Source organism: Lepisosteus oculatus, chromosome 2 (assembly GCF_040954835.1).
Source record: "Lepisosteus oculatus isolate fLepOcu1 chromosome 2, fLepOcu1.hap2, whole genome shotgun sequence".
NCBI lineage: Eukaryota > Metazoa > Chordata > Actinopteri > Semionotiformes > Lepisosteidae > Lepisosteus > Lepisosteus oculatus.
The window spans coordinates 71,841,480-71,913,568 of record NC_090697.1 but is presented as its reverse complement, the minus strand read 5'-3'; the positions used below and the strand labels follow the sequence as shown (position 1 = coordinate 71,913,568).

Here is a 72,089-nt window from a genome sequence, read left to right as displayed (position 1 = left end):
GTTTGGATGACTTGACATAAAATGGGCCATTGTGTTCAATTTCTCCTGTGCGTGGGTCTGTGAGCGCTATCCACTATACTAACTTCATCACTTCTGAAGATTCAATTGACTCTCAATGGCTTTTTCCATAATGAGGATATGAAATGGGCCAGCTTTATTGCGTGTAATATACCATTTCCCAGGATATTAGCTCAGATATTGCTCTTCTATGGCCGTAATTCTGTCATAGAAGCTTATGATTATTTTTTGCTCATTCGTTTCCTGCAAAGCAGCACAGAAACTAGACATAAAATCTCACACCTTGCTTGGCAGAGCAGTGGTGAGATTGGCAGGAGGCATTTTCAAAGATGCCTTCTCAAACACTTGAATGAATTTCTCCTGGGTGGGTGCGTGAAGGTTTATTGTAAGATTGATTGTAAGTATCTAGATTGTAAGAATATCCTGAGATTGGCAAAGTGGAAAGCTGTGTGGCAGATTTAAATATGAAGTAACTTTGTGCTAAAAAATACACTCATCCATGTATTTTTCCAGCTGTTAAAGTTATAAACTTTTAATACTTTTTTCCATTGGTATCAGCCTGGCAGCTGTTTCTATAGTAAACAGCCATAGACTGTATGTATCTGCTTTAAGGATGCAGATTTTGGCACAGGGTTATTTCCTTTTGTCTTTAACTTTGATTCCTTCCCAGTAGTTTTAAATAAGTTTAACCTTTCTTTCCTTAATCTTATTATATTTCCAATATAATTATGCTTTCCCTATATATAATTTTGTTTCCTATTACAGTGGCTGGCAATTGCTTTGCTACAACATTAGATACTAAAATCAATATAGTATAGGCATAGGCAATAATAATGAAAAAAACATTCAGATATTTCTTCAGAAGGAAACTTTACAGGTACGTCACCTAATCTTAACTTAAACTTTATCAGCTAAGAACTTAAACTATTTTTCAGTGCCTGAAATTCTTGCTCTTTAAGACATCGAAATACCAAATTAACCTCATTATGAGATAATGACTTCCTAATATGGTATCCCACAGAGCAAAGAATAACACACAGTACAAGTGGGTAACAGACGAGATATGTGGGAAAAGGATACAAATCTGACAAACAAGGATCATTTAATGCTGACAGCAGCCATGAATTACATTGAAAAATGTCTGTAGGTCTAGAAAAAGCTTAATTCTAAAACTACTCTCTTAAAGAAATCAGAAACAGCCCTCAAATGCCCCATGCCCTTTTGTTCATTTAGTATTTTAGCTCTTCAAAGAGTGTTTTCTCTCTTTTTAGTGCACATACAATGTTACCTCCTGAATCCTTGCCTTACTACTGCTCTTCACACTGTAGTGGAGACAGGGAGATATGTCAAAGCTTGTCACAAGGCTTAAAGGTATGTCAGGCAGGTTTTGTAACTTTTACTTCTCCATTTAGAGAATTCCCTTTGTTCCCTTACGTCCTAATAGTATTTCTGAAAGAAATATGCTCATGAAGGTTCCATGGGTACTGTAGATTCACCATTACTGTATTATCCATGAGTGTCTCATGTTTCAAAGTTACTACCGGTCAAGCTGGACAGTTTTCCATGATAATAAAAAACATTTTGGATTTTATTTTAAAATCCATGACATTAAACAATTTTGAACAGAAAAGACAGCTAATGCCCCAATACACTTCATAATTTAGTCAACTGTTAAGTTTATATTGAGAGGTTTTAAAATGCAACAAATTCTATTGAATCAAATGTTTTATGTTTGTAATGCCTCTCAATACATGATGGTTTCTTTAACTGTCTCCTCTTGAATGTATTCTGCATGCCTGTTTGTCATTTCTGTTTATTTGCCAGCTACTGTAGGCAGACACTTGAACTACTCCTGAACAGCATTGCAATTGTGTCTTATATTAGTGTTGCAACACATGTGGGTTTTTTAGAACAGTTCATTATCATTGCAAATCCAAGAAGAAAGGGACTCATGCAGAATACATAACAGGACATGCAAAATGTATGTAGAGTACAACAAAAAAAACACTACACAATCTATACAGTTCTATTATAGGATGTACAGAGCTCATACTGTGTTAGTCGATTCTATTAAGAGTGGTCACAAGCTGCTATATACAGATCCACAGATAAAATTACAGATATTCTAAATACACACTAAAATACATTAATATTAAAACCTCTACTATCAGTATGCTTGGGAGGCAAAAAAAAGAATAATCCCTAGGAGAGAAAAAACTAACCTACTATTCATTTCTATGATGATGATGTTTATGATAATTATTACTACAAACACAGCAACTATAAAGTTAATTCATCCTTATACAATAAAGTCCAAACTGCAAAACATGATTTAGTAGATCGGCCAATTATATTTACGAGGAAAGATAAAGATGATGGATATAATAGGATATTGTACTTAATATTTGAGTGCTGAATCAAAGGTCAGACATGTCACAACATTCAAAAAGGATCCCCAAAACACGGATACAAATTTCTTAAAATAGGCATAAAACTGCTACAATACTTGTGCAACATTCAACAGAACAACAGAGCTACTGGAACATGAAGAAAAAAATTGGTTCAGAAGTTTTGCAGGAGCCAATCAGAGAATGTGCCCTGTAGGGCAGACTGAATCAATAGCATATGTGATGCATGATTGAGCTTCGTTTGACTAAGAGATTTGGAAATAAGGTGTTTTGGATAAACAACTGATGAAGATTGAAGTGAATTAGTTGTATGATGCAGGTGATGGAATGCAAGTCAGTAAACAAGTGGCAGTACAGCAACCAAACCCCAGGTCATTTGAGATTGGAACATTGTGGAGGGAGGCAGAAGCCACTGCGGTGACCCAGAAAAAAATGATTCCAAGAACAACCCCCAAAAGAAGCAAAAATATCAGTCGCGTTCAAGGTGGGAGCCTGGGATGGATAGGGAAAAGAGTCGAGGGTCAACACTGCACCCGTTGGACGCCAGCAAAGGGAGGTTAAAAGCAAAGGAAACCCTTTACTATGGCAGGCTGGGGTACAACCAGGGCATGGACACCAGGTACAGCGAACAAGGAGCCCTGGCCAAGTGTGGACTGTTGGTGTGTGCTTATACCCTTAGAATGGAGTATACATCAGAGACTATGGGGGCTCAAACCAGAACAAGCAAAAGGAGTACTGGAGAAAGAGCAGAGATGAGAAAACAAATGGACGCTGGAGCTGTAGTTGCAGCTCCAGGTTTGGAAGCTTGACCAGAAACTGCGAGAAGAAAATGAGGAGGGAGAGCAGATTGAGAGAGGAAGAGGAAGAAAAAAGAGAGGAAAAGGATACAAAGTAGCCGGAGTTGTATAGTTGTTCCTGGGAGGGTTAATGAAATCAAGAGAACAGGAAAAAGGTTTACACCATTGTAGGTGCATGGGGACAGCTGTTTTCCATGTAGAGAGTGAAGTTGAACAGGTTCTTGCTTTAAAAGAGGCAAAAAGCACCGTGCTTGGAAGAAGCAAACCTATCAAATGCAAGGTCTAGCAATGCCAAGAGTCAGAGATGTTTGAAAAGACCAACACACCAAGTGTTAGAAAACAGGTATTGTTTAGACAACAGGCCAGAATTTATACACAAGAGAGCAGAAGTGCTCCCTTTGAAAGATTACAATTTGACCTTCTCCCAGACATACTTAACAACATGACATAAGGGATATAGAAATGTGGCCAAGATATTTGATCAATAATAGTTTATATAATAGTTTTCCTATGAGATTTTGTCACTGGAGAACATGAGGAATCCCCTTTGATTTTTTGTTTGAAAATGCACAACACAGGGGCCAGCCTTCATGCACCTACATGCTTCATAGAAAGCTTTTTGCAGCCAATGTGTAGGCACCCAGAAAATATAATGCACTCTGCAATACACAAGAACTTGCACTAAATAAACAAATAATTGATGCAACTCAGTCATCCAAAGCTATGTCCCCATGAACACTGTGGGACACTGTGGTTCTTGTGCCCTTTGTACGGTACTTGCAGCATTTTTCTCTTCCATCAAATGAATTGGTGACCCCTATTGGCACAATCATCCTACTCATCTGTGATGACCTTGTGCATATGTACACTCTACTCCACATAACATATAAGCACTTTGATACAAGATTTAAGTTACAATTACAATGTGATTACCACTGTGACAGTTGAGGAGGTACACTTAACTTAATATTTCACTAATTCTATCAAATAACGATAATTAGTGTATACTGTATGTTGACAAGCCAATTCAACAGCCAAAGCCAGAGGCCTCAACTTTTGGAAAATACCTTTTCTTATCACCTCACACCACATAATAGCATTCAATTAACTTTTTCTGTTGTCATCAAGGACTGAGACATTTTATAAGAAAACACATGTCTTCATTTGCTCTTGTAGTCCTGGAAATTGAACAAAAGAATGAACTACTGTATGATGAAAGAGAGATGAGAAAACAGAATTATTTTAACACTGCTTCTGCAGGCGATGTGTAAAACATCAGCATTTGAAGCCATTCTGACAAATGGTCCGTGACACAGTGTAGCAAGCCCATACATCACACACCAGTCACTTCAGATCTCCCTACTGAGACCTTCATAAATGAAAACTTGTCTAGTGCATGGCTGCATTTTTATCTTTGGGCCTGCACTGATAAATGTATACTCTGTCTTTTATCCTGCCTCTCTGCTGATTAACAGCTTACTACCTTGTTTTGTGCGTCTCCCTTTTCAATAAGTGATCCTAACTTATAACACCTTTTGCTGCCAAAAGGCATCCCTATTCCCAACACGTCTATAAATCTGTAATTAAACAATCCATCAAAACTTTTATCTCCTCTGATAAATTGTAGAACAGAGTCGCGTTAAAGATGGCAGTATAGATAAGAGGCCTGAGCTGTTGCCTTTTACACAAAAGAAAGATCACTCTGTATCCCATTATAAAATCATAAGAGACTTGCAAATTCAGCAATTAAATAACAGTGGAAAAATGTGTTACTTTAAAGGCTAACCAAGGGAAATATTGGGTTGGCTTTTGTTAGAAAGCAATAGCAGAAATATTATTACTTTTCAATTCACATGTGAAGGACTACTGTATAATGTGTCATGGTCTCATGCCTCCAATCAATTGTGCCACTACAGAGAGCTCTTCACAGAACACCTTCCTATGCTCACTGAAGGCACATCCCCAGACAGACACAAGCTCACTCTAAAACAGGATATACTGAGGCTCAGGATTAGAACACAGATGTGGGAATGAGTTTTACCCATGAGTCACTTCACTTTTGATGCTTCTTAAAGCCGTATCATTTGTCAGAGGCTGAAATATGTTTATCAAGGACATACCAAAAGACCCTCATACATTGGGTACACTGTAACTGTTATGAGCACAGCCGGCATCAAGTAATCCTCATTATTCAATCTCCTCTTCCTTCACTATTTAAACCCTCCATTCACTCCTAGTCCTCGCTCGGTATTAGGAATCTACTGTATCTGCCTCCTGAGCTTGCATCATCCTCAAACCTCTGACTACCAACAGGAAGACCCATCTAGCTTTGGACCTCTCGACTGCCTTTTCGACTCTCCCCTTTTTGGTTTTGTTTGCCTCGCTGATCTCACAACCTGAATTCGACCTCACCTGGAACTACTGACGTCCCTGCTGCCTCGCCCTTCTCGGACTCATAAGCCATCGGACTCTCTTAGAGACCTGCACAGGGTTCATAGCAACTCGTCCATAAAGGTAGCAAAAGCACTGGCTCCTAATACACCCCCACGTACTGAACAGACAAGTAGAGAATAAAAAACGTGGAGATAACACATTGCTCCTCTGGCCTGATTACTGTACATAACTATGTAGCAAACAAAAAACAAAAGGAAATTTGATAATATGTCTGCTGAACAGGGATTCTCCAGACCCACAAGAACTTAAGAGTCCATGACCTTGAATCATTGCATTTTGCTTTTCAAGGCTAATGTCAAACGCTGTATGTTGTGTCTTCTAGCCATGCAAATTATGTAATTCCTTAAATATTTAATGGCATATTATACAATGTGCCCGGTGGGATTCTTCACTTCCTTGTTCTGTCTAATTTGCCTTTTCAACACAAATCTCTTCTGAAACAATTTTCTGATGCCCAGAATCCCAAAGCAGAAGAAAATTAGCATTCCACATCACCACTGATAAATGTTCCTATATCGCTTCATCTAGCTCAGCTTGGACACCTCCATTGAGAACAGATCATTTAGCAAGAAGAGTTTAGCAGAAGGTAAAATTGGAATTCATAAAAAGTAAAAGTGGCAAATCACACAGAGCTCATTTAAGAAATATGAGGAAATTTGATCGTATTAACTTTCCAGATAAAATTTTGCAGATTGCTTGCAAAATCAACTCCATCGACCATTATGAGAGATGTCTCCGTCTTCTTCCCTCCTAATGGTTAGACATTACCAGTGTGTGCCTGAAAGTGCAGATTATATTGAGCATAGACCACCTCCCCTAACAGATGGCTCATACTTAGTCGTATCTTGAGCTGCACAGAGCAAGTCAAAACGTTTCTGTATTTCTGGGGCAGGGGAAGAAGGGTAACTGTCTGGCCTGTGAAGAGATCAGAGGACACTGCTAACTTACAATTCTAGTGTAACAAAACGCACAAAGGATTTCATTTAATAGGGTCCCCAACATGTGCTATTTGTCAAGATGTTGGATATTTGTTTTCCTTGTGCATTTTGTGCATTCATGCCACATACTCCAGTCGTGTACAGTCAATACTGTGAAGAATCAACCGTTTGTCTACCTGCTCAAACCCCACCAAAATTCGTTACTAAACCCAACCGCACTGCAGTTCGTCCTTATTACGCACGCGTTATTTTCCTACACTACCGCTAGCAACGGGTTTATTTTAACATTGCCTCTAAACAAAGATAAACCCCATACACTGGCGTTTCACCCCAAGAAAAGATTGGGGTTTAAAATGGAGTCAAAAGCGCCATTAAACAGCAGGGAGCGTGACAACAGCTCAAGCACTTTTAGAACAGGACTGCGCGGGATGCAAGCGTGCTTCGATTGGTAGGCAACTGCAATTTCATCTCATCGTACGAGCGCGTTGGCTATAAACGCTGACAGAATGCACTCTGAAATCGCTTCTACGTCATTCAAGTAAGATACAAGTAGACAGAAAGGCCACTAATCTTTTACGATTTTTTATTTTAAATTATTAGTCGGAAGAAAAGAGCGCCAAAGGCACTTAAAATTTTATGCAGTACTCCAAGAAGGAACGAATCGAAATAAACCTAAGCCAGCAATTTGATTGGCGAGGTGTCCAAAAACGGCACTACTTAACAAAACCTCCGCAAAAGCTTGTAAGAAATCCTTAGCTATTTGGAAGAGTATTGCTAAACAGAAACGTATTGTGCGTATCTGACGAGCTTTACATATAAATTAGGAACATGCAAGACAATAAATAGGCGATATTTAAAGACAAAGAAAATGACCAAAAGGTTCCAATACACACGATTATCTTTAAAAGCACCGACAAAATATGTATAACTAACTGATCTTATTTAATATTTATAAAATACAATCAGTACAGTATACATATGTAAATAAATATTTCTGAACTCCCGACTTTCCTATTGTATTTCACTTAACAGCACATCTGTGTATTAACATCAAGGAAAAACCCGCTCCATTCCAATACTTTTCCGAAGCTTCTCTGCAGTCCAAGTTTTATTGTTGATTCTATGAAACAAACAGTATCCGCTTTAAACTAAAAACGGATTCATGTATCTTTAACATAACATGTAACACAAAATAATTTTTAAAAATCACATTCTGCAAAGAAGGAATCGCGGTATTCTATCAGCGCATTGCAGACCACCTGTGACAAGGAATGCCATTAAATGTAATGCACCCCAACAAAGACATGGGAAAATAAGTCGAAATCCAGCGAAGCAACAATGGACAAGAGGAGAAAAAGCAGCACATGACTATCGTACCCCAGACTCTAATATCTATCCGAGCGCTTTTGCTTACGCCGTGAGTGTCAAGAGCTTTCCTGCTGCAGACTCCAGTCTCTGGCAGTCTGGGTGTTCCGAGCGCTGACCCTCCAAATGCGTCTTGTGGAGCAGCTTGGAGACGCAGGTAGTTTTAAAGGAAGCTGGAAGCCGTCAAACAAACGATAGGGGAATCTCTTAAAGAGACACAAGACATTCCACCCATGGAGAGGGTTTCCCCCTCACTTTGCGGTCATTGTTTTTTACATTGGAAATAATTTAGGACGTCAAAAGCAAATTCAGTTTGGATAAACTGCAATCGAGTCATTCTTTAATCATCGTGCGTACCCATTTCATGAAATATGTCGTTTCTCCGTTGGGGTGTACTCATGCATTTTGCACCTGTCTCTTCCTGTAAAAAGATCAAACCATCGACATTCAACATTTAAGTTTTATTGGCAAAATATTTTAATCTGATGAGGCATACGTGAACAGAACAACTGACACCATGCTGGGGATATTTTAACACTGCAAATGGGGGATTTGGGGTGCCAGTTCCGGGATGAGAAAATGAGAGGTTCTCTGTGGGAGTCAGCACATGGCCCCCTTACACAATTACGTTACCTTCAAACAGGCAGCACTGGGGTCTCCCCCTTATCCTCCTGTAGTTAATATCACTGGAGTTGGGGTGAATAAAGTTTAAGTGTGACATAGATATTGCTATGATGCATGGAGTTTGTGAGTTCCTCCCATGTTCGCGTGGGTTCCCTCTGGGTGCTCCAGCTTCCTCCCACAATCCAAAGACATACTGGTTGGTTAATTGGGTTCTGTGAAAATTGGCCCTGGTGCGAGTGTATCTGTGTATCTGTGTTTGTGTCTCCCCTGCGATGGACTGATGTCTCATCCAGTGTGTGCTCTGCCTTGTGTGCTCTGCACCTGTTGAATTACAGTGATACAGTAGGCTCCACCTACCCCGTGGAAGGTGGTTAGAAAATGGATGGATGAATTATCAGACATTGGAGAGCTTTGAACACCTTCCAACATGGAAGATGGAGAGCAGGGTTTTTATATTATCCACAATAATATATACTTTATATTTTAGAGCATTCCAATGCCTCCTTAAAGCAAAACTTCAGCAGAACAATGCTCTCCACTGCAATACCATTTGCCTCCACCATATAAAGAGGTCTTTTCTGCTCAGATTCAAGTTGCCTGATCTGATTACTGAAATTGCGTTTTCTACAAAGGGGGTGAAAATGACACTGACTGGGCTCATTAACACTTAATTGTGAATAACATCACTTGGAATCTTCATTGATTAATTGACGCTCCAAGGGGACACAATTAAAGTATCTGATTTACTTGTCAAGAGAGGAAAGGAATTCTTAATTTAACACAAGCTCTGGGTCACGGTCTTAATCAAAGGCAAAACAGTTTTCTGAAACCCACCCTGTGCCTGTGTACACTTGAGATGAGTGCCAGCAAAGAAGAGTCACTGTCGATCAACATTTACTTTATCATTAATCTCCTCCAAGGGCTTGAGTTAATTACAAGCCATTACAGTCATGAATGATATATGAGCACAGATTAACCACCTTCAGGTGTAGTCTTACAACTGCAATACAGTATGTGCTTTAGATATACTATTTATATATATATATTTCTTTGAGGTACAGGCAGCAGTTGTCTTCATTAGGAGTGGTACAGTAAGTACAAGAGATAACATACTTTATCTACATCATCATCATCTGGTGGATATGGATGACTTTGATATCAGACGGACAATTACACATCTGATTAAAATATACTAAATAAATGCTCAAAGACAACATATCATTATTTGTGTAAAATAAAAAGCTGTGCACAGCAAATGAAGAGAAAGGAGGAATGTTCCATCCCAGAATTAACAACTTGAGAATAGTATATTGTTCAGAAAACAACAGCAAATAATTATCATCATGCATTCTTTTAATATCTAACTATACCTTACATTTAATTAGCACCTTTCATTCCCAAGTGATCTCAGAGTGGTTTACAAAGGGTGTCCCATTTTCAGTGTGTCTGACACATTGATTTTTATAATAAAACAAAGTTAAAAGAAAACCACACATTTTTAAAATTACCATGAAGTATAAACATAAGAGTTTTATCTTACCATACACTTTTACAACTTCCTATGAATGGCATTTTTAAATGAAATCCATTACAATGGATGCTGATTACAATCTGTCATTAACAATTGCATTATTACTGTATATAAGAATATATATAAATATTATGAATAACAGTTATGAAGAATAAAACCACAGAACTTTTGAATGCTTTTCAAAATGTGGATTTTCAAGTTGCTGAACTTGCTTTGATGTGTTAAATCTGAATGTGAAATATAAATATGTCCAATGTAAATGGGACACCCTGTAGAACGAGACCCACTTCATCCACTAGTGAAATGTATCAGCCACCTGGGTGATGAGTGGCAGCCATTGTTCACCAATAGCCCCACTGCATAGCAGTTCAGATAGAAAAACAAGAAATCCATTAAAATCCATGAATCCATCAAGAATTAAAAGGAATTGTAGGATTTCTAAATGAAATTTAGCCAAAACATCAGGGTTAATACCCCTGTATTTTCAACAGGTGTTAAGGGCTCTTTAATGACCAAGGAGTCGGCAGTTCACCTGGAAGACAGCTCTTTGTGCTTGTCAACATACTGGGAGACTGGGTTTGGAGACTCCACCATCTGATCCACCAACATCACTTGTAGTAGCTACCTTAGAGTTCTCCCATCCCAGTACTGACCAGGCTAAACCTTGTCTAGGATCAAGATACAAGCTAGGTTAACACAGCTGCCTAAAACTCTAACTAGCAACAGTATGTGATCTAGTGGCTATCCCAGCAGCAAAGTTCAAAGATAACAGCAAGCTATGCAGAAGCAGTGCCCTGTTTCTGTTGTATTCGGAAGTGTTCACTGTTAATTAGATAGCTAATTGACATAGTGGATACCAATATCTGCAGAAACAACAAGTGTAAATGTAAAAATAATGACTCTAGGGTGGGAAATTGGTAACAAAATTAAGATAGGAGGAAAAGATTTAAAATATAACCTGCTATTTCAGAAAAGGTCGCATGTAGGATATACAGACTCAAAGTTCACATCTCTTATCTAGTTAATATCACATGTAATGTTGTACATTGCACTTTCTGACCTGATTGTTAGTTTTGACAAAAGCTCCTTTGTAGTATAGAGATGGTCTGTGCCCCATGGGTCACAGGAGGGACTTTATTTTCACAGGCACACACCTCCTACACAAGTCACTCCATACTCTGAAAGCTGCTTTGAATAGAGATCATTAGTTTCTCCGTTTGTTTTGTTGATCATGCAAAAAGAGAAAAATAATATCAGTCCCCTGTAGCCTGTTAGAAATGACTGTTTAAATATAGTACTTAATATAAACAGGGTGAGTACTGTGCAGAAAACAAAAACAAATACCAGTTGTACATTTATTTCAAACCCTTCGAGTTTCTGCTGAAAAAGAACACAAGTACTATGACTGGAAGATAATGTTAGCTAAGTTTAAAATGAGACACGGGTTTGGTCTAATTTACTTTCTTTCCTAAATATTCCATAATATTTTATTTAGGACCCAGTCATATTTATATACAGACTGTTGGTTAATAGTCTGTCTAAAAGCAGTTACTTGTTCTGAAATGCCCTGAGAATAGAGCAACAACAAGTATTATGGCTACAAGACTGTCAGGCGTGCTTACCACAGCAAGAGACTAATTATAACATCTACCCTAATCATTTGTACAACAATCCCACATGTTATTCACATGTACTGTAAATGATTAGCCAAAAGCTCCTCAAAAAGCTATTTTTTGCTGACTCAGACTGTATAAATGAATTATTGGTTAATACTCAATTTGGTTTTTCAAGGTTTTTAATCATGTGGAATTTTCAGTTATCTATCGTACATGGTAAGTGGATAGTGTTTATAGTCCAGTCCTAGTCCAGGGGTATCTCAGTGGAGTGAAAGTACAGCAGAAGAAGAGGATCTCAGTATCAGGTCTTGTGATCCACAGGGATGAGGGGTTGTGACAGGGAGGAGCCCTGTATTTGGGAACAGCAAGATCAGTTGGAATCCAGGCAGAAAGAAGAAAGTGTGCTGATAAAATAAGATGCCTTGGGGTTCAGTTTCACAGAAGCAATTCTGAGACTTATCAGCCTCTCTAAAAAGCCTTGGAGACTCCAATTAAGTACTGCCTCCAGAAGTCATTTCTAAGATGATTAGAAGTGCAATGTTAACACTGTAATATTAAATTGGTTTTGCACTTCTCATTTTTTAATTTTGTTTTTAATTTAAAATCTGGCTGAGATACGAGTGTGATATGCTAATTATGAGGACAAGGAATGCTGGGATAAGCGAGGCAGCACCGTTACATGCAGACATTTGCATCAAGCAGTGGGAATTTTACAGAAGACTACAGACAGACACAGAGCAGGGGCTCGATCATATAGGGATAAAGACGCAGAGACAGAGAGATAAGCAGGGAGAAAAAGAGAAAAATGAGGCTCTTGTGGAGGGAAATACAGTACACTGCACCCCAATATTTGAAAAGAGTTATAAATTACAAAAATCTTACACACATTCAAAATCAGAAGAACACTGTAGCTAAATCAAGAAAAACTACTAATAGAAGACATTAGCCCCCAATACCATTCATGATAAGGTTATCTATTACTGATATTAAATATCCCATTTTCCTTCATAAAGAATGGACAGAAATTAATTACTTCTCATCTCTCATATATATAGTCATTCTTTTCTCAGGAAGAAAAATTCCATTACCCAAATTGACTTTGGAAGGAGGGTATATTACTAGCTGCATTTTTCTAGCCGGTTTCATTTTAAATATTTTGTTTGCTACACTAACTGATCTGGTACATCTTTCACATGCTGAGAGGCTCAATCATTGGCTCAGATAGAACAGTATTGTTCTGCTCTGTATGATCGTTAATTGAGATGAAAAAGGTCTCTATGTAAGACTGCATTTCTTTTGTAGCAGTGTCCTCCCTATAAACAAGACTCTCTCCAAAAACACTTAATCTTCTTTTTAAAAACTATCCTTTCATTTCTCAGATTTGCAATTTAACAAAATGGCTTCAGTGAGGGATAAAAACTCAAAATGCAGAAAAAATATTGCTGCATTTTGAAGTGCCAAACATTGCTTGGTAAAATTCAATTCTTTTTAATCTCATGTAAGGCTATAGTGAAATGCTCTATTTGAACATTTTCACTTTGCTCATTTAAAACTTTACTTTAAATAAAACATTGTTCCTAATGACACTTTGTTTCTTTTGTGGCCTTATTTATGATGCCAAAAGTCACAACTTTAAAAAACATGGTCACACGTAATGAACACAGGCTTAAATTTGCAAACCGCTCCTTTGTGCAAACCTATTTACACCTATTTGTGATGACAGAAATTAAGAATAAAATACTTGATCTGACATCATAAGAGCTATTTCATAAATCTGACCAGGTTTGACTTAAGATACTTGAGACACATTGAGAAATTTAGCTTTGAGAAATGAAAACTGTAAATTCAGTGAAAAATAATACAGGAATGAAAGTAGTATCAATGGTTTTTTTTAAAATGATGATCATGTTCGATTGGTGTGAATGTAATCTTACTTAGGAAACAGATTAATGAGGCATTTGGATCATCTGAACAGCTAGAGATACCCAATAATTCTGCAGTGTCATGTTTTCTCATTCATTTTCATTTTAAATCTTCTGTTCACAACTCAGCTCAGCAAATCCAACACCAAAGACGAAAGCAACATCTGGTAACGTAAGAAGAAACATAGATTCTAAACATGTCAGTTTTCCCTGTGATACCAGCTTCAGTGAAGACTTGCAGTAAAATGATTACGTACTGTACAGTGGAAAAAAGCTGATTGAGTTGGCTGAACTTTTTCTTTCTGCTGTCTCAGTGGGGAGACTATGGAAATTAATGTTCAGTGAAAACACTGGGACGTGCATTCTTTCGGGCTGAGGGGGGAGGGTTGTCGCTCTGTTGTTTCGGATTAAGTGCAGCTACTGTCACCTCTGCACACAGCTGACAGACACAAGAACAAATTGCACTTCATGCCACATTCTTTTTTTCGTGATTCTTTTATACAACAGGATTTGATTTTAATACAATAAATTTGATTTGTTCCTGGCAATTCTGTTTGCAGTGGGTATTAGCTGAGTGCTACTGTAACAGTCCAACCATCCATCCATTTCCTAATCACTTTATCCAGTACAATGTCATGGAGGGAGCTGAAACCTATCCCAGCAAGCAACAGGCATGGGGCAGGAAACACCCTGGATGGAACGCCATTCCATTGCAGGGAATCAACAGACACAAACACGAACACTCACTCCAGGGATAATGTTCTCAGAAGTCAATAAACTTGCACTACCAGTATGACTTTGATCTGTGAGAGGAAACTGGAGCTCCTGGAGGAAACTCACAATAACAATCATTCCAAGAGAACAAGAAAACTTCCAAATAGAAGACTTCTTTTCAATGAGTTACTGAATGGATGGAAAGTTTGGATTCAGGTATCAGGGACTGGTTCTCAAGTGATTGCAACTGAGCAGCTCTGTCTCTAAGGAAATACTGATTTCACTGTGGGAAACCAAGTCAGGACTAAAGATAGAGGTTCCGCAGAATATGGACTATTCTGCTGGGGTCTCTGGGGTGTGCTTGTGAAGGCTTCACAAAAGAATGTTGGTGGCCATGTGTGTTAAAAAGCAGGCATTAATAAAAACAGCCTCCGTTCCAGTAGAGAAACAGAACTGGGTGGCTCACTTCGCACTTCAGTGAGTGGCTGGTAAAAGCAGCTTCAGGAGTGGGCACCTGGACTGTGGCAGAACACTTGTGGGCAGGTTAATGAGAGTATGCCTTTTATTCTGTGGAGTGGGTAAAATCACCATCAATGTAACGACAGGCTGCAGAGGCCTGACACAACAAGAGCACTCAGGCCCTATAGAGATCAGTACCAATGGATGTAACACTGCTTTTCAGGCACTATTTTTATCCTGGTTTACGGATTCAGTGCCTGTGAAGAGAAGAGGGGGATACAATCTAGAGGTGCAGCTCTTGGGGTGGGTGGAGCGGAGTATTGTTCAATTATTGAGCAGCTGTTTTTATATAACGTCTATATTGACAGATGTAATCAAATGGAACTTAAGATGTTAACGAAGGTTTTACAAAATCATATGCTGTATCTACAGTATAGAAAGACACATATTGGTGCAAGCTTCTGATGATGATGAGTGATGATGTGAGTCTTTGTTTCTTCCTGTTCTTGCTTTTTTTTCCGGAAGTCTGTTTTTTCTGTATTTGTGCTGTGTTCCATTCATATGGAGACAAGCTTATTGACCTCACTAGGAATGCTCAGATCACTGTTGAATATTTATGTTACACGAACACATCAATTAACCATAAAAGCAGCATGTTAAGTTTTATTCAGGAAAGAAAAATGGAGCAATAGCAGACAATTTAATCTGTTGCAGGCTTAAATGTCAGTTCTTCTCTCCAGGGGAGTGAATTATGCAGTTTTCAAATAGCAAAATTCCCTGATCGTGACCAATGTTGACACTGTGTTCATTCTCAGAGAAATGCAGAGACCAGGGTTCAAGAGTGCCCTAGTAAGACACTGGAGGCGTGTTAATCAAATGGCTCCCTAGACTGAACATAGTTTAGCAACTGTGATTTGACCAGATTATACATCCAGGGGACATGGCAGTACTATAGGTCAAAGAGCAGTGAAAGTACAAGAGAGTCTTTAGAAATATATACAGCACTTAAAACAAACTCTGAGATCCTGAGAGAATATGTATGTTTGGGGGAGAGAAAGGAAGTAAATCTGTCATTCACATTCTGTCTGAGAGATGCACAAGAACTTTTTCCCATTTCTGCTTTCAGAAATTCATTTTCAATCCCACTAGTTCACTGTTGCTCCAGGCTATATTTGTTCTTTAATCCACCCACATATAAGTCATACTTCAAACCTGTCTGAAAAAAAGCTTTTAAAGTAATTAACAGCTAATCAGCTGTGAAGGTTAATACCAGCTTTACAATATCTGAAATTTAGTTTTATGCAAAGGCTGTATATGAACAGAGTTTAGCTTTAAAAACTTGAAGAAACGTCTTTTAATCTGTATGGGTGCAGTTTACACTGTAAAGATACCAAGCTACAGGATAAAATGCATAACTGTTTGTCTTTCATCCTTGACTTTTATACTAGCCCACAATTTTTAAAAATGTAAAAAGAAAGTCAAACAGAAAGTTAACTAGAGTGTGCCAAAAAACAATGAGAATTAACACTTAATTACAGTAGATGTTGTCTCTTCAGGATTGTATGGTTGATTTATGGCCTAAATTAGCTGAAGTTTAAATGCTAAATAACCATTTCCAAGCAGATCTTAGGCAGCTGAAAAGATTCGACAGGAAGTTGAGTGTTCAGAGGCATTGCAAGTGGAAGATGCTCATCACAATTGCAAGTGGCACTGTGTGGTCAATCTTCCTGAATTTTATCACTAACCCATGAGAAGGCTACTGTATGTGTTCTAGTGGTTCTTGGATCAAGACAGGTTCTTTTACTCACTCCTTACTACGGGCCATGTGGCCTTGCTAAAAGTGGCTATGCAGTAGTACCTGATTCAGTGATCACCTATAGAATAAAGCATCTGCCATACAACTAATTTCTGTTATTATTGAGAACAATACCATATTTTAGGAAATGGGAAACCATTAACAACACTGGCATCTTTGCTTTGTGGTGAATGAAAATCTTGGCAACAAACATTAAAGACTTCTGCTTTGGAGGAGATTGCGGAGCCTGTTGTGAACTTTATGTATAACACCTCGTGTCATGGATGTCAGAAGGGACGAACCGTGGAGAGGCAGGAGAGCGGAAAAAGACCCATATGCGTAGCGGTGGAATGGGGGATTAGCCCAGGCTCAGTTCAGGAGTCGTATAGAAACCAAAGCCCTCATGCAGTGGACTTGGAGTGACCTGGATGCTAGGTGGGTCTCAGGACATCCGAACGCCAATGTTGAGCGAAGGTGAATGAGTGACCCGGAAATATATAGCCCCAGAGAGAGAGACACCGGAAGGACAGCAAAGCACAGGAAACTAGGGACAGGACAGGGTAGGAGCGCCCTCTGGCCGCAGAGGGCGTGACACCTTGCCTTCAGTGTGTTCTTGTTTCCTGGTTAATTCAGCACAGCTGATATCTATACATATCTATACACAGAGCACATGCTGAATCTAAAAGTATAGTACAGGTCATTGTTAAAAGAACTGTCAACATGCTAGCAAAAGTCAGAGATCAGTTCTTCAAGGAAAAATCAGGGGCTGTAAGAGACAGTGGTGCCACATTATATGTTGGCTTACCAAGTAGAATCAGAGTGAGTGCCAGCTGGTTGGTACCTTAGCTGTGGATGATTATAATAAGGTCCTAAGAAAAGCTTATAGCTCAATGTAATTTCAGTGTCCAACTGCTTCTGAAATAGCCCAGTGCCCTTGACTGATTGAATGGGCAATTATTAAAAATCATACTGCATGTTCCAGAAAAGCTGCAAATATAAAGCAAAAAATAACCCAACTCACACCTCACTCACAAGAAGCCGTTACTCATAATATGGCTGAAATCCCCACACCACAAATGGCTGATTCTTTCATTTATCTCATTTTTAATAATGAAACTATTGCTTTGTGTGTGAGAGCTCTTTCTGTTCAGTAAGTGTCCTGAAAACTTATAAAACCTATAAAAAGAAAGTATTTGATTTCTATCCTCTGTACCAGCCAATTTCCAGGCTCAGATTTGAGCTCAGTATGATAGACATTGGTGCCCAAGACATGCAAGCAGGTGAGAACCTGACCAGTACTTGGATGGGAGACCTCCTGGGAAAGCTAAGGTTTCTCCTGGAAGAGGTGTTAGTGGGACCAATAGGGAGCGGTCATCCTGCAGTCTGTGTGGATCTTAATGCCCCAGTATAGAGACAGGGACCCTATAATGCAAAGAGGTGCCATCCTTTGGTCCTAACACCAAGATCCTGACTCCATAGTCATCAGAAATAACACAACGTGTCTTGAAAAGAGTAGTTGTGTTAACCTGGTGTGGTGGCCAAATTTCCCATTGGCCTTTACCTGTCATGGCCTCCTAATAATCCCCATCTATGAGCCGGTTTCATTATCCCGTTCTCCTCCCCAGCTGATGTGTGATGTGCGTACAGTTTGGCTGCACATCATCCAGGTGTAGGGCTACACATTGCTGGTGGTGGAGGGGAGTCTCCATTACCTGTAAAGTTGAGTGTCCAGAAAAGCGCTATATAAATGCAAGGAATTATTATTATTATCATTATTATTATTATTATTGCTGATAACTCACTAAACAAGTCTTCAGCACAAGAATGTATTGATGACAGATACCAGAGAATTCCCAGACTAGTGGGCCAGTAAAACACTTTTTCATACTTAAAAATTATTCAGTACAGGAAAAGAAGATGGCTGAGCTAAATAATTTCAACAACAGGGAGACTGCCAGTTTAGTCTGCATTCCAGTGTTAGGGTTCTCCTAATCTTCCAAACAATGATTCCTGTGCTCCCTCTGTGTAGCAGAGGCCCTGGACCTGGGTGTCAGATAGGGTGTCAGGTAGATAGACACTACCTATATTGGTCAACAAATCTTGCAAAGACATTTCTAAAGCCGTATAAGTTAATGGCAGTGTTGTTTTTCAGGAGTTTTTTCCTCAGTGGGTATTTGATTGGATAGAACAAGGGCACAGCTCTGACAAACTCAGTAGGAATGGATTCCTCTTTTATAGACCCCCCCAAAAAATAACACTGAGCACCTCCCCCCCCTTCCTACTGACATGAGGTCAGATGTTTGCATTGAGTTTCTCAAGCTCAATATGTTAGCAGTATGTACTAATTAGCTTTGCCTGGAGAAAAAGACCTGACTAGGGTGTGAGAACAGAAGACACCCCCTGCTTTCAGGCTCCTCAGGTAATCAACAGATACACATCGAATGAGCAACAAATTGATTTTTCTATACTTGTCTCTCACAATATAATATATGCATTTCAGGATACACTAGTCTGTAGTATATATACTATTGTGAACATTGGAGTGAATTTCATCCCAAATGGCACTTCCTATATGGGTCACAGCTTGTTGCATACAGGTCCTACAACAAAAGACAAAGACAGTATGTGTCAGTGCTGCTTATTATTGTCAGGAATTGTGGAGGGCTGGACTCCCTTGGGAGCAGACAGAACTGCACTCTGCAACAGAGCTTTATTAGACTTTAATTACATTACCAGCGAGTGTGATAGCTGGGATCAATCTGCCTCACATTAGGGCTGCTATTCTCCACCCGTAATCTAGATTCATTTTGTGCATCTTCTTCCTGCCATTTGCCTTTTGCAACCATTTTAATAATTTGAGCGTTCATCACGTCTTTCAATTAATTACAAAAGCTTGATTTACATCTTACAGGATGTGTATATACGAGGAGGTGTACAGTATGTATGCCAGCAGCACGAGCTCCTCACAGCACCTTCAACCTGAATACAGTAAACTCCACCTCCACAAAACTGATGGAGATGCAATTGGCAGGTTCTCACCAGCCCTTGATTATCTGTCAGAGATCAAAGAGCTGGAAAATTGTTTTAAGGCCAGGGGAAGAATTGTTATTGTTCCTCCTGAATTTGAGATCCAACTGAGTCTTTTTGAGAGCACTCTGGAAGTGTAGTATATACTGCTGTGGAATTATGCGGGGGTGTGCTCATTGTGGAGGCAGAGCCCTGGTACAAGGGCAACGCCTCGCCTTTGTAGTCCCAACTTTGACTTCACGATGATGAGCCACAGCGGGGCTGGTCCTATAAAGGCACACTCGACACCCCCCTCCCCGGAAGAGACAAGTTGAAGCTTCCCCGGAAGGGGGAGTTGTACACTGACAGTCCCGGAGGGGACTGCACCCGCGAAAGTCGTTCTTTTTCTTGTCGTTTTCATTTTTCACCCGGCCCGCTGTGAAGTACCACCGGGCAGGCTGTTTTTTTCACACACACGAAGTTCTTGTTTTGTCTTTACCTTAGGCGCCCTGCTCTACCAGACTGGACCCCGCTAAATAGGCTCAGTCCAGTCTGGTAGCGGCTCTTTTTTTCCCCAGGCTGGACCCCGTTAAATAGGGTAAACCCAGCCTGGAGATCACGAGGCACAGCGGTACACCTTCCTTTTTTATTTTTTTTATGTTGTCACCTCTTATTGAATTATTTTTGGTCCCCGCTAGCCTCACAGAAGCACAGTGCTTCCGTCCCCTCAGACGTGGCGCCCCCCCACCGCGCTGTCGCACCGTGAATGTAGAAAGTAATGTTTATCGATATACTCAGCAAGAGGGTAAGTTAGATTTCAACGGTCAGAGCCGAGTGCACACAGGGGAAAGCTAACGGACCCTTTACTCTTTGTGTCAACTCTGCTATGTTGTCAGCTGGACTGTGGGCAGTGCTTCCAGTATCGAACAGCAAGCAACACAATCTACACTCCTGTCTCTCCCTGCAGGGTGCAAGTATCACTTCGATCGTAGAGTAAGGAGAGTTTTAAAAAATATTTTAATCAGAAAATAAAGAATCGTTTAACAATGACATGAAATGATTAGCGGTCGCCCAAGTGGCTCAATTGCTAAGAGCTCTGTCCCATCTGCTGGTCATGTCACTAACCAACTGCGATCAGGATTCCCCTTGAGGTGGTTCCCTAGAGTAGAGGTGGGTCCCCCACCTTTAAAGATGAGTGGCTCAAAAGTACGAGGTTGGAGGAGTCTGTCTGCTCTGCTTTGTAGCATGATTTATTATGGACCTATTCCTACCAGATGTTAACTACATCTTTTAAGGATTGTTGTTCAGTCACAGCAAAATGAATGACTGCGGATTTCAACCAGATGCAGTCAACACAAAAGTCAAGTAAGAGAGTTGGTGGTTAACTGATTACAAAACCAAGCCCTAAAAATGAAACACAGAATCCTGCTCTTTCATTGAAATGATCTACGTGGTAATTCAATGTGAAAAAAACTCTGCAGATGTACAAATTTAAGAAGGAGAGAAGTGCAGAGGATCTCAACAGCATTTTATCTTGTTCATTAACTTGGAATTTAACCAGCTTTAAAAAGCTTCACTTAGATCTGCTGTACAGCTGCAGTGGACAACTCATGAAGGTCCTAAAAATTCTGCTTGTCCACACGTTTTTTTACATGCTACTTTAGTGCTACTTTAGATGCATGAGTTTTATGACGTCCCTCTTATTCTTGGAGTCTGCTCTACTATGGCTGCAAACAGAAGCTGAATTCTTTGTCCTAACAAGGGAGCAAATAATCGCAAATAATATTCAAGCACATCTTCAATGTTTAAACAAAGATAGCATTTTGATCAATGACAGTACTGAATGACTGCTGACGAATACGAACTGGTTATCAGAAGCAGAGAGACGCGAAGCTAGAGAGAAAATGGGCAATGAACAGAACAGGAAACATATATAATCAAGCAAAGAGAGTTAAAGAAATATGGCAGCAGTCATTGTAAAAAGATGAGGGAGGAGACACGTCAAATTCTCATCACAACAGCGAAGGAAGTGACCTTAATTAAGCCCTTTGTGCCCCATTGGGGAATGCTTGTGGTTAAAGTGTAGAGGAGCTAAACTAATGTAAAACCGGAAAGCTGACTGCAGGGTACACAGAGCTACAGTTGACAGAGCACTATTTTCCAGCAATCAATAAGGAGCATCCACTGGGGACCCCATTATTATTTGTAATTCACATGGCAAATAAATAAGCTTTCGAAGTCTCAAGCCAGAGCTGCCATCCGAGAAGAGTTTTGCTAGCAATCACTAACCCCTAAAACATCTAACGTGTGGAAACGGGCACAGTCCTCGGTATGTTTGTACCACAGCATTTAGGACAGAGTGCGTGCCACGCCTGATGATTGCAATTGCACATTGGATGAAAATAAGAAACAACGGTAATTGCGCTTAACATCTTGAGCCAAGGTGCAGTTTTAATAAAAATGGATTAAAGCCTTGATCTAATTGGCCGGACAAGAACAGATGATAGAAGAGGGGAGGTTAGGAGAGTGAGTTAGCATTGATCTCTGCAGCCTTTTCCTATTATAGAGCACTGCGCCTGAGACTCAGCAGATGTGTGCAGCTCCGTGACGTCCCCTGGTACTGCGCTTTAATGACTAAATTAAATGCTTATTTATTTTGCAGCACTGGGATTAAAATATTGACTCACTCTTCAGTTTCTCTCTTGAACAAAGCAGAGCTCTGGTCTGAGAAGTGTAAAAATAAAGGATTTAAGCTGCAGCATTTAAGCCATAATGCACAGCAATCGTCAAAGGATCGTAATAGCAGGTGTGTAATTATTTGCTGGAATAACTGATACCGTATTAGTCTTGTATAGAAGACCAGAAATGGCAAGTGTGCAAATGATTTTGCAATTTGTACATGGATATATGACATTTTAATTGTGTTCTTTATTTATGGCACAGATGAGCATTTTTACATGGATAGTACAGTACATGTATTTACTGGCGCCACTGTAGAATGTTGTCTTGCTTCCTAGTACTGTTTGATTAAGAAATTTTGGGTGATGTCCATCTGAAGAAACAGTCTTAAGCAAGCGACGATGTTGGATCACTAATACCAGTGAATACCCCAGCATTGACTCCAGCTGTAGCTCTCAAGTTTGACAGTGCTGGGCTGATACTGGCAGGGCAGTCTGGGTACCTGTATCTTTGTTTATGAAGAATCTTGACATTCCACTCCACCTGTAACCACATATTAAAAGTCCCCTCAGCCTTGCAGAGCTGCTGGTAGAATGACGCAGATGCACTAGTATCACACCACAGCATTTTCGAAATGCTCAAAAATGATTGTGCAACCATCATCTGCTCTCCCTGGCGATTAACTCTGGACAAGATGTTTTTCCAAAAGATAATTTTGCTGGTACAAGTATATCAAGATGCAAGCGGTCATGTGTAAGTTCATTACCAAGATTAAGTACGTGTAGTCTGTATCTCAAATAAGTTAATATTCTCTAAAATCTCTTAGCTAGCATTTGCACACTGTATAGCTATTCAATAAACAGAAATATTGCTATGGTTAATTTGTGAAGAACTCTTTTCTGGATAAATGAGCACGCATGGATTCTATCAGGAGATTCTGGGACCTCAATGCTTTGATATAAAGTTACAAAAAGTGAAAAAAATGGAAGCACATCCTAAAAGAGGAGTAGAGAAACAGCAACTAACTCCCAGCATCTTAACACTTTGCCCACTACAGGCTTGGCCTTTTCTCTCTCAGGCATTCTTACCACAACCACCCCCATCACACACACAAACACACAATTTTTGCAAGGCTTTCAATCCATGCGCCTTGTCAGTGGCAGCCACTCTGCCATTCATGAAATACATTTCTTTTTAAGGAGTGACACACGGGGGAGGGAGGTGTTCATTTTCCAAGCACACATGGGGTCCCTGTTGATGAAATGCACCTCATCACGTAAGTGATTCAACAGCAGCTCCTCCAACAGCTGTGATCCCTCCACACAGAGTGCAGCTCTGCGCGAGGCATCATCCAAGCTGGCTGTTTCTGAGCTGGAGCTGGAGGTATCATAGGAACAAGAGGTAAGAAGGTCATGGGCAGTGCATTGTATACCCCAATCACAGAGCATCAGACCAAAATGTAGAGGATGCCGCCTTCAGGGTGGCACTAAACATGGTCACAGGTGAAGGCCGGTCTCCTTAGTGATCATCAATGGGAGACCAGCTGTCGAACTGCAAAACGATTCACTCAACAGGCGGGGAAGAAAATCTGATCACCAGCTGCTCATGTCCCCCTTTGTTGTAAGAGAAAGGAGTGTTAATTGCTCATTTAGGGCCATTATATCTGAAGAGGGATCCCTGTGTATTCCATAAATCAGCATAAAAGCAAATGGCTACTGTAAATATTAAAGGTTAAGTAACTCGACAATTAAAAAGGAATTTTAAAAAGAAGCAGAACAAACACTCAACAAATGCTTTCCAAAATTATGATATCAATAAAAAATTGACTTCTTGCTATGGCTAATTTTTTCCACCTTTCAAATTAGTCAATTTTCCTTTTGAGTGTGCTGTCATGGCAAATATTTGTATACATCATAAAAAGAAATTGATAAATAAACAGAATTAGAAAACGTCTTTGTCTCTTACTAGACCAATACATTATGAAATGTCAGTGGATTTCACTGGTCAGAGAAAGGGTGTCCAATGATGTTTGATGTGTTCAGATCACAAAAGAAAAATGATTACATTCATAAACCTTCATTTTAACCTAGTTTGCAATTTATAATTAATTGGATTGTTTTCATCGATTCTCACCAAATGCTAAACCTTTTTGAAACAATATATTTTTGTTTTGTATATCTTATTTCATATTTATTTTTATGTGCTCATACTGTACAGTATATTCAGGATAGTCTGAAAACACCACATGCTGGAAATTGTGGTGGTACACAAAAGTGGTACACAAATTGTGCAGCTGGACTGCAATTGATATGATCAGATATCCAAAATCAATTTATCCTGTGGTGTCTCACACCAAATGGCAATACTTACACAGCACCAATGCAACAATTAATGTTTGGAACCAAGCACTGTGGCATTGTGAGAGGCTGTACTTGATCAGCAGATCTTTAATACAGACAATTATAACCCTGGAGCCTCCTGCAGAGGAATATTGATTGACAAGCAGAGAAACGGAGAGAAAGAGAGGGAGACTGAGAAGTCTATGACACAGGGGTCCTGATCAAAAAAGTTACATCGGGGCTCTTTTTCCTTTGCTCTGGACTTTTGTGTCCGAGACACATGAGTTTTTCTCTCTTTTACAGACGGGCACAGACTGAAAGACTCTTGTGTACCAGGCAGATCTGTTGGCATGGAAACCGGCTTTTCGTGGCTCGAAGAGAGCAGGTTGTGTGTGCAGTAAGGGCCCACCTGCTCTGTGTTAATTATCCAGTATTGTCTGCCAGTGCACCAGCTCTGACAAAATGGCAATGGCGTGCTGGCCCACTTGACATACAGAGCATCTGTCCGCACTGCTCTCTCACCGTGGACTTCACACCCTATTAGTACTGTTTCACACATCAACAAGATGCAAGACTCCTGTATGGGACCAGGTCTGCATCGGTTTCACTTCTGCAGCCACGCAGTAGGTAACAGAGTTAAGCAGGAGGCGTGAAACATGTTATTCTGATAAAACATGTCAAAATGTGTTTAAGGTTGACATCACAGAGCTTAGAGGTCACAGAAATATAAAAAAAACTCTAAAAACTCAAGAACTGATCCTGAACTTTTTCATTTCATCAGTGATAGGAGGTTGAGGCAATGTAGAGGAAGAGTGATGTTTAACTCCACCAGTATATATAGCATATAGCAGTATATATATAGTTATCACCCAGTCTGGCCAAGCTTGTCTTTTGTTCGTTCAATCCAAACTCAGATGTATTGTCCTATGCTTTTACTCTTTTCTTTTCCTTTTTGGCTGAGCAGGAATTGATCGCTTCATTATTTTTTCTCTCTCACGCTCTCTGTCACTGTTTCTGTATTTCCCTTTATCGGTAGGTTTGTGTTCCTATAATTTCCCCCAGAAGAGCCTGCATGGGACCAGTGCCATGAATGACAATTACAGATAGTACTTACACCCCTGAGACAGACCTGGAGGGAAGCAATCATCTTTAAGCCACAATACTTAAAAAGAGGAGGAAAGGAATATAAGAAAAATAATGCCTGTCAGGTCATTTAACTGTGAAAAGGTTTTAGAAGCATAACAACCAAGAATCTGCTTACATGAGATACACTATTTGCACCACAGGGAATACACATGGATTTATTGCAAATGAACATAACAGTTTCATATTGACCTTTTGACTTGATATATTGAACTTTTATATAGTTTTATATTGTTTTATATTGTTTAAGCACTGCACTGTTAATACTCGGGGATGAGTTTCAAGCACAAGACAATGATCAATGTGGGCATCACAAATAAGGTTTGCAAAACATTTAATGGGGACAACAATATCCCAAAATTGAATGTTTTGTGAATGCTTGGAATACTGGGGGAGAAAGGTTTGGCTAAACCCACTTGGTTAATGGGCAGCCTCCTGGCCACAGGATGAGGAGGATCAAACCCCATTCAGAGAGGAGGAGATGGGGCAGAAATTTGCTTGAGACAAATGCAAGGGGAGACCCTCTGTTCATTATATGTAGCTTATTACACAATTATGGTGATTATGTAGAGCTTAATGTGATTGATTTGTTGTTGTTATCCCTCGCACACTTCAGTTAATAACTTTCATTCGGAATACATTGCAAATAATCAGTGTAAAACACACTTCAGCTCATTTCACTTGAGATAAAATGGGCACTGAAACTAAGCAGCCTGTGGCATCAGAAACAGAGGGGGAAAAAAGCAGAGCATCTTAAACAATATGAAGATTGATGTGTTTGTACCCTAACCGATAGAGAGTTTTTTACAAAGTGTTTATGACAAATCAGAGTCATTAATAAAACTATTCTTTATTTAAAAATGAGCAAATTTTTTTTCTAAGGATAGCAAATGTGTTAGGCTGTGTGGACTTCGTCTCCTCTTTTCTCATTGTCAAGGCTTTGTGTGTGTCTAACTTAGATCACATCCCTTTGGATTTCTTACAGTATGTCAGTTGCAATTCAGGCATAAAAGAAGGAAAACATTATTCTAATTTTTAACAAGACGCTGCTTTTTAAAGACAAAAATTGATAACCGTTAAACCCTAGTGCGATGGACTACCATTCCTCCAGGCTGTATCCTGCCTTGAGCCTGTTGCTTGCTGGGATAGGCTCCAGCTCCCCTACAACCCTGTATGGGATATAGCAGTTAGAAAATGGATGGATTAAACCTTAGTACTTAAGCAGAAGATCCCAGACCCTGTTTAAAATTGCTGGACAGATTCAAAACAACAGCACACCATGTATCATTAGCACAGTCAAACTATAAAAGAAATCACGTGGGCTCACTCTCAAACCCTGCACCAGTCAATGTTACATGCTCTCAAAGACTTTTCTTCAGGGGCAACTGCAACAGGATGACACAATGTGGGCTGAGCCCCTTCTATTCTAGGCTACTGTTGCCTTCAAGACTCTGTACACAGACTCTGGACGCTTGAAACAGAAATCCTTCAAGAGGGACGTAAGAGAGGACACACAGAGGCAGACAGCACCCTCCTACACCTGGTTTTTTGAACCTACGTTAAGGAGTTTTACCTTGCATATTATTCTGCCTACATGGTATCCTGGTATGTGTCAAGTAATGCTGCATAAATTCCAGTACTTAGGATAATAAAACCAATGTTTTTATTTTGTTAATAAAGTAGCATAGAACACCAGAAATATGTTTGGAGACTGATATGAGTCCACATAACAAGGTACTAAAGAATGTAAAAAGTTTTTTTTCTCCTGGTAGTTATTATTCATTTGCACCATTTGATACATTTTGTTATCTCTTCCTATGTTCAGTAGTCCATTTCATATGTGTAGTAACCTCAAATATACTCCATTTTGGAAGACTTGCGCAGCATGGAACCATGCAGAGGGCGATGTTAGCTTTTCAAAGTTCAATCTTTGTGTCAAGACTGGTCTCTTTGCCAGCTGAGACACGAGAATCTGTTGTTGTCCAGTATGCGATTCCCGGGTCACAAAGACATGCACAGAATAATTCAATGAACTGCTGGTCTCTGCTCTCATTTACATTTAAAGGAGATGAGCAGCTATTCTCATCAAACTCATCAGAGCACCTTCTGTGCTCCCTTTGTTCAACAGGTGCAGCACATTTAAATCGCAGTGGCAGGCATCTGGGCAGCTGGCACAGCTAAAAGGGGGGCTTATTAAAGATATCTCATGTGGTTTGTAATAAATGCCAAAAAATGCATCAATTATTTTTGGCAAGGGGAACACTTTTCAAACCCCTGACAAAACGATTGTAGCTGATTCATTAAAATGTTATCTTCAGGCTACAAAGCAAAAAAAAAAGTATTTATCCATGCTTCAAGAGACAAATTTATTCCCTTGCTTTTTTTGGAGGGCAAAAGGCAGAAATCCAGTTTTATCTGTGTCATTTTAACTAAGACACTAGTCTAAGATTTCAAGGCTTGTCAGTGGGATGTCACATTTCATGTGCCTCATTATTGCACTAAATTTTAATGACAGTTGATAAAATGAAGTATAATCTCCCGGGAAGACTTGACACACTACAAAAACTACATATTGTCTGACCACATTGTCATCTTGGTTCCTGAAGATCCCTGGACATTTCGCTGTCACTATAGCTGATCATAGCGCTTCTTTTATTTACCATGAGGCAGTCTTCAACAGAGCCAAATAATTTCTTGAGCACAACTGCATTGCACTGCAAATAAAACACAAACATGAAGTCTGTTCATCTACAGAACAATGAGCTTATTGATTTTGCATTCAGCACACAGTAGCAGTGAGGTACTATAAGACTTCAAAAGCAGCTAATAACCAACAATTTCCAAATATTACCAGATATTTGCATTTCCTTCCTTTTAATTAGTTCCCTCTCTCTCAGAATGTATACAGTGTTAAGTGGCAGGTTTTCATTGCATAGCGATAAGATGTTTTGAGCAAATTAAAAAAACACTGTTGTGTACTAAGTATTAGCAGGTAAAGTGAAGTTCTGATTTAATTTAGGCCGAGGATTTGTAACAGGCTAGAAATGAAATAAAAGGACAACACAGGTTATATATGGTATATGGAGCAGACATGAACATGAAGGGTAAAGATCTTGAAAGTAGGGTTATATTTAGCGCTTTGATAAAGATTAATGTTTGGGCGCAAAACAGAGACAGATGCACTCAAAAGGGGCTCTTTTCAAAAACGGCTCATTGATGTGATACAAGTCTGCTAAGTGTCAATTAATAACTAGATATGACACATTCAATGCAAGATTGTTCTGAGAAGAAGGAATGAGGTTGCAAACTAATGCAATACAGCACTAAAATGTGGCCTCTATTACAGAGCAGAATAAAGAAAGAGATGAAACACAGAACCACGCAATACTGAAAAAATTAGGATAAGAGCCACCCAGGAATAAACAATATTGTCTCTTCGCATGGTTTACCAACACACAACGCCAACCGGTCACAATTTGCAAACCTCAACATTTCAAAATGAATTACAACTAATTTTCCAAAAGCTTAGTTTAAATGATTTGGCAAGTCTTTTCTGTCAAATACCTCTGACAGTCAGTCAAACTGATTACACATTTTATATGTGATTGCAACATTAGAACACTTCATGTTTATTGCATTGAAGATAATTTTCCATTTCACATTTTGCACCATTCTTTACTGCAAACTGATACTGATTTCTTAGTTTCTGTGTGTTTTATCAGGTCCCCTAATGCAGTGTAATTTCCCTCCTCTTACAATCTTTACAATTAGAAATGTTCTTTAAAATACATAGAATACACAATAAAGAGACTTAAAAATACAGATGATGCACACTATCCTTTAAAGTGGACACTGCAGCTTTAAATTGAGAATTAACAGTTTTCCATTCTCTTTGTCCAACATTGTTGTGGCTTCAGTAGGTTGTTTATTTTGGACCTGCATCGAGGGTGTAAAAAATCTGTGGCATTAATTATGGATGGCATGAGTCCCAGACACGCTATTCTGAACTCTGACCTGGGATAAATACGGGAAGAATGAGGAAAATTACAGAGCTTTAGAGAGCAGGGAACCACATTTAACTTTGCCAAGTTTTCCCTCCATAGCCTCTGAAACTGTAAAGACCTCATTAAATCTAATTCTATAATTATAATAGTATTCATTTTAACTAGAAGTAGTTAACATGTTCCATTGAATTAATCATTTTAGAAACAGGATGCCAATATTTATGTTTGTTGAGGTTATTTTTGTTTGCTGTGTGAAATTCAACATCTTTATATGCACTGAGGGGGTAAGAGGGCACACAACGACACTACAGACGAGAGAGGCAATCAGGCTAATTGACACTGGAGAGATCAGTTAGTAAAACGTACTGGCAGACGATGAACTAAAGAAATGGTTTAGCTGCTCTCTCATGTCCTCAGTGGAATAAATGTGAACACCTACATGACAGACAGTGGGATCAAAGGGCACTAATTGACTCTCAATCCTCCAATTCACTGTTCTTTGAAGAGGTGAAGAAAATTAGAAAGTCAGAGAAAAGAGAAAAAGATAAAGAGTAATACAGAAACACCGCTTACAAAAGCCAAGGGGATGTCCCATCTCCTAGCTGAGTTGCACCAAATCATTTGGCAATTGCTAAACCTAACAAGATGTTATTGTACAGCATGTGCAATACAGCTGATCAGCACCATGCACACATTTCATGGAGCTCAGGCCCATGAAAGATTTATACTTGTAGAAAAAAGACCTGAGCTAAATCCAGCTAAAGAAAGTGTGTACTTGGGAGGCTGCAGTTAGAAATTCTGCAGGTTGTGCCAAGAACATCTTCCCCAAATCTCACATTACCTTCTCTTACATAATTCCCATGTGAATCACTCTCAATTTCCTGTCTTCAGTTGCTCTTTTAAAGGATTGTAAATTATAAAACACACAACAGATGAGGAATCCTAAACAAACCCTTGGAACATATTTTGGGTTTCATTCTCAATGTTTTGTAACCTGTGTGTCCTTGTTACACTTCTTGCTTGTGTGTGTTCTTCCTAATGATTCTCTGTTGCTGTATCTGCGTTGAACCGCTACTGGCCCATGTTGTATTAAAGTGAGCAAGCTTGAAACACAGCTACTTTATATGCAGCATAAAGAAATAAACACAAGCAAGATATATTTGGCTTTCAGTATCATCTGATGCTGATGCAGACATTCACACAGAGGATCTGGTATTCATACCACACTATTTATATGAGGAATGGAAAATACCACTGTGCTATGGGGTATTTAAAATGTAAGAGCCTGGAAGGTTGTGGGTTCAGATCCCAGGTGAGATACTGCTGTTATACCCTTGAGCAAGACACTGGGAAAATATACATCTGTATAAACAGATTTTAATGCAGGCTGCTTTGCATAAAAGTGAAAGCCAAATCCATAAATAGTGATTTCGCAAGTCTAGCACATTTTACAGAGCAACTCTCATAGAAGGTTTAAGGGGAACTGCCCTGCTATTTTTATATTAGAGGGGTTAGAAGAATCTGTCACATCATCCAGGTGGGGCTGCACATTGGTGGTGGTGGAAGGGAGTACCAATTACCTGTAAAGCACTTTGAGTGAAGTGTCCAGAAAAGAGCTATATAAGTGTAAGGATATTATTTAATTCAATAGAAATATTGGTCTTGACTTTGAAACTGATTTGCTGACAAATAAAATGTACTTGTTAAATTTGCAATGCAGATCACATTACACCATTTCTGTGGTGAAATGTCTGCTGCACAGCCTGTACGTATTCACTCATACATCGCATTACATTAGTCATTGCAGGGACTGGTGAGCAGGAAGGGCTGCTTCACGCCCCAAATCGCTCAAACTCTTACTCTCACCCATGGAAAGACCAGCGGTTTGCAGCGATATGGTGACTATACATTGCTTTCACAAAGTTCTTTCACAAATTTTGTGCTTAATTGAGAATTCATAAAAACATTCAATACCATCAATTAATTTTGTTACCAACATTTAATGACGGGTCTGAGAAATTGGGACTGCAGTTCTCCTTTAACTGGGCAACAAAGGCACAGCTGAGCCTTTAAAGAAGAACCTTATGTTAACAATTCCTTCACTATTGTCACTTGGACATAAATGGATGTACGTCCCATTCTAGGAATTTGTCCAAAATAATTGTAGTTCTTAAGAGTGCAAGACGCAATTGGTGTGTAAGAGCTCAATGTTTTTCCAAATGTATTCTGCACCTTGTGCGAGACTTATCTGTTGTCTGTTGTTGAAATCATAAAACAAATCATGCCTCAATACAAGTCAATATTTATGATCAGTCTCTGTATGTCACGACTCTAGATCTATTAAAATGTACGTTACAGTACTTTGCTGTTTGCTTTGTCAAGTGTGAAACAGTAAGGTTTCTTAAATAGCACCACACCGCCCTCTAGTGAGAAAATTACGTTAATACATCTAAATCTGAAACGGATTTCTCTGGCCGGTGGATAGTTTTTCACATAAAACAAGTATGGCTCAGCTGTCACGAAAATCTTCCTCCTTAGAATCATGGAAAAAATCCTCCTCCTTTCTGCATTAGTCTGAGCTGTCAATTAAAAATAACCCACAACAGAACTGAGAGGTTTTGGAAAAGAATTGTGTTTATGCTAACATGCCACTTATATATTGTATACAGTGTTCGAAAGCAATTTAAAAGGCAAACAAAATACTAGAATATAAAGTTACATTGTAGAATGTAAATCAGGAAATGTTTTGTTAAAATTGTATAATACACAAGTAAAGTCTCATTTAGAATACTGAGTACAATTTTGGTCACCGTGTTACTCAAAAGATATTGCTGTTCTCAGAGAAGAGCAACCAGATATATGAGCTTAAGGGAGAGTCCTACACTGTCAGGCTGAAGGAACTGACATTTTTGTTCTTGAACAGAGAGGACAGCAGGGGAAACAGACAGACGTATTCAAAATCCTCAAAGTTTGGGTGTCCTCTATCTATGTCCTCTATCCTCAAACTGAGGTCGATAGAGTCAACCCAGAGGTCTTCTTCAAAATGAACAGTGAAACTCAAAGCAGAGGATACAGATGGAAATCATGTGGAAGTGAATTTAAAACTGAGAGCAGGTGGTACTTCTTTACCCAAAGGGCTATGGGAGTATGGAACGAGTTGCCCAGCGATGCTTTTGAAGCTGCTGCCCTGGTTTCTTTCAAGAAATGGCTGGATGAGAGCCTTGGATCAGTGAACCGCTAACTAGCCAACGGGCTAAACAGGCTAAGTGGCCCCCTCTCGCCTGTAATCTGTCTTACCTTCTGAAGTACACATTCATGAAGCAGGCCAATGTTTACACAATCAAGTACAAAAGCATACTCTCTGCTGTTTTCAACATAGTGGGCCTTTTGCTGCTGTTGGTGGTAGAGGATCACACTTGCAGATTAAGGTGGGCTGGATTTATTGTAGCCGATTCCCAGGGAGATCAAAGAAGAATAGTGGGAATAATGAAACAAGGGTTTGAGAGAGAATCCACGGCTGGAATACTTTTTTGTCCTGTTGTGTTAATGTCATTCTGCCCTGGACACCATACTGCATATCTATCCATCCATTCTCTAACTACTTTATCCAATTGAGGCTTGAGGGAGCCAGAGACTATCCCAGCAACAAAAGACACAAGGCGGGATAAACTCAGGACAGCATGCCAGTGCACTGCAGAGTGCACACAGACACAAATACACACACACACTCACATCAGGACCAACAGGCCAATGAACCTACCAGCATGGAAACCAGAGCACCTGGAGGAAACCCAGGCAAAACCAGGAACAACACACAGACTCCCCACAGTTAGCATCCCAGGGATAGAACCCAGGGTTCCAGCACTGTGAGGCTGCAATGTTAGCCCCTGCAACACCCTGTCTGATCATTCATTTTTACCCTATATAGCAATAATGTCAGCAAATGACCCCTTGTATGTTACCAAAGTTATCAGTTCTTACTACCTTTCTTGATGTTGTTTAATATAAGCTGCCAGCTGTTATTTAAATTTCATTAAGAAATGAGACAATTCCCTGTTGCGTCGTATGCACCAACCTGTAAGGAAAATAGAGCCCTTACAAACTTTCTTTATAGTCGGTTCTTTCTACTCTTATTTCTCACCGCACTTCAACTCATCTCTTTGGATAATGAACCTACTTTCTAACCCCCCCAGTAACACAATACTGTCACTTGAATGTAAGGCTGTTTCTCACAGACAGTACACAGTATTAACACTTTACTATATGTGTAAGTGATTTTCATTTTAACACTTATTTTAGCTCTCTTTTTCTTTTGTAAAATCAAACAGGGAATTAGGAGACTGAATACATTTCAGAGTAGTTCCTGGTAGTTAAAACCTATACTTCAATAAACAAAGTGCAATTAAAATAATGTCTAAAGTAGGCCACCATCACAGCACAGTACGTTTATTTGTATGAAATCTAACTGATACTACATAATTATTGCACTTTGAAAACAAGAGTTATGTTTTCTATTATATAAACTTAATTTTCTTGATAGTCTTGTTAGATGACCAGTGCCCTTGATTAAGGTCCTCTTTATGACTCTTAGTGTGAAGCACAATAACGGTGTATTACTTTTTGTCTATGAAACTCTACCGTTTGATATTAAAAAAACTACATGATATAGGAAAGGCGCGTAAAAACGACATCCCTGAAACAGGTTTTTTTGCTCTTCTCTTTAAATGTAATACTCTCATAAACATCTCGTCCAACAATCATCCAGCTCATTAAAAAAGAGGCATTTTCAGCCAGCGTCACGTGACTAACACACGCACTTCAACGTCATATCTCCGCGACAGTCGACACAGGCGCTCTGTCAGTGTCTTTCCTGTATTTTCTCATCTGAGGTGGAGAAGAGAGGATGGCTGCAAGGTTATTGCTGAGATCGGCCGTTCGTGGGGCTTCTTGTTGTCGGGCGGCCCCTGCCTCGGTACTCACCCGCGGCATGGCAGCAGGAGGTGAGAGAGATGGCGAGGCAGACGGCTTGATCGCCGAGGCAAAGACGTGGGGGCTGACTTCAGTTAAGCTGTTTTTCTGCCAAGGGCAGGCAAAGGCAATCGTAGTAACAGGCCTCATTGAGTTCGGGGGTTGTTAGAAAGCAAAGTGCTATTTTGATAAATCTATATGGGATACCTTTTTCTGTAGAGATCAATTTAATGTGAACAAGCGGAGTTTGGACAATAGTATTTTAATAACTGAATTGTATGATTTCCTGTAGTTTTTAAATGCTTGTGAAACGCGGAAATGGATTACACGTTATTTAACTACACTAAACAAAACGCGCAGTTTACTACAAATTAATCATATTACATATCTCTGCTCCGCAAAACTGGTAGCGTTGTAGTGTGTTTATTAGTTTTTTATTTCCCCAAAACTGCGCAATTATTTATCTACAGGCGTTCCGACCAACGAAGAACAGGCTACCGGTTTGGAGAAAGAAATTATCAACGCATCGAAAACAGGAGCGGTGAGCATCTGAAACTGTATAGTTATTGTCATCTGGATTGCCACACTAATAAAATCAGTTGGATAGGCGCATAGTCATAAGACAGAGATTCATGGCAAGATGGGGCACAAGGTCATACGGATTAAATATAAAGTTTGATTATTCATGTATTTAAATACGTTTCACTATTAATAGCTTATTTGTTGTACGTTTCTAAAGTGTCATTTATTACTCCTAAACCAAGATTTGTATTAAAAGCCATGATTGTTTCACTTTCACTTTTACAAGAATCACTGGCCCCCATAAGTTCAGGGTCGCGTTTTTCTAAAAAAAAGTGCAATACAATTTTAAACTCTTTTCATGTACTTTGTCATTGTCTGGACATTGGTTAATGGAGATCACAGGGTACATATAGCTAGAATTAATTAATTACAGGTACTGTATATCCTGCTTAACTGTGAGGACGGTTTCCTGAAAAGCTTGATGTGCCGACGATGTAAATCAAAGTAATCACCACAATAATAATGTAATGGTAGGCTGCCATATACATATGTAAAAAAACAGGTTTTAACAAAAACACATCTGAGTTCTATATGTTTAATATAAACTTCAAGAACAGTGTACGAATGTTGTGAATATATTTTCAATACAGAACATTTTTACAGCCTAATGTGTACTATATGTAATAGTTTTAAAATATATTGAACTCAATTCCCTGTTCTTTAAGAAAAAGAATGAATGACCGTATTTTACGGTTCTGTAGAGACAATTTTAATTTAAAATATATTATATTATATAGTAAGAAGTGGTAGTCTTTTAAGAGTATGTCCAGCCAGGTGGAGGCTGCTTAAGAATGTTGTTAGTAATGTAAAAAGATATAGACATTGAGTTCATGTATAGCAGGATATATCGGTAGTTTTGTTTGTTCGTATGCCTAGATTGATTCGAAATGTGTTTCAGCTTGCCAGTTGTGTGCCTAAGAAATCCAGAACGAACTGATTCAGCTCTCTTTCTTCTTTCTTAGTTTATCCTGTTTAATGTAGTTTAAAAAAATGAAAGAATAGAAATTAATGAACATTTGATGGTTAAACTAAAGAAAGTTAAAGAAACTTTTTATTTCAGGACCCTTACAACATCTTCAAGCCCAAGGCGTACACTGGGTCCAAGCAGGATCCCCACCTCGTGCCCTCCATTAACAAGAAGAGAATCGTGGGCTGTATCTGTAAGTCCAGACGCCTCTGTCTTACTCCTCTCTGTATTCTACAGCCGCTCTGGAGCAGGCATCGCTTTGAACTGGAAATAGCTCAAGACTGGTGATAGTTGGACATTTCTCATTTGTTTTTCAAATCTTTTCCAAACTTTTTCTTTTACATGAAAGAAAGTGGGGAAGGCAGGGAAAATATTAGTCCTGCCAGTATGTCCTACTGGGTTTAGCTGTACAGTATATATGATCTCTCTGGTTTATGATGTCTCTTTCCTACAGTATGTTTGCTTTCATAACTGTAATTGATCACAAACAACTGACAGTGAAATAAGTCAGCAAGTTTACTAGCTATATGTTCCTTAAGGTTGTTTTGTCTGCTTTCGCTTAAAGGAGGACATTATCAAACTACATTGCCTGTTTCTAAACTTTTTGTAAACTAAAAAAAACTTTAATTAGAAGCAGACTTCCCCGACTCTCTCTTGTGGAAATTTAGGGGTTTTCCCATGTTCGCTTAGATAGAAGTGAAACATCTGGGAAAAGTAGAGGCAGTGGTGTTTGTGTCTTTGTGAACGATATGTAGTGCAGACAGTACTCGGTGAGGAAGATTATCTGCAATTAAAATGTTGAGGCCTTTCCACCTCCCGAGAGAATTCTGTAACATTATTATATGCAGATCCGGCAGACTACGGAAGCTCCTGTGTTATCCTGTGGGATTTAAATCACTGTAAACTGGAGATGGCATTGCCTGGGTTTGAACAGCATATCAAATGTGGGACAAGAGGGAACAGAGTTCTTGACAAATGCTACAGTAATATAAAACAAGCCTATACCGCCAAAGTCAAACCACCTGTCTAACTCTGATCACAATACTGTTCACCTCATCCCCATCACCTCGAGAGCATTATTAGATATGGTATAACAGTGTGGTTTGGTAATTTTATCAGTTCAGTTAATATCGCAAATTACCAGTCTCATCCAAACAGCTTTGAAGGTCATGGGAGTGAAACAGCACCCCTCCCTGCAGACAATCTTTGAAAAAGCCAAAATCAAGCAGGCAGAAAAAATTATATCAGATCCTTCCCACATCCTCAATTCTGAATACCAACTTCTTCCTTCTGGCAAACGTTTTAGGGTTTCTGAATGAAAGTCAATCAGATACAAATATTCCTTTGTTCAACTATCCTTTAAATCTGTCAATGCAAATGGCATGGATAAGCACAATTTTTTACTTTTACAGTCTACTTGTGTGCGATGTGTTATGAATGTTATGTGTTATACATGTGCAATAGAGTGATGTGCAATGTTTGTTTTGTTCTGGGGTGTGTGCATTATATTTAAATGTACAGAAGTGCTGTGTGTCCCCTAAAAAAATTCCCCCAGGGGACAATAAATCTTGCCTTATTTTTTTAGGATACTTCACATGCAGAATTAGAGAAATTGTTAACACTTTCCTTTCCTTTAAATGACTGCTGTTCAAATTATGTGTGGCTGTTGCTGAGCAATAAACTAGTTTATCAGGGTTTTTTTTATAAAAGGGACTTTGTTAAATTTGAAGTATTTCAAGTAGGGAGCTGAGTCAGCATGCGTAGGCTGCAAAGGAACAAGTAAAGGTTTATTCCATACTGAAAAGAGAAGAAAGGAAACGCAACTTTTCGGCTGTGGCACCTGAAGAAGGCTCCACAGCTGAAACATTGTTTCTTTTCTTCTTTTCAGCATGGAATAAAGCTTTACTTGTTCCTTTGTTAAATTGATTCAATTAGGTAAATGTATGTATTTTGCCCGCCTTCAGTCAGGGATGATGTAACAGTGTCTATAGATAAAAGATGCAATGCCTTGGTTCCACAGAGGCTTCAGCTTTGCATTTGGGCTGAACTTATTTAAATAAACTTATTTGCTAAACTAAAGTAAATGAATCATTGCATATATATATACACAGAGATGGTAATTTAAAGCTATGTGCATGGCATATAAACAGTGGTGCTAGAAAGTTTGTGAATCCTTTAGAATTTTCTGAATTTCTGCATAAGTGACCTAAAATGTGATCAGATCTTCATATAAGTCATAACAATAAAAGAGGACACAATAACACACAAAAGGATGTACTTTTTCATTCATTTATTGATCAAAATGATCCAACATTAAATTTCTTTGTCAGAAAAAGTATGTGAACCTATGCTTTCAGTAACTGGTGTGACCCCCTTGAGCAGCAATGACTTCAAACGTTTACGGTAACTGTTGATCAGTCCCGCACATCGGCTGGGAGGAATGTTGGCCCATTCCTCCTTACAGAACTGCTTTAACACAGTGATGTTGGGGGGCTTTCTTGCATGAACTCCCCGTTTCAGGTCCTGCCACATTTCTATATTAAGGTCTGGAGTTTGACTTGGTCATTCCAAAACGTGAAATTTCTTCTGCTTCAACCATTCTTTGGTAGACTGACTTCTGTGTTTAGGGTCATTGTCTCGCTGCAAGACCTACCTTCTGTTGAACTTCAGTTCATGGACGGATACCCTGACAATCTCCTGTATTTTTGCTGGTACGATCCACAATTCATAGTTCTGTCAATGATGGCAAGCTGTCCTGAGCAAAACAGCCCCAAACCATGATACTGCCACCACCGTGTTTACGGTTGGGATGCTGTGTTTAGTTTTTGTCTAACATAACATTTCTCATTTAAGCCAAGAAGTTCTATTTTTGACTCATCCGTCCACAGAAAATTCTTCCGGTAGTCTTCTGGCTCATCCCAGTGGTCTTTAGCAAACTTTAAACGGGCAGCAATGTTCTTCTTGGAGAGTAGTGGCTTCCTCCTTGCTGTCCTCCCATGCACACTGTTCTTGTTCAGTGTTTGCCTGCTGGTGGACTCATGAACACTGACATTAGCCAGGGCAAGAGAGGCCTGCAGATCCTTGGATGTGACCCTTGGGTTCTTCGTGATATCCCGGAATATTATACACCTTGCTCTTGGAGTGATTTTATTTGGACGACCACTCCTGGGGAGAATAACGATGGTGTTGAATTTTCTCCATTTGTACCCTATCTGCCTGACAGTGGATATGGTGAAGCCCAAAGTCTTTAGAGATCATTTGGTAACCTTTTCTAGCCTGATGAGCATCGACAACTCTTTTTCTGAGGTCCTCAGAAGTCTCCTTTGACCGAGCCATGGCATGCATTCACAAACCTGTGTGGTGGAGACCAGCCTTTGGTAGTAGAGACTCGGGTTTATGTTTTTTAAATAGGGCAGGGCCACCCAAACTCACACCTGATTGTCATCCCATTGATTGACACTCCTGACTCTAATTATCCCGTTAACTGAACTGATAATCCTAGAGGTTCACATACTTTTTCCGACAAAGACATTTAATGGTGGATCATTTTGATCAATGAATGAATGAAAAAGTACATCCTTTTTGTGTGTTATTTGTTTTATTGTGTCCTCTTTGTTGTTATGACTTAGATGAAGCTCTGATCACATTTTAGGTCAAAGTTATGCAGAACTTCAGAAAATTCTAAAGGGTTCGCAAACTTTCTAGCACCACTGTATAATATTGTGGCCCTTCAGGACTACACTGGCTTACTGCTAATCTAGCCATGCTTGAGCTTGTTCTGTTTGTCTCCCAGGTGAGGAAGACAACACCGCTATAGTGTGGTTCTGGCTCCACGAGGGGGAGGCACAGCGCTGTCCGTCCTGCGGCTCACATTACAAGCTGGTCCCTCATGAGCTGCCCCACTGAGCCTGGAGGATCAGCTTTCCAGAAGGAATCCCTTTAATAATGTTTGCTTAAATTGAGAAGAAATAATGCATCGCAATCTTTATAAACCCAGTTCTGACACTTCACTACGTTCTGATGTAGTGCATGTTACATTTGGTCCAAATCCTCTTAATAAAGTCGGTGGTGTATGAAGCTTTTTGAAGTGTCTTGGGTTTTGTTCTTTAGCACGTGGCCAAAGTCATTTTAAGGTCACATGGGTACAGTCTGTTTTGTAATGGCATTTCATTTTCGGTTTCTATGCAATATAAATTTTTATACACTGCAGTGCCTCTGTAAAACGGTTATAAACAATACACGCTAGCAAAGGGTTATACAGACCTGTTGCACAACTCCTGGATTATACTAATTACTCATAAACAGCCTTAATTTGTTTTTTTTTCCAAGTAATGAACAATGGATGTCTTTAGTAAAACAAAATGTTTTTATACTTGTTTTGTTTTAAAAATACAATGAATCAAAGCAAAAAAAAATCTGTAACATATTGTTCTATTTCATTTGACGACAGAGGATTGCATGGTATATTGAACATGCTGCCACTGATCAATACCCTAGCCATAACATTGTTTGGGGCTTAAAAGGATAAGATGCTTTGCTATATTTAATGGAGAGACTGGAACCAGAAACCCATTAATTCAATTTGAGCAATATATGTTATATCGATATCCTTTCAACGTCAAAAATACAAAATCTGTAAAGTATCCCGTCAAACTAATTTAGAAAAAACTTCATTATTGTCATACTGACAACCTAATTTAGAAAAAAAACATCATTGTATTTCTTGTCGACAATAAACCGAAATAACACGAAAGACAGCACATGTACCTCATTACACTCTAAAGCAGAGGCAGCAAAGTGATACAATTAGAAGTTACCATTAGAAGAAAAACAAGGATAAACATCATTTTCCAATTTTATTGTACAAAAATACATTCTGAAATATTTTCTTTTCACACGAGCGCCCGACGAGCTGCCTTTTATCCAAAAGCGTTTAAAAAATAACTAGAGCTAAACCTATTCCATGGAATCGTGTACAAAAGATTAGATATTATATACAGTTTGCCATAGCAAAAATATGTATTGTGACCGGGAAGGAAACCACATACTGTACGCTTAAAACACAAATAACGGAAGCAGAAGCTCACCTAGACCCGAATCATTATTTTCTGTATATTTTTAGAAGTTTTAGAATCCAGGACTGTAACACGTCTATGAAAGATAGAGAACTTTACAGTGAAATATTAACATCTGCTCAATCGATGTACACTATCAAATTTCTCATGATCAAGTCGAATGCTAGCAATAATCTTTAAAAATCCAAATTTGTGAGCTGAACTCTACGTCGTGACCGATTGGGAACAACACAGCACATTCCATGTTTATGAACCCGTCACCCTAGATAAAAACAATGAACAATTAAATGTCATATTTCAAGTGTCCACAAGGGGGAACACTTGTATTGAGTGATAATTTCACATTCCAGTTTCAAAGTAGAGTGCCGTGCGTTGCTCAAAATTTCCATTCACAACATTTGTCAAAATAAATGCCCCAAGATTACGCGACAACAACAGCATCTATCTTCAAAGGTTTCGGCGCACAAAAAAACAAAAGTTTTCACATAAACAGCAGTCGGTGTCAGCACAAATCTCAAGTCGTGTATAGAAATGTGTTCATTCGCTATACAGTACACACAGTGCATTTCCACAAATCAACAGATTCTTCTGAACAAATGTCGGGCATTTGGCTGATGGTCCTGTGGATTTTTTACAGAAGATTACAGAAGATATGAAGCATGTTGTACTATTACAGATCCTTGAGTGGAACCGTTCTGAAAAGACCTCCTTTGTCTACCATCATTTTGCATATAGGATACCATATTTAAAAAAATAATAATTTGGATGCTTAGCCGGACGCGCTTGATGTGGTTTCAGTCTTGTTATCCTTTGAGCAACGAAGGGAAAAGTTAGCGTTAGTACAGAAACTCACGACTGCTCCAACTGTCCATTGATAAACTGGAAAAGGTGCAGTAATAGAGATCACCTGGAATTCAGAAATTCATTCTGACTCGCTGTCACAATGCGAAAGCGATACTTTCATCTCTCCCACTGGCTGAGGATCGTTTTAATCCTTCATATCTCTGCACTGTTTATGGTTTGGTAGAGTCTCTAATATTTGAAATATTACGTTTCGTGCCTCGATTTTGATTGATTCAAAATGCTCTATCACATCATCACAGAGAGCCCCAGCTTCCACGTGGTCAGAAGAGAAGTGGCACATTAATTTGAACCACTTGTGGAGAGGACAAGCAACTAAGCAGATCCTTGGGTCCGATCTGCAAGTTGCAGAGAGACTTAAGAGGCTCACAAGAATACAATGTGATTTGACTACTTCTGTCAGCTCAAAATTCTTGCACACAACATTAAGGGCACCTAAAATTAAGAATTTTCTATGGGCCTTTTCATAACACATTTAAAAACATCAGCTGAGTGAAGACTCAATTGGCTGGCAGTATGTACAGTATTTATCATATGTAAGGCAACATCAAACTTTTACAGTATGCATTACACTGCCCAAAATGAGTTCCAAAACAAGAGTATTGTAGTGTAACAGAGGAGAGTCTATAGGGAGCGGACGATTCATGAGAAACGACAACTAGTCAAAAGCTTGTACCGTCTCTTAACTGCATTGAACCTCCAGATAATTAGATACAGACATGTAGCGTGCATCAGGTCACAAGTTAGAGCCAGTGTGTGCAAGACACTCAACAGCAGTGTATGAAGTGTAAGTGAGTCTGCAAGTCGTACTGCTGGGTGATGAGTCATCTTTTGCAGTGGACATGTTTTCAGAAGTTTTTCAAATGAAAAAAGGATCCGATGCCAGGATTATCGTGTTAAAGCAAATCCAAATGTATTTGCTATAGAAAGTCATGGAAACATTTGGAACATCCATAAAGAAATTTAATTAGACTTCATTTTTTTTCATCTCCTTATACGCATGAATTCTGTTTTGTAGAGTACGTAGTTGGTATTTAATATTTTAAATAGAGAATGGCAGGGGTTACAGTCAGCTGGAGTGTTTTACGCTTTGACACCAGAACATGACATGAACAGTCCAGTAGCCGAGACACAGAAGGTGGAGTCCCTGATTCTGTAAATACTGTGAAGAAAACAAATGAGGTATTTGGTTTAGATTTGCTCTGCTCTCCAAAGGTAACCAGAGAACATTTTTTTCCCAGAACATGCGCCCTGTAGAAAGTTCACTGAGTTCCCTCGAAAGATCACAGATGTAACCAAGACTTTCTGTCCCCAATTATCCATTTTCTTTCCCGGTAACGGCACAAGTGTCCATATAGTGCACTCACGGAAATCATTTCCATCCATGTGTTTGTTAAACAAGTCTTTTTTTTTAGCTACGAAGATGATCACTTGTTAAAATGAAAAATGAGGTTGAGTCGACTGCTGTGACTGCAGGGCCAGAGTCAGCGCATGGTTGGAAAGGTGGGTTGCAGAAAATGACCCTGCTTCCTATTGTAGCACCACTGGTTCCAGAATCGGGGTGTGACGTGCTGAAGGAGCACAGGGTGTCACAGTTTAGTGCCAGGGTACAGGGGGTGCAATCCTGCAATGGCGTACCCAGCCTGGGGATGCCAGAGTGGGAAAGGGTAGTGCCGCGGCCGGGGTGAGGATTCATACGGGACAGGGTAGGCGCCTGGAGAGAGATGGCGGTACATGGAGTCAGCCTGGGCGTGAGAGCCGGGTAGCGCCAATTGGGCTGGCAGGGAGTGGAGAAAGAATGGGTGTAAAGACAGGCCTTTGAGCTGGTGGGCAGAGGGTGGTCTAGTCCTGTCGTAGGCTGGGAGGAGGTAGGAGAGAGAGAGGCTGGCTTGGGGGTGAACCAGTGAGTGGGTAGGTAGGGGCTTGGGCAGCCCGGGTTTGTTTTTGTCCTTGGGCTCTCCCTGAGGGATAGGGGGAACCATCTGCAGTTTCTTCCCGTAGGCAGTCTCCTCTGGAGCTGGCCTCTTCAGCGCCTGCGGGAGCTTGTAGCTTGGATGGAAGGATTTGGGCTGGACCTTGGTGAAACTTGACATTGGAGGCACCCAGCAGGCTTTGGGACCTGCGGCAATGGAAGTGGAAGAGGACAGGTGCTGTGTTTTGACCGAGGGGTGTCCACTCTCCTCTTTGCGGCCTGGATTCCACGGCAGCTCCGCCCGCTGGCCTTTGGACCCAGCACTCTCGGTCTGGAGAGGGCTGACTTGGAGGTGCTCCCTGGGGGGCCAGGGATAGCCAGCAGAGTCCTTCATACTAGGATAGCAGCTCAGGGGCTTGCAGACACCATTCACAAAAGGGGTGGAGGCAAATTTTCCAATGTAAGCTGGGGGTGCTTGTCTCTCGGGCTCTGGGGGGGTTCCACAGTCCTCCGGCTGGGACAGACAGTCTTCTGAAGTGGCGGAGCAGGCCGATGGGCTGGTGGAGGAGGACGGGGGCTCAGGTGAACCCTCAGAGGAATCCCTGGTTCGGCTGGGAGGCTGGAGTCCCGGGACCTGGGCACAGTGGATGACAGACGGCCGTCCTGTGCTGTCCTCTTCCGGGCTGGAACAGGAGCCAGCGGGGGCAGCTGCCACTCTGGAGGTAAAGTTCAGGTTCCCAGACTCGGTGGCCTGAGCCATCAGCTTCTTCTTCACCAGAGGTGAAATCACCCCGTGACCTGTGGAATGGAGATTGGAGAGCAGGCTCTTGAAAGGCTGGGACACCAAGCATGGAGCAGCAGGTTGGTCCTTCTGAAGGCACGGCTCCCTGTCTTGCTTTGCACCATCCTGGCTGGGGTGGTCCGGCTTGGGGTTGTCTGATGGTGTGGGCCTGTGTGGAGCATGAAAACAGGTCCCGGCTTCACAATGGCTGCCGTCTTCCCGCTTTTCTTGTAGCTGTGAGAGAAGCCAGACAGTGGGCATTAGTACCTGTACAGCTTGTACTGCTTTCAACAGTGGTTACAAAAGCTACTAGCCTGTAACTTTCACAGTAGACCTCCTGTGGTTGATCAACATTTTGATTATATGAACTAAGTCATGCCTGTTCAATTAACATACCTGCCACAAAAGAGATATCTATGCATTTGTTGCATTTTTAAGCAATTTAGCAAGTTAAGCAAGTTAACCTCAAGTACAAAAGCACACCAGAGAAAATCAACATTTTGGTCTCTGGATATTTTAACCAGCCCAAGGGAAATTCAAGAATTAAAACATTTTGAAAAAGCAGTATTGCGGTCACCAGCTTTACCGGGAGCAGTATCAGACGGAAAATCCATACCTCGGCGCCACTACCCATCTCTCCCACTTTGTTGGGATTCTTCTTCTTGCTCTTGGCATCCTTGGTTGTCTTATACTGTTTCCGCGGCTTGGCGGGGGGCAGAGGTTTGTCCTCCTCTCCTCTAAGATGCCTCTCGAAAGGCAGCACCAGCCTGTGAGAAAACAGCAAATTGCTTACCCATTTAACAGTGCTTCGGTAACATTCTTGAGAATGGCAAAAGAGGAGGGAAGGAGGAAAATGAGAGCAGAAAACCAGGGCCGGATTTCGGTGTTCGTGGGCCCTGGGCACTTTCACTCCAAAATTAGCAAAAAGAGGAGTAAACACCAACTGAATGACGTTGATTGACATTTTGATGAATTTTAAACTACTGTAATGCTAAACCACGTGATTGATGGAGCGAGTCAAGGGACCGTCACTTCGATACTTCTAGTTTCTAGAACAGCCGCTAGATAGCGTATGATTATTGATTTGGAGCACCCGGAGTCGATCGCAAGCATGTTGTTTCAGCTCGTTTTTCGTTAGTCACTAGTGTTTCCCTCCTTCGTAGCCCCTAAACATTTTGTAGGCCCTAGAATACACTACAGTGCCTAATGGGAAATCCAGCCCTGCAGAAAACAGCAAGGAAGAAAACGTAATGGTATAATTTGATAGGAATCAAAGTAGGCAATTGACATCTATACATCAATGGTCAGGCAGTAAGGTTGGTGGAGATGTTTTAATTCCTGGGCACCACCATCTCCAACACTAGAAAATGGGGGGTCAACAAATCAGTCAAGAAAGCTCACCAGAGGCTGGTCTTCCAGACAGTTAAAGAACTTTAGAGCAACCAATGACCCCCTTCTATAGAGCTGTCGTGAGAGTGTTTTGACCTTCTCCATCACTGGGTGGTGTGGCAACGCGTCTGCCCTGGACAGGAAGCAGCTAGAGAGGGTCGTGTAGATCGCCTCCAAAACTGAAGGACGCCATCTTTCCCCTGTGGACTCACTCTAATACCCTTGACTGAAGCGCAACGCTCTCGGCATCCTCGCCGGCCCATCTGTTTACCTTCCTCCCCACTGGTAGGCCGCTTAGGTCCAGCAAGACAAGGACCACTAGGTTCCATAACAGCACCTGCCCAGAAGCTGCAAGGCGTATAAACTCTGCACTTTCATTTTGATATTTTCGCTCGGGGCACTGTTATTCTCTCAGCCCTCATTATTATTTATTTTATTACTAGTGTGTGTGTAGTAAGATATGTGATGATGTGTTGGGCGTATGATGTCTATTATTAACTCTATGATGTATATTTGCACTGTATGCCTTTTAATTTTACAAGTTCACCAAACCAAACTCCGTGCAACTAGTTGTTATGGCAAGAAACTATTGAACTTCAATTTAGCCAGGTAAGTAAGCAAACTTGGTCTGCCAGCTGGCCTAGAAGTACTGTATGTAGGATGAGTTGCTGGGAAGCTCACCTCTCATAGTGGCGGCGGGTACAAGTGGCAGCACTGGTGCTGCCTGGGCTACCTCCCAGCTCATCGTACACGTTCTTCCACAGCCGCCGGGCCGTCACCTGGGGGTAAGAAAGCACCCAGGTCAAAATTAACATTGTGAAGGACACTGCACCATCTCAAACATCCGCTGCCCAGAGTCTGGGTAGGCACGTTTACTTCACTACCGGACAGTGACCCAACCAGCACAGACCCTGCTGCAAAAGATCACAACAAAGAAAATAAGGTTTTGGAGAAAATGAGGCCTATAATCATGCGGACGTGAAGCAGCAGAGTTACCTACTCCTGCCTGAAGTCATACCCCTATATTGTATTAGATGTTTTGATTTTATCTTTTATGTCCTTGCAATATGCTGCAGTAGCTGTTTGCACAGCGAACGGCAGGTGAGCTTTCCCTTAAGAGAGTTTTAACCTTATAAACAGGATCCTCAGAATAAAGTACTAGTCTTGCCCAGCCCCCTCTCACCCTCTCCCCCAGTCAGCTGGCCAAGCAGAGCCCAGGCCTCCAGGGGCCTGAGAGGAGACAGAGATGAACATCCAGCACCCCACATTTCTGTACTGTCAGCACTTCCACCAGCCACACTACAGCTACAATTATTTTTTTCCGCAGAGTCAGGTAACCCAGACACCTGCTATCTGTGTCTTTGCCAGTCTTATTCGAAACTGGAAAGGAACAAGCAAAGGTTCACTCTATGCTGAAAGGTAAAGAAAAGAACCACTCTATTTTGGCTGTGGAGCTTTCTTCAGAAACAGTGTTTATTTTCTTTGCCTTTCTGCATGGAATGAACCCTTACCTGTTCCCTTGGCCAAATCATACTGATGAAGCTCCCTACTTGAACGTCTCCAATCAAAATTGGGCCTGTGAGTCTGTCTGTGGCAAAGCATGAGAGACAGTTCCATCCATGTATTCCTTGCCGTTAAAACTACAGCTTAACGTCACTGAGATAGTATTTAGACTACATTTAATACAGCTTCCACAGACTGCAGCTCCAAATATTTTCCACAAACTCTATCCAAAAAGAAGTTAGCATCCAGTCGTACCAAAATACCCAGTACTTCTTTGGCTTTTCAGATTTACAATTTAAGAATAGGTTTGCTTGATGCCCATGTATTACTGTATTTGGTATAACAGTCCCCAGGAAATAACCAGTAGTAACTACAGTATGTGGTAAAGGGCAATGTGTTTTTTTTTCATTTACCATACCTTTAATATTTTAATTCAGTCAGAATATGCATGGAGGCCTCCCTTTTAAATCAGGACCACAACATATGCAGTGGCTATTAAAAGTACTCCCACTTAGAGCTCAAACCTCAAACCAATCAAGAATCTTTGGCAGGAGTTGAAAAATGGTTTTCACCAAAATTCCCCATCCAACTTAAGGGAGTCTGAGCAATTGTTCAAAGGTGAATGAGCAAACAATTGCAGTGTCCAGATCTGCAAAGCTGTGGTAGAGACTTATCCGAGAAGACTTCTGGAACTTCTGCCAAAGTTTCCTCGACCAAATAATGACTCAAGAGGGGGTGTGAATACTTTTGCAATCCGTTTTTTTCTGTTTTATAATCAATTTAGGAGAATCTGTAGATTTGTGGTTTCACCATGACATCGACAGAGTGTTTTGAGTCAATTATAAAACGTGACAAAGTCCAAGAGGGGTAAATACTTTTGATAGCCACTGTATTTCTCAGTGTTTCACATGCAGGGTGATGGCAAGCTGGATAAGAAGCAATGGAGATGATGAATATTCACAGGTGAAGGAGTTAGAAATAAAAGAAGAAACTCCAGCATACCGTGTTTAGCAAATTTCACAGATGATTGCTTAAAAAAACTGTTTTGGTCACAAGATCTACTGTACAGCAGACGAATCTGTTTACCTACAGATTTTTTTGTGTACACCTGCTACAAGTCTGAGTAAGTGTGCAGATGTTCTAAATGTTTTTTAGTGAAAATGTGAGCAATAATCTTTTTTTATCCCTTTAAAAAATCAGGCAATGACACTTATGGAGTAGAAATTTGCCTTTACGATCTCCAGCACAGTTGTACTGAAGTTTAGTTTCCTATGTATTCTGGTCGACAGAAACTCTTAATATGCATAACATTTCTGACAGAGCCCACCTGAATGATGACATTGTTGACCTAATAAGACCTCTGCTACCAACACTGAGGATTCCTAAGGCAGTTTAGGTCCTACAACTAAACCTAAACTGAATTTAAGTGTGTTAGGGTGAGAGGTTGCTTATGGAATTGGGCTCACTGATACTGATTTGTTACATTATCACCCTTGGAAAGTGGGCCATGCTGAATTCTCCCACAGAGGGAGATCCACTCTTGGTGCAGTGGAATTCTCCCCTGTCTAAGGACTGGCATGGACATCAAGCTGCCCATGAGTGGCAGTGAGGGTATCCTCAGCAGGGCCCACATTAGGGCCATGACTTAGATTACAGAAACTGGTGTCAACCAGTCCCTGAGGCAGCTGCAGAGGAGATGGAGGAGTTTGGACTGGGAGAAGTAAACAAGGAACAGTGGCACTGAGTCTGCAGCAGAAGGTGATGCCAGGAACCACTGGTTTCTCCTTAGTGGGAGGACTGCCAATCATTTGGCATGATGGAATTCTCCACCGACGGGGAGTCAATGCCAGGGAACTGTTACACAGAGACAAAGGCTATAAGGCAAATCAAGGAATGAGCAGGAGTGCCACATGCATGGATCATTTGGCGTATGGCTTCCAGGCACTCCGAATAAAGCACAAAACTTATACTGGCCTCACTGTTCTATTAACTCTTGTTGATTTAGTATCGCACTTCTCAATTCCGATGGCCAACATAAAGCAGAACCCTGGGCCCCACCCCACACCTTAACATGCTGTGAGTAATTGCACACACCCAATCGAAAACCACTGCGCCCACATACAGCACCTGTAAAAAGGCGCATAGAGAAGCACAGGCGGGCTCTATAATGGAAACTTCCTAAAGACACGAGCAAGGCTGAGAAGCAGAACAAAGTCAGCCTTGGCCAGCTTGATCTTCTCTTTCACATCATAACAGGTGTCGGCCTGCTCTGCTGTATTCTTAACCCAACGGTCATTGTTCAATAAACCTCAGCCGTGTGCGCAGTGCAGATGTACAGAGACAAACCCCTTTCACGATTCTTTCCACTGAGATAAAAGCAAATGAAGAAACGGCGCCCTTGAGTGTCACATCTCTGACGCAATTTCCATCGGTCAGAAATGTATCTGTGCGCAACTGTGGATTCTTACTGAAGTGGATGCATGTCACTTTTGTCACATGGGCAGGTCAGCTTGCCTGTGTACCACATAGTATTGCATGACCTGCTTTAGCTGAATACTTCAAGCATCAACGTTCTGCAGTGCAATGTGAGAACAGGAAAGAAATGTGTTATTTGAATACTACTATGTAACGGACAGGAGATTTAAGTAAACCTGTTGATAGAACCTGTCGACTCCCATCCACATTTGCATGCTCTTCTGCAAATTTCACTAATGCTTTTCTCCCTTTTCAAGTGATTTCAACTGCCACCCTAAAGGTAATGTTGAAAAGACCCCGTTGAAAGACCTTACAGATATGACATTTATGCATCAAATTCTCATGTGAACCTGTAACATTATCTCAATTTTACTTCAAAATCGTAAAACACTTCAAATAAGGCCACTGCATCGATTCTAGCCTTGAAATCACATATTCCATCAATATGCACGCTTTTAAGAAAGTTTACACCCAGATTAATCTGATCTGCATAAGTATCTGGTGTGGGAGTAATGGAGAGGTCGTGATTTTACTGAAGTCTTTGAAAGGGATGTATGTGGTGATTTGGGTTGTTCAACAACTACAAAAAAAATCATTAAAACGTTAAAGCTGTGGGGAAGGTAAACATGTGACCTTTTTTAACTTCCTGAAAAGAAGTATTAAACATAGAGTGAGGGAAAAAGAACGATGTTCAAATTGAAATTTAAAATGTTCTATGAAGCTATTTATGAACATGATAAAACTAATCTACATACACATTAGCGTTCTAATTATACTATATCTATATCAGATGCTAACGATCTCCCACATGCTTGCACATAATTACTGCAAACGACAGCAGAATCCTTGAGTGTAGGCGGAGGGTAATGTTGTGGATTGTTTCAGGAGCGCTGCATACACACATATAGAAACTAGAAACCCTGAAGTGCAGTTTCTCAACAATGAATATTTTAAGTAAACTGGAAACATCGCTGCTTGGAGCAAGCCTCTTCAAAATAATATACACAAACACATCTTCAAAGGTAATTTTAGGTTAAGATAAACACCATTTAAAATAACATTATAAATCCTGTGGGTTCTGCTTAGACTGTAGTCGTCATAAACACGCTATTCCCTTCTTGGTTTTTCTGGCCCTCTTGTCATTAATAATCATTCATGTTTGAGCTAATTTCTGAAGGTGGTCCCATGAACTTGAACTATTATTCCACCCACAACTTGTGGAATATGCAGATACAGTAGGACAGAAAAGTTACAGAGAGTAATTGGATCTGAAATCTGTAGACTTTCCATTAATCGACTCACTCTCCAGCCGTGTGCAAGGTTTCTATTTCATACTTCGATGATAGTAGGCTCATGTCCTACTGTACGCACTACGTAGCTCACATTGTGTAATTTTATGAATACACTGTATTCTGCAGTAAAACAAAAACATTCGCATCGCAGAAATAAAAATCCTCATGGATTAAACACCCAGAATTAATTCACGAAACGCTACTTAAGGAAGAGTTTCGCAGCCGTAAATAGTTCTCCCTTAAAATACTCAAGGACTAAAAAGCATAAATTGTTTCAGAAAACTACTTAAGGAAGTGTTTTATGGCCGTAAATAGTTCCCACTCACGTACGCGTAAAGAATCCACGAATCCTGTTTTTCTTTTAAGTCACTCGACTGTTAAATTATGTAACAGCGGCCTTTATGGTTTTGCCGATTATTCTTAACACTGTTTCAAATCAGAAACAAAAACAATGTGAAGTCAAACGAAACAGGTTGAAGAAAAGTAATTAATATCTGGAGGAATAAGATATTTAAGTTTAAAAAATAAAGCAAAGTATGAATAACTTAAATTCTAACAGTAAATTTCACTATGTGGATTACAATACACGTTTTACTTACAGAATCATATCCCCCCAGCTTATTCACAGCCTTGTAGATTTTCCAGAGATTTACTGTGGAAAAGAAGAACACAGATAATTGTTAATTAGCATGTTGAAATTACAGCTATAAGGAGACAGTATGGAATGCACCAACAGAAGTTATCATGAATCTTAATAGAGCCTTATGGTCTAAGAGTATGTTATACACAGCCTTGTAACTAAGGTGCTGAAACTTACATTACCAGTTAAAAGGCAACCATAATGCACTCCAAAATGTTTTATCAGAGCATTCTGTTAGTATTAGATGGAAAATATTATCTTATTTGGACACCACTTTATAGAAATGATTGCTGATCTGGACTCAATCCAAAGGAAAGAAATCAGGTGCATTCTAGGGCTTGTAGGAATGTTCTGCACTGACACGCTAAAGGAAATTAACATTGTTGGACTTGAACATAGAAGACTGATCAAAGTATTCAAAATCCTCCAGGGCATCAGCAAAGTCAAAATAGTGGACTTCTTCAGAATGTACGCTGAAACACCAACCAGAGGACGCAAGTGGAAATATATAGGAAAGTGTGAACACAAAGCACTCCTTTACCCAAAGGGTTGTAGGATTCTGGAACGGGGACTCAGTCATTTTGCTGGAGCTGATGCCCTTCCATCCTTCAAGAAACAGCTGGATGGGATCCTTGGATCAATTAGCTATCAATACCAAACAAGCTAGATGGGTCATATAGCCTCCTCTCAATAAGCTTTCTGATGTTCTTAAAAAGAGGAGACTGTAAATGTTTCATAACCACCTCTGATCTCATCGGGAGAGAAGTGGTTACAGAAAACAGAATTGAATAAATCATTTAGAGATGATAACATTGTGCAGAAGGTCAGTTTACATGGAAAAGAGGAACTGAAACTGTTTTTGTATTTTCAAAGCATGTTGTTGTATCTTGCCTTGATCCCACCAGCAGCCTGCTGTAATTCTGTATTCATCCCAGCCCACAGACTGTCAGTGCTCTATCTCTGCTGAGGGAGCACGTGAGATCAGAGGACTCCAACACTTTACTTTTTTGTTCAAATTATAGCTGATAAACAGCTAACAAAACAACATCTGGAATAGCAGTCCTTAAGAAACAGCACAGCTGGAGAAAAGCACAGTGGGTAACATACAGTATGCTGAGCTCTCTCAAATGCATTCTCCCTGAATTGTGCTTGACAGATGCTCTTTTCTGGTGTTGAAGCTGGGATCTGAGGGTAACAGACACTCTCCTCCTTACTCTGGACTTACTCTGCTTGAAGCCCAAGTGTGGTATCCTTTCGATGGGCGTGCTCCTATCCTTCATGAACCTGTACAGATTGCTCAGAAAGTTCTTCTCTTCCACCTCAGATTGGCTAGCTCTGATCCGGTCGTCTCCGCTTTCTGTGGAGTCGGAAATTTCCATCTCACTGGTGTTCTGGAGCAGATGGAAGAAGACAGAGTCTTATTTATTTTTTCTGTCAAAAGTGCATTCTTGACTTCACATTTCAGTGTTTGCTGGGATTGGAATATTGGAATTGCATCCTCCAATGCAGAAGAAACAGGCTGAACATATTTTGTCCTTTGTCATCCCACTGTTCACACTGTACACATTCACACTCTTTGTGGCCAAGGAAACTCATTCAGACCTTTCATGTCCACCAAACAGGCTATTTGATTATTTTAAAAAAATAGTCTTACTTCAGAGTTCAGAAAATTAAATTGCAATTCACAGTGCTTTTCAGAAATTATCAATGCAACACTGTTCCTAAGGTGGTTTACTCATATCTGTAATGAAACTCTGACTAGATCTGACTGTAAAGTACTGAATTAATCTGAATTGTCTAATAATGCAAGATTCTCAGTCAACAGATCTGTATCAGCTTGCCTAAACTGGTAAGAACAGTAAGAACTGGTTTTCTTCACAGTTTCAATCTTCAATATTTGAGTGTCCTTATCAAGTCATAACTGCCTTGGGAATAACCCTGCGGTATTATTTTTTTCAATGTGCCCTCTATGGAGGGGTATTGATACTGGCACACTGTCATGTACCAGGAACTGGAAAATATCACAACCTAAAGCTTGTGCCAGGATCCTCCATGCCAAAAACTATTTGGGAAATAACACTGAGTCCTCCACCATTGACTGTTTAAGAAACAATGAGGGTGAATTCCAATACAAGCAGGAAATTATACAGTTTCCTCCAATATTATCAGTAGAAAGAATAATAAGACAACTGTGATCGCTCCTGAAATTTGTCATCGAAACCTTTGAAGAAAGTTTCACATCCGAGAAAAATCGGAAAAAAACCTCCTACAGTTCACACTAGCTACTGTTCTCAACCCTTAACACCACTCCCACCCCCCAGCCTCTCTCTGTTCATAGCGATTTCACTTGTTTATTTCGAAATGTTATTTGCATCACTGTAAAAGACATCACCTGAACAGATAAAGAGAAGCAGTGATTGAGTTTCACCATTTAGGTCACCAGATATCTAAATTACACTGAGTTTTCCAGACATTTGTCTTCTTACTTATCAACAGTCCTCCTACATGTGTTATGTGTGATTCTCTGCCAAGACTGTTATTTGTGATGCTGTGCCACTGTTTTCACATAATTGAGGTTCTATAGGAGATTCTTCAACACTCAATGAAGGCAAGAACTTCAATGGCTCACAGTCCTCTACCAATGGACAGCTATTTCCCCTTCCCTGTCCCCAACAACATGCAGTTAGTGGTTGCTGCAGAACAGTTTTTCTAAGTACATTTAATAATAAGGAAAATTAAGGAAAAAATAAACTTTTCAGAATGCACAATAAATGGTAAAGAGCAAGAACACCAAACAATTGAGATATTAAACGTCAAACGTTTTTACCAACAGTCGGTTTGATTCAATATCTCTGTTTGACTTCCTGTAAATAAATACATTATAATATGCTGCAAACCATACATGAGGACTGCAGACTAGCAGATGGTCTCCATATCTTAGTAGTCTTACACTAAGATGTTTTTTACTTTTACCACACTAATGTGTCATTCCTTTACAATGAACCTCCCTTTATTCCCTTGGGTGTTACATTTTAAAAACAACCAAATCCAGTAAAGAACTTTAATTGAATAAATGTCTTACATGGTAGATTAATCACTTTTATTATGAGACACATCTGCCATATGATGTCAGAGGGATACACTTGACTTGAAACTGATTATAAGTAACATGAAGGCAGATTCTAGATGACTGTAGATCTTCATCTGACATTCAATGTATTAGAATGAACTCAGAATTTCTTAAAAGGGGTCTAATAATAGAATGTGAGAGGCAGAATCTGTGCCTTTTTTATACAATGTGCTTTCAATGTAACCGCCTACTACATAAAAAGAATTCAAGACACTGAATTCAATAAATATCTTTTCATCAAGTAGCCCAGACTTCACATCAAACACAAACTAACTGTCTTTTCCAACCCAGAAGATGCCTCGCCCGCCAAATTAAGTTCCATCCTGCATTCAATGAACCTGATTATTGAACATCAAAATGCTAATGAATCCAGTGACCACATGCAGGAGTCAAAAGGCCTGTGGGTTTATTTTATGTATTGGAAAACTGTTCTCATTAAGAGAAAGAATCAATACCTCAGTGCAGTTCTATTTACCTGTAGTAATAATGCCATAAGACATCCAACTGAATGGATAAATAAATAAGCCTCCATATAAAAGACCAACTCCCTTGCTCTCAAGTGGCATATAGATATCTCTCCATGTCAAGTTTGCATTGCCTTTATGAGTTATTTCATTCCATAACCTACTCATATCATTCCATGTCTCCTTAATGATCCTTGTGTTGATGCTTCTGATGAGTCTGCTATTTGCTGTGTACAACCTCCTAGCGGTTTTCAGGAGTTTCTGCTGAAGTTTGGATGGGAAAATAGCAATCTTAGCAGAACAACAGGGAGAGAGAACTGCACAGGTCCACACAGAAAATTAAATCTTTCAGAAATAAAAAAATAAGAGGATCTGCATATCACCTGCTTCATTAAATGACTTGACTATAAAGAAACCTCTGTAGATTCTTGGATTCCTATGGAATACTTATTCGTCTGCTTCCACAAGGTGAGTCAGATTTATGGTGCAATATTTAAAGATTCTTACCACAGGAAACTCTTGTAATACATCAGAAAGTAGAAAAAATTCCATAATTCTAGCAGGGAGTCATCTTTCAGTCTTCATAAAAGTCACATTTTTGTCTTTTACAATGAATCCTAGTCAAATTAATCAATTTTTGTGTCTTCCTATTGTGTTTCTCTGTAACTACTAATACAGTATGTTAATGAGATACAGTACCTGAACACTTAAATTACTGGTTCAATACTATTACAGATATATACAATAAAACAAGGTAATTAATATATAGTGATAATACAGTATATACTGTACATGGCTGATCCAATCCTTGCTTCAATATCCATTTTTTCTCAGTGATTGACACTATATTTGGAAACAAGTTACTGGACTTCTCTTTACAAGCTTTTCTCACGTTCTTGTATGTTCTTAGAAATACAAATTTAGAAGCTACAGAAAAAGAAACAGATTTGTCCTGTTATCTCTTCTCTACTCAACACACACCCTAATCACACCAAATGTTTTTTTTTTCATAATCCCTAATTTCACCCAATTTAATACCTACAGTACAGTATTTTCACCCAATTTCACATCACATCATGAGGAAGTATTGTCAACCTTCTATTTTAACCGAGAGGTCTGTTTGTCCTGGACAATCTTTTAGTTTTCTCTCGTGCTGTGGCGTGAATGGCGGAATTGGACAAGTCATTCACCTGTTTCTCTAGTGAAAGCAACAAACACTCCAGGACCAGGGTGGCAGAACCCAAGGATGAAGATTAAACTGATCTTCTTTTGCTAGGAAGGACTTTTATTGCATCTCCAGGCAACAGGCAGCACAGCCTCAAAAATAACTCTCTGCATTTTAAGCCTCTGTTGCATCAGTGAAGACAGAACAAACTGAATTCCCACAGCTGGTCTCCCGTGCTCAGGGTTAGCAGACAGGCTGCAGTGAGAAGGTTTCACAGTGAATCGAGTTCCTTTCCTCAGCAACAGTTACGAGAAGCCTGGCCCCTGGTGAATCATAGTGAAGCTCTCAGCTCGGGCTCGGGATAGCCCTAACTGAGTCACCACGATGCACAGCTGCTCCGCTTCTCTCCTATCTCACCCTCCAACAATCATCTCACACGCTTTTCATTCTCCTCAAACTGATTTTCATCTTGACCACAAACTGCAGTGTGCAGAATTGTCTGCCATTTCCTGCAAACCCATAATAGCCTCTCTCTCTCTCTTACATGTGCTGGAACATTTTTTTCTCCTTTCTGACATGATTATTGAAAGTGTGAATACCTCAAATGATGGTGTGATCCTCCATTTAGCCTATATAAGAGCAACAAGTAGCAGATTAGCGCAAGACCACAGAAAGATGGGTGATTCAGACCTAATCTGCATCCCAAACCTTGCAGTGTTTTAAGGGGTGTCTCGTTAGATTCAGTTTGCAGTTTACTCACAGCTCAAAGGCGCCGGGAGCCGTGGGAAGTTGAAGAGGTCAAATCGGATTCGTGAAACGGAATCAACAAAAGAATGCTGGGATGCTTAGCTATCCGGGCGGCTCATTTATACTTTTTCGTCCACCCTTGCGTTTTCTCACTGCTTCTTCCAATGCACGGTCGCGGGGGAGCCACAGCCTATCCCAGCAAGCAATGAGGCGCAAGGCTGGACACACTAGACGGGACGCCAGTCCATCGCAGGGCACATACAAACACACACTCTATCCCACCAGGGCCAGTTTTCCCAGAAGCCAATTAACCTACCATTATGGTTTTGGCCTGTGAGAGGAAACCCATACAAACACGGGAAGAAGATACAAACTCCATGCAGACAGCACCTCAGGTCTGGAATTGGACCAGGGCCAAGGCAGCAATGCTACCAACAGCACCATCATGCTGCCCTAGTTTTACTTTATGTTTTAAAGAACAGTTTTTTCAAGAAACGTTTAATGACATCACCAATAGATGATTGGTCATGAGAAAGTACAATTCATTACACAATACACATCACTGAATGGGCATGATCACTGCGAATAATTTGTTCAAGGGATTTTGAGAAAGGTTTTGACCAATTTACTGTAATACTTATGATGTAACCCAATACTGCATCAATGATGCACATTCATACCCAGCTATCACCTTACATGGTACTAAATCAAATAAGATGCAAAAGAAGATAAAAATTCAAAGTTTCTTTCTGTCAGCCTAAGATACAGTACATGTTCTTTTTTTACTCTGAAAGTGTTAAAAAAACCATTTGGTCTGAGCAAAAAGTTTGTGAACCTATACCCTAGAGTCCTGGGATGCATCTTCACACTTGCTGTTTTGCCTAGAAGCGAATTCTACTTTTCCTGACTTAAATTGAAACACTAACATCTCTCTCCACTCTGACCTTTTAGACAAATATTATCAAAATGTGGGGTGGGGGGCTGTGGACAAGGGGCTTATCAGTGTGGCAGATTCTGAGAATTAAGAATCAGAAAGCAGGAAATGAGCCACGTCGCTGGATGGAACTTGTGCTGACCAAAAATAAACTCTGACTAACCATACAGTCTCATTTCTACAGAGGTCTTAACTTAAGAGGTTCCATCAGTGGAAATAAAAAGGTAGCAAACTGCCACTGCAGCACAGACACTGACCTTCCAGATCAAACACTCTCAAACAGCAATTCACACAGTATTTCTGTTTTAGACCTGTGACATTTTTACTTCATGCAAGAGGGACACGTCAAATAAAGGCAGTATGCATTATTTTCCAAAGATAAGCCAACACTGTGCACTAAGGAACTTTTCCCATCCACAGTACATGCGTCAAAATAAAAAATTCCCTGCAATTTTCTTTCTTTTGTGACAATTCTAAAGTTTGCATTTTTTTGCTATTGACTTGATATTGCCTATTGTCAGTCAACATTAGTCAACTCAGCTTATTTCTCCAACGCACTTACTAAAAGTAAAGAGGAAGACTGCAGGCATACATCCTCTCAAATTTGCATTATCAGGTCATCTGCTTATTCATACCAAGATTCAAATTGCTATCTGGAGAGCTAGGGCATCAGACGGAGATTGTTAAGCAATAACCTTACATGCACACAGAAAAATGGTAAGGCAGAGGAATTGATGTTGCAATGTAACTTGAGTTTACACTAACCAACTAAAATCTCCGTGGTAGCTGACCAATGAATAATGTATGCTGTATTTCTATTGCAGGTAACTTGGAAATTAGCATTACTGTCTCAGATCTCTTAGGTCCTGGGTTCAATTCCAGACTGGGGTACCTTTTTTGTAGCATTTACAAGTTCTCCCCATGCCTCCGGATACACTGGTTTCCTTCCATCTCTCAAAAACATACTGGTAAGGTTAACTGGTGCTCTCAAGTGTGTATCTGTGTACTGTGTTAGTATCTGGTATTCATTCCAGTATGTAGCCCTGCCCTGCACCCTGTGCTTCCAGTGATAGGCTCTGGGTCTCCAGCATCTTTTAGAAATAAGGGGCTTCCTAATATTTCTTTGCAGATCTCCACATGCCAAATAGTGTGCCACCATAATGACTGGCTCTTAAAAGATGCTGACAGCTCAAAGGAGGGATCTGTGCCTCTCGGGCTACCTCAACCTTGGGAATTCAATGAAAACATTAAAAAATCATTGCGTAATTCTTCATACCTAAACAAAATCCGTAAATAAAGGTCTCACTGAGCCCACACTTAGAACATCTGACAATTCCCGTCTTGGACAGGACGTGATGCTACAATTTGTAGCATCACTTCCTCTGATGCCCAAATTATTCTTTTTAACTCAGGCTTTTATACTGTATGTGTGTTACTCCATCGTTTGAAAAAAAAAAAAGAATTGTGTTGTGAAACACAACCGGTAAACATCCTATTCTAAATTTCCACGGCAATCGAATTTCGGAAAAGTGTGTGGGAGCTGTTGATGTCAATGGGCTGATAAAGCCTTGGTGCTATGATTGTTTCGCGGCACACTGGGTTTCGATGTTATCACCCGGCCAGCTTTAACCACACAAACCACCACGTTTTCATCTCACAACCTGGTCCTGGAAATTTGATGCTTTGCTATTTTGCTCTTCTTTTTTTTTTTCTTAGCTTCAATTACCAGAAGCCTCTGAAGCCTGGAACTCCAACTGTTTCTTTTTCTTGTGTTTGTGTGTGTCATTCTGCAGACATCTGCACATTCTCAATGGCTTCTGGTCACACAAAGGACCCTGACAACTGGCAGGGAAACGGCCAAGAGAAACTGGCTTTGTTGAGGTTGGGCTGGTGATGCTTACACTATGTTTCGGTACTTTTCTAAAATTGTGGATTGTTTTCCCAGGAAAAGAAAAAAATCCAGAGTTCTATGGGTTCCCTGGAATCTAACCCCACAGAAAAAAGGGTCCCAACTGCTGTGGACCCCAAACAATTCCAGTGTTTGCGCTAATTAATGTTCCATGCAGATGATACGATAAGGACATTACACAAGTTTAAAAAGGGACCCACAGTTAAAAGACCACCAAGCTTCTAGTATCCGAACAAGAAAAATAGGAAAAGTGTCATCCTCAAAGGCTTTGGACATGTATGATTTAAATCTGAATGTAGGAGCAAACCATACACAAAAAAATGACATTCACTATAAGCTGGAAAGACTTTACTCCCTAGATCCTTTTGTACTTCTTCAAATAATATTGTTCTAACACACCAAACTCAGGAGGACAGTCCTTAGTGCAGTCTCAATATGTATTTGTCAGAGGGAACTGCTATAGTAAAACCAAAGCACCAAATTTAGGAAATGCTGTCAAATGCCAGTAATTGCACTTGATTGCAATCAGATTGGACTACAAATGAGAAATTAGTTCACTAGAAAACATTAAATGAGAACTTTGTGTTCCCTTGAACACAGCCAGAGGATGCTGCCCTTGTCCCATTCATTTCCTGTTCATAATGCTGTAGTTGCAGAATCTATGCCAAATCAGAATAAATCTGAAGTTTCACCTTTGGTCTTTCCAAAGAATCTGACTCTTGGCTCCTGTACATTTCAAAATTAAACCATACCAAACTGATGTTTGAATGCTGAAACTGTAGGTATGGTATACCTGCCCATTTGCATTTTTAGAATTCAAAATTGAGGTCTGGATTATAAAACCATGTACACGTCACACAGGATCAAGGTCAAGGAAAGACTCCAGAAGAATGGTGTGGGATAGAGGCCATGTTCCTTACCTGGCTCAGGTTCCTGTCACTTTCCTCAGAACTGTCTGCCTCACTGGAGTCCCTTGGGTCTGGCTTCTTTCTGGGCCGACCTTTGGGCTGTGACACTGCCGCGTAAACACAAGAGCACAAAGCACACACAAGTGAACAGGAGCAGCCACGATAGTCCACCTGTCAGGCCCAGCAGAGGGTGCTCACCCTGAAGGGCGCTGCAGTCTGTGTTGGTCCTTATGCCCCAGTACAGCGATGGAGACACTACACTGTAAAAAAGACGCCGTCCTTCAGACAACACAAAACCTAGGTCCTGACTCTTTGTGGTCATTAATATCCCAGGGTGTTTCTCGAAAAGAGTAGGGGTGTGAACTCCTAAATTTGTCCCTGGCCTTTACCAATTATGACCTACTAATGATCCCTGTTTACGAATTGGCTTCATTATCCTGTTCTTATCCCCACTGATAGCTGATGTGTGTTGAGCGTACTGGTGCACACATTGGTGGTGGTCCCTATTGCCTGTAAAACACCATATAAGTGTATCATCATCATCATCATCATCATCTCTCAGCTTTCAATGTCTTCTCTTACTAAGCTACATTTAAATGTATTTTGCTCTGGCAAAAAAAAATAATTAAACAGGTTAACAATAAGATCGACCTCAAAACTTTCACTTTACACTTTCACTTTCCTGTACAGGGGCGAAAAAAACACTTTATGGACTAACAAGTTCAAATATAGTAGGTTAAGTCCTCTGCATCACCAGATCACAATTGCAAACAAGAACCCGTTTAATCACAAAGCTAAGATTTGAGACTACTCATTCTGATTGGAGTTCTTATTCACTTAATTAATTCAATTAAGTCAGCAGGAGGAATAAAAAACAAAAACAAGCACAGCACTGAAGCACCAGGATTGCTTACCACCGGGAATAAAGCAGCCCACTGAACTAAGGATCTCATGAAGTCAGTTCTTCATGGATTATAGCCAACTGGCATCAACAACATGTCAAGATTTCTTAAAAAAATATCAGAAGCAGAGTTTGCATTTTCACTGCATGCCAGCCCCCATGTCCCCAAGTACTTTGGTCTGCAATACAGAAATAGCACAATCATCCTGGCAAAACTGTGTTCTCAGGGGGCTTTTATAAATCTCTCTCTACACTTTCAAAAATATGGGGGAATAACACAGATGCCGAAATGAAATTAGAAATGACCTAAGTGGTGACCACTTGTCTGATAAGGTGTGTAGGACACAAGAGCTGGTAAATGTCTAGGTTCTTAAAAAGAAGCATTTAAGTCACCTTCTCCTTGGTGGAGATCCCCTCCATGCATCATCGCTGAGCAGTCACTGAGTGACGACAACAAATATTCTACAGTTGTCAATTCCAGTTGATTGACAAACCTGTGAGAAATTTATGGAGAGGTCGAGGGGTAATTTCTTCGCCCTTTTGGTTTTATTTTTAGGAAACAGATGCAGTCACACTCATTATGACCTCCTCAGGTAGCGTGAGAACAGGCACTAAACAGGCAGTTTGAACAAGCCGTTCATTCTGATTAAACCCAAGAGCTGAACAAGTTTCTAAGAAATCAGACCCTCCCCACCCCCACCGCATTTACGTCTCTTCCCCCCCCCCAAAACAGGAAGCCCTAGATATAAAAACCACACAGTTACAACACGACCACTTCCTGACTGCGAGCTGAACCACAATAAACGCTGCCCTTTTCTGATATTAACAACGAAAGAGGTACAGTAAATGTGGAATTGAGTGCTGAAAACAGAGACTTAAAAATAAGAATTTTGCTTGTTTACATATACCGATCTGACATAAATATGAAATTAGTACTGGGGGGTGGTTAATGAATGAAAATGAAGAGACCTATCCAGTTCTACAGCACAATCTTACAGTCTCCTAACTGACTCAAAATTTCTTCTTAAAAACAAAGAAACTGCAAGTTTTATTACATATGGTACAAATGACAATACTGGAGTTTTACAGATAGTCTTATCCTATCTTTAAGTTGATGCAGATCCGAGATTGACATATACTGTACCACACAGGAGATAAAAGTAAGACTTGATAAAAATACTGTATAACCTGAAGATCTGGACATGATCTAATACTCGAATACGCCCCCTGAAAATATCAAGAACAGACGAGCAATTGTTATCATCTCATCTTTACCGATACTGACTCCACATTACAGTTATCGCTGCACCTCTTTCTTCACTATCGACAACGACATCTATCTGCCAGTTAGTTTTGGTTATTTGTTTATCAATTGGCTTGTTTACAAACCTCTCACCTCAGAAACCGCATCTGCCCTGTGACAGTCTTTCCTCCCCCACACTCTGCTGTGTGCACCCCGCTCTCGATATCGCCTAATCAACAACAATGAATTCACTTGACAGAATTGCTTCTCTTTCGAGATCACACATTTCCTGTGCAGTGGAAGATTGCTGCTTTCTATATGACTTCTCTTTAGAAGTTATATTTATATTTTAAACTTCCACTGTAGTTCCCTCTCACCCACGAAGAACATCCTGCCAATAAGCATGACCCCTGGCATGAATATGGGACAGTGGAAGAGGACCTATTACAAATAAACAGGGAAGTTAATAAACCAGGGGAAATCCACTGATCCTGAGCCAGCTACTTTTTCAATTAATTACATTTATACAGCGTTTTTCAACCCAAAGTACTTCAAACACAGAAGGGGCGCAAAACACTACTTGTTTGACAACTCCAAACTGTAATGTAATGATCACATAGTCAGGACCTCTGTTTAAAATATCATCCGAAGGATGGGACCTCCCTCCAGCACAGTGCATCCGGTCATACAGGGCAACTGGATAGGAAATTCAGGGAAAGAGATGGAAAGGGGATGAGCGCCACCTGTCGGTCCACTGAAGCGCTTAAAGTTGCAGCCTGGGTCTTCTTAAAAGCCTCCCACCTCAGTACAGACCAGGCCCAGCCTTGCTCAGCTGCTGAGATCTAAGGAGACCAGCCTTTAAGGCAACAATGCTGATATCAGGGCTATTTCTGCCCAATATAGGTAACCAGTTAACAACACCTACATTTATTACAGTTTTATTTCACGTTTCTAATGCTGCGTACGCGGTTCTCCCTCTTAATCGTGATTTTGTTTTGCTGCATTTATTAACGTTCATCTCACAAACCAGCTGTATAAAAACAGCAGAAAAAAATGACAACTTGACACCGAAGAGAGGAAAACGCGCGGAGAGGAATTTCAAGGTTGCGCTGGAATCGTGCTGATTACTGATGGGACTTTTTTTTAAAGACTTGTTGGTTGACCTGTCTTTTGACAGAATGAGAACCGACACCGTTCCATAAACAAAACATAAGAAAAGGACACCAGCCACCTTCTATTTCCTCTATGCAGTTTAATTACCCTTTCCAGTGAGGATAATTATTTTTACACAATGGCATTTAGTTCTAATGTGGTGGTTCTAACAAGGTGGATCTACTATTTTGCACACAATCATTAATTCTGCCAGACACCCTTTTTAGCTCTATACAGGAAATACAGCTGAGAAGCTGATGTCTAGCAAGGGAGATGAGTTTCATATCGTCCTGGACAACACAAAGTTCCAGTGACCTCTAGAAACAAGCACACATTCTCCGAGAGACCCACATACAGGATTCTTCGAGTTTTTTTTTTTCAAATTAACCTAGGGCGACACTATGCCCTGATGCCCAGGTCCAAACATCACTTAAACAACCGTTTCCCATCTGTCTGTAGATGGTGATGGTTCCTTTCCACGTGTCAATTCCAAACAAGGAGTCTGTGTTAAAAGTCTCATTACATCTGCGAGAATCTGGAATTCGCCGAGGTGTATTTACGACAAACGCTCATATAGGAAAATCACGGGGCTCAACGTCACAGAGAGCTCATGCATTAAGAACATAGGGAACTAACTGTCTTAGTCTGAGGGCTAAGGAGTTATTTTAAACATATTAAATATTTTTAATGCACAAAAGAACAAGCCACTAGCATTTTATGAAAAAGTTCCTCCTTAATCCGATTATGCAATATAGTCGCTTGATCATGGCAACAAACATTTCTAAAGTTCTGTTCTAAAAAAACAAACAAGGATTGGTTCTTCAGGTACAAGATGCAGCGATTTAGGGAAGAAATATTATTATTATTATTATTATTATTATTATTATTATTATTATTATTATTATTATTATACCGTTAGAAAATGTTATTATTTTAATTTAGAATTATAGTAACAGTATTTACAATAATAATACTTCTTATGATTGTGTTATGAATGTAACTGCTTATAATTCTGTTATCAATACAAAACAAATCAACCGACATTCGAAACGATTCAGTGATTTTAAATAATTGTGATTTGCTGATTGCGTTGTGTTTTTGGCGCAATGCAATTTTGGCTAAATTTATATTCTCAGCCCTTTTTGGAAAAAAACAACAAGTTGATCATCTCATTTTTGCTTTTTTTACTAGGTCTGTAAACGACTCACCCTTTAAAAGTTCACATGTAACTATGACTAGACAGTTAAAATAAAACTGCTGCAATTCCCCCTGTCGAGCGCAATTTCCTGAGGCGAAATCCTTATCTGTTACCTGAGCGTCTCTCTTACCTGAACCCAGTACCATTAAAACTCAACAGCAGTTCAGCAAAGCGAAGAAAGTTTCCTCCTCTTAATGAGTCCGACAGAACATAAAGCGCCTGTGGTGCTTTAGTTTGACCACTTCCTCTCTTGTACAAACATCAGTTCCACGGTAATTCAATTTCTGATAAATGGGTCTAACTGCTGCTGTAATCTGTGCCTTATTTAGCAAGCAACTACAGTATCTCGTCAGTCACAATACATTCGCACCTGCCGAACACACAAACACTTATTTCACAACGCAGAAATGAAACTTCAGCAGAAATTCTGCTGCCGTCATACTTGTAACAAAGTTGGAACGCATGCATTCAAGTGTTACTGGGAATGTCACTGTCGTCAACAAACGTAGCCGCAATTGACAACTCCGAAAGATTTAAACACAACTAAAATACTTGTCATCGTAGAACAATATACTGACGTGTTCATCGACAATAAAAGTAGTTGTTGCTGTGTGTGTGTGTTTGTAATCTCTATAGAGGGATGTATTCCGCAATGTCATTGCTTACTGATGCCTAATCAGACATCAACCCTAAAATCTCTGAAACGCACAGAAACGCTGATGTTGGAAATTCAAGCATCTTTCGATGAGCTTGGATCCTATCAATCTCCTCACTGGGTCTACGGCGAACTGTTTTTCAAGCGTCGCACTTTAAGTCACAGAAACAACAGGACAACAGTTTAAAAAAAGAGTAACAAATCAAGGAAATCGCTAATCAGTGAAGATGCGGCAACACGAAGCAATAAAAAATAGCAAAGAGAACACTCTGGCATGACTCACTGTCGGTGTTTTACAACCAGAGCACTAAAACAACTATAACAGTACAGTTCTAAAATACTTCCTTCATACAAATTATTCACAGGACAGAACGTACGTACCCATTTCAAGCAAAAGTTTCTATAAAGGTTTAATTAATTCTGTCGCCAGTTTGTTTTATCATCTATTCTCTTCCATAGCGTCCAGTCCCCCGGTTACTCCACACAAGCGCTTTACGACTAATGCACATACACGAACTGTCCATTTCCAAATACACAGTGCAATTTCATAGACTAGAGGCTGGTGCGCGTTATGCTTCGGATATCCCCTGCCCCTTTTGTTCGCAAGGTGTACTGGGAGTTGTAGTTTTAAAAAGGGCAGTTACTTTTCCGAACGTTCCTCTGTATTGCCGATCAGATCAAATGGATTTTAAAAACGGGTTCTCGTATTCCACATCTGAAGCATCATCTTTCTAAAGCAACTTTGTCAATGTAACACAGTACGCTTTGTGCTTGCCCTGCGTTATTCAAAAGCTGAAATAAGCTGTTTTTATTAAAGGAAGGAAACGGCTAATCACCAAAATCTCCTTCCCCCCCAATCCCACCTATGTGAAGTCTACACTATTTTTGCAGGAGGTTCACATTTAAGAGAGTTTTTCTACATTTATGAATAAAATATCAAAGTGCCATCCGCGCAGTTAAATAAAGTAATACACTCTATAAACACGAGTACGAGTGTTCCTTAATGATTTCATTCATATACTATGTAAATATTTATCTTAAAATTGAAAAGCAGAAAAAAACGTTAAACGTAATAATCACATATAAGCCATACAATGTATCTGTTAAAATAATCTCAATATTATCTTCATTATAATACTAAGCAGAACGTAAGGAATGAAAGTGGGTTAAAAATATAGCTGCGGTGTACTAAAACAATACATTAGGAATGAAAGATCTCTGTTCATACCCAAATCTATGTCTTGTTGAAGCAAAATAAGTAGATGGAAAAAATATGACTTACCAAACAGTGAAAACAATTCCAGGAATTGCTCTGAAAGTTACATTTTATTTATAATGCGCTATTTGCTTTACAGATATTGTAATTGTAGAGTTAAAATTGGAAATAAATGCTTGTTGAGCAATGAGCACGGTGGTAATGTTGGAACAAAGGAGAAACACCCGCGCTAAATGTCAGGGTTTAAGCAAACGCTGGGCTAAGTGCATTTTTTCTGGAAATTCCCCACACTGTAAGGGTATTACAGTGAATCTATTTCACTGCTGGGAGGGCAATGCAGAATTTATTTTGATCGAGAATAACACAGTGTGGTACTGTAGGTTCTGGGGGAGGGATACATAAAAAGTTGTGTTGTGCATTTTGGCTTCTCTTGCTGTTGTGATGCACCCATGCAGACACCTCCCAGAGTCTGAATGTTAAAATAATTTGTGTGTTTAAAGGTGAAACAGTGCTGCCTTCTTTTATTTACTGTTTAATTAATGTGCAGTATACATGTTACAGTAAGAATGGAAACCATTAATTTCACAAAATCCTTCTATATTTAACCATATATGTAATGTATTTCCTGAAACATTACGGGATGCTGCTATCTTCCTCTGACATGCACATTGCTAACAGTTGTGAATCTCCTATAAACTGAAAAATTAGTTAGACACAGCCATTGTGAATTTTGTACCTTACAGTATGTAATCTCTTGCACTAAGTTTGCAGAATTGAAAAAAAGCTGAAAAATGTAAGCAAAACATCCGAATATGAGGATGGCTTACATGAAATGAGATGGGTTATTTGTATAAAAATGCTGTGAGAACAATTCTTGAATTGGTAACTAGAAAGGGAAAAGGTTGGGTTAAAGCTGAAAGGAAAAATGAGTGTTGACTTTAGAGATGAAAAGAGGCAGGAAGGAGCTTTTCCAACTCTACAGTAAATGCAAGTGAGTTTCAGAATGAGTCTGGGTGACAGCTAAGCACAGCATGCTTGCAACTGTGTGCTACTGGCTTAGATTAATGTGTGAACAGACCTGGTGAGGTTAGGGATGGAAATAGGTGGGAAAATGTATGAACATTGTTGCTTCATGTTGTGTTGGTTTGGAGAATTGAGTTCCTTAGTTGTACTTCTCATTAGTGTGGAGTGGTGCTGTACTAATTCCCATTCGCATTAATTCGCATTCACAAGGTGTTGCCCTAGAAACGCCCTGACCAGACTTGCCCATACTGGGATGGGCTGAAGATATTCACAAAGTTCAGTAGATAACTGCAGAAAACAACTAGATCTAAAAGAAAAACTAATTGATAGAAGGAGTCCATTGAGCCCACACGTCTTCTTTTTCCCAGTCGCAGTTAATCCAAGGATGACGTTCAACCATTTCTCAGAGCAATTCAGGGTCAACAACAGGGCTGGATAACTTGCTCCGTCCCTCCAGGCTGCATCTGAATGTTGCTGAAGCCGAACTGTGGATGTTGAGCCAGTGGGGATTTTTTCAAATTTAGAGCACATGGCAAAGCAAAATCCACTGCAGTTCTTCTACAGTCAACAGTGAAGTTGTCTGACAAATTGATCCATTGGGTCAGACTTGAGATTCCAAAAGATCCACAACGACAATTTATTGAGCTCACTATCACACTCTGCTGTGGGATTTCTTAGGAGAGTTCCTATTGTAAAGCATCGCATATTGTTATTTACTGGAGACCCAGAGCTTCTTTTTAATCTCATAAGTCACATATTTTAATATCATTTTAAAAATACTTCAATATCTCAATACAAGCATTGCACTTTTTTTTCAAAAGGAGGGTTTCGAGATTTAGGGGTTCCTCATCTTTCAACTGTTTCAAAAACGTCGCATTTTCCTCTTTAAAGGAAAACGACAGATGAACAAAAGAGTGCTGTATTACTTCCAGGAGTGCTTGAGAAGGCTCATATTTGAATGTTTTGGAAAGCAAGCAAGAAGCTTTATAACCTTAGTCACTTATGAATGTTAGCTGTTGATGAACACAAAGGTACTGGCTGCTACCACAGAATTATGGCTTTTGTCATAATATGTGTTCCAAAGGGCTAATCGCTCTTTAGTGCTTAATTATTGTGTTTTTCCAATCATGTGTTTTGCCTTTATTTTTGTATTCTGAGCTCTTCTTTTTTAAATTATTTTCACAGCAAATTAAATACTACAACAACAAGATGTGTTCGCAATAATTATTTACATTGATCCTTAGTAACGGAACACAAACTTGAGGTGAACAAAGCTACAGAAATCTCCTAAATATTTTCAACAGACGCTATCTTGATATGCTTATGCTGTTATAGAATAGGAAATTATCCTATGCAAAATACAAGACAAGAAAAATAACTGGAAAAAATGGTATGAATTGATAAGACAATTTAAGTTAAATAAAACTCCAAAATGAAGAGGGAAAACTGGTGTTTTACTTTGTCAGTGCAGATAAGTAGATCACTCCAGAAATGTTTAAATGTGAAACAGTCAAACTTCATTAATTCCATATATACCCTATGAAGTTCTACATAATTTTGCTTATTTGCCAATTTAAGGGAAAAAAATGAGGCCCACAGAAAGACAAAGATTAGTAAACCAGCTTTCCAGAAATTAAGTTTCAAAGACATCAAAGCATATGACTCATGGTTCTTAAATTAAGTACTAGAAATGATTTGATTATCCACGCCTTTAATGAGTAAAGACTGGAAATGCTAAAGAGACCGATGAGATTTGCGTATCTGTTTGTAGACTATAGAAACAAAAAAAAACCTGATGAAATGATATTGCAGAACTTTAAATCTGAGAAATCAAGGGAAGCAATATTCTGATATAGATACAGAGGACATAAGATAACATGTGCTAGAACCCAGGTGTGGTGCTGTCTGAGTGTGACAGGGAGATTCCAGAGGCTGGGTAAAAGTGTCTGGACAACACCAGGGCTTTGATTGGAGGGGGGTTGGGCAGGTGGGTGGTGCATGTCACTAGTGGATTCTGTGAAAAGTCTCCAGTCAACAGCACACATCAGTTACACAAAGGCAGTGTAAAAATTCCACTGCTGGATGTCTCAGACAACATGTGTGTCTTCATAGCCACTCACCAAACGTAATGGCTCTTACTGGCAGTTAATAGCAGCTCGGTGATTCCATCCCACAGGGCTGTGTGACATCCAATGCACTGTTAGAACGCCTGTCCCAGAAGCACAGGGCACCAGTTGGCACCCTGGTCAGGACACACATTCATCCTAGGGAACACAAGCACCAAGACACAATTTGGTGACACCAATTAACCCAGCCAGTCTATCTTTGGGAGGGGGTTACAAATCTATATGGATAGCAGGAAGACTAGCATACTCCATACACAAAGCTGCAAGAATTGAACCCAGGACCCAAGAGATGGAGGAAACAGTGCTGTCACGTTACCATCCGTAGATGCATGACAGTTAATCCTAACTTGTGATGAATGGATAGATGGATAGATGGATAGATTAATGATCCCCTGAGGGAAATTGCAGTGCAACCGCAGTTTAACACAGTCAACACAGCACGGTGTAACGAAATGACACAATAATACAACACTACAATACATACAACACAATCAATACAGTTAGTGAGAAGTGCACTAAGAACAGTTACTCACAGTCCAGAATATACAAAGAACAAACCAGAACAGTACACAAAAAGTTGTATTGCACAATATAAACATAAATGTATTGCACAAGTCCCTGACATATATTGCACAAAAACAGTTGTAAATGGGAAAAGACATATGTAGTAGAGAGTTTACTGTTTAGTCCAAAAACAGGTCAATGTCAATGTTTCCCCTGCACAGACACAAAGTGGATGCGTTGTACAGTCTTTTGGCAGAAGGCAAGAATGACCTCCTGTAGCGCACCCTGTCGCGCCGTGGATGAAATAGGCACTATGAGTGCTCAGAAAGCTTAATTATCAATATTTATAGTTTGTATTTTTTCGGCAAGTTTTTTTTTTAGGGGGAAAGAATTCGTAGCTAACTGCATTGGAGTGAAGTAGGAAGCTGACAGAACACTGGAATGTGCTTCTTCCATTCATTACATTCAGCCTGGGGAGAGCTTTCTTTAGAAACAGCTAACAAGTGTGTCGGATAATCTAAGCGGACATAGAACAAATTTAAAAACACAAGCATCAC

At 39.9% G+C, this 72,089-nt stretch overlaps 3 protein-coding genes across 5 annotated transcripts in view; 1 reads left to right on the top strand and 2 right to left on the bottom strand.

The window, feature by feature from the left end:
* LOC107076798 (neuropeptide Y receptor type 4-like) overlaps window positions 1–8,118 on the bottom strand; it is a 20,503-nt gene extending 12,385 nt beyond the window's left edge. Inside the window, exon 1 of one of the 3 annotated variants that reach the window (XM_015342385.2) lies at window positions 8,030–8,118. The gene's annotated coding sequence lies outside the window, so the exon portion shown is untranslated. Of the gene's footprint in view, window positions 1–7,992 lie in introns of all 3 variants that reach the window. The other 2 variants (XM_015342430.2, XM_015342498.2) reach the window with 2 other exon arrangements.
* A 26,537-nt stretch (window positions 8,119–34,655) lies between these two features.
* cox5ba (cytochrome c oxidase subunit 5Ba) lies at window positions 34,656–40,410 on the top strand. Its single transcript, XM_006625312.3, has 4 exons — window positions 34,656–34,812; window positions 35,251–35,321; window positions 36,423–36,522; window positions 40,123–40,410. Exons 1-4 carry the CDS (start codon window positions 34,716–34,718, stop codon window positions 40,233–40,235), a joined length of 381 nt encoding a protein of 126 aa, XP_006625375.2. The 5' UTR covers window positions 34,656–34,715; the 3' UTR covers window positions 40,236–40,410.
* A 762-nt stretch (window positions 40,411–41,172) lies between these two features.
* Window positions 41,173–67,186, bottom strand: arid5a (AT-rich interactive domain 5A). The gene is made up of 7 exons (XM_006625490.3): window positions 67,045–67,186; window positions 61,527–61,621; window positions 53,483–53,648; window positions 52,217–52,269; window positions 47,029–47,126; window positions 45,575–45,725; window positions 41,173–45,192 (listed from the first exon to the last, which is right to left on the bottom strand). The coding sequence occupies exons 1-7, from the start codon at window positions 67,046–67,048 to the stop codon at window positions 43,855–43,857; spliced, it is 1,905 nt and encodes a 634-aa protein (XP_006625553.3). The 5' UTR covers window positions 67,049–67,186; the 3' UTR covers window positions 41,173–43,854.
* Between the last annotated feature and the right edge of the window lie 4,903 nt (window positions 67,187–72,089).

Coding starts and splice junctions, on each gene's coding strand:
- cox5ba (XM_006625312.3), top strand. CDS start 34,716: ATGGCTGCAAGGTTATTGCTGAGATCGGCCGTTCGTGGGGCTTCTTGT. Junction 34,813..35,250: donor CCGCGGCATGGCAGCAGGAG/GTGAGAGAGATG, acceptor ATTTATCTACAG/GCGTTCCGACCAACGAAGAA. Junction 35,322..36,422: donor ACGCATCGAAAACAGGAGCG/GTGAGCATCTGA, acceptor TTTTTATTTCAG/GACCCTTACAACATCTTCAA.
- arid5a (XM_006625490.3), bottom strand. Junction 45,726..47,028: donor ACCCGCCGCCACTATGAGAG/GTGAGCTTCCCA, acceptor GTTTTCTCACAG/GCTGGTGCTGCCTTTCGAGA. Junction 45,193..45,574: donor AGATGGGTAGTGGCGCCGAG/GTATGGATTTTC, acceptor CTTCTCTCACAG/CTACAAGAAAAGCGGGAAGA.